Source organism: Triticum urartu, chromosome 2 (assembly GCF_003073215.2).
Source record: "Triticum urartu cultivar G1812 chromosome 2, Tu2.1, whole genome shotgun sequence".
Lineage (NCBI taxonomy): Eukaryota > Viridiplantae > Streptophyta > Magnoliopsida > Poales > Poaceae > Triticum > Triticum urartu.
The window spans coordinates 27,313,828-27,376,166 of NC_053023.1; the positions used below are offsets into that span (position 1 = coordinate 27,313,828).

General features: G+C 45.3%; 2 protein-coding genes across 2 annotated transcripts; one reads left to right on the top strand and one right to left on the bottom strand.

Annotated features, from left to right (window-relative positions):
* The first annotated feature begins 31,598 nt into the window (after positions 1-31,598).
* LOC125535339 (prostaglandin E synthase 2) lies at positions 31,599-36,851 on the top strand. Its single transcript, XM_048698390.1, has 6 exons — positions 31,599-31,994; positions 33,432-33,566; positions 33,691-33,766; positions 35,176-35,270; positions 36,171-36,338; positions 36,430-36,851. The coding sequence occupies exons 1-6, from the start codon at positions 31,685-31,687 to the stop codon at positions 36,603-36,605; spliced, it is 960 nt and encodes a 319-aa protein (XP_048554347.1). The 5' UTR covers positions 31,599-31,684; the 3' UTR covers positions 36,606-36,851.
* A 16,077-nt stretch (positions 36,852-52,928) lies between these two features.
* On the bottom strand, positions 52,929-53,966 carry LOC125535340 (heavy metal-associated isoprenylated plant protein 27-like). Its single transcript, XM_048698391.1, has 2 exons — positions 53,667-53,966; positions 52,929-53,499 (listed from the first exon to the last, which is right to left on the bottom strand). Exons 1-2 carry the CDS (start codon positions 53,821-53,823, stop codon positions 53,189-53,191), a joined length of 468 nt encoding a protein of 155 aa, XP_048554348.1. The 5' UTR covers positions 53,824-53,966; the 3' UTR covers positions 52,929-53,188.
* Positions 53,967-62,339: the final 8,373 nt, after the last annotated feature.

Below are 62,339 nucleotides of genomic sequence, written 5' to 3' on the forward strand. Positions count from 1 at the left end.
CCCCTTGGCCGCCTCCCCCCTTGGAGATTGGATCTCCTAGGGTCGGCGCCCCCCCTAGGGACCATATATATAGTGGGGGCGAGGGAGGGCAGCCGCACCCTAGCCCCTGGCCTCTCCCTCTCCCTCCCGTGACACTCCTCCCTCTCCCTGTGCTTGGCGAAGCCCTGCCGAGATCACCGTTGCTTCCACCACCACGCCGTCGTGCTGCTGGATCTTCATCAACCTCTCCTTCCCCCTTGCTGGATCGAGTTGGAGGAGACGTCTTCCCAACCGTACGTGTGTTGAATGCGGACGTGTTGTCCGTTCGGCGCTAGGTCATCGGTGATTTGGATCACAACGAGTACGACTCCATCAACCCCGTTCTCTTGAACGCTTCCGCGCGCGATCTATAAGGGTATGTAGATGCACTCCTCTCTCCCTCGTTGCTAGATGACTCCATAGATTGATCTTGGTGATGCATAGAAAATTTTAAAATTCTGCTACGTTCCCCAATAGTGGCATCATGAGCTAAGTCTATGCATAGTTTCTATGCACGAGTAGAACACAAAGCAGTTGTGGGCGTGGATATTGTCAATTTGCTTGCCGTTACTAGTCTTATCTTGATTCGGCGGCATCGTGGGATGAAGCGGCCCGGACCGACCTTACACGTACGCTTACGTGAGACTGGTTCCACCGATTGACATGCACTAGTTGCATAAGGTGGCTGGCGGGTGTCTGTCTCTCCCACTTTAGTCGAATCGGATTCAATGAAAAGGGTCCTTATGAAGGGTAAATAGAAATTGGCATATCACGTTGTGGTTTTGGCGTAGGTAAGAAATGTTCTTGCTAGAAACCAATAGTAGCCACGTAAAAACTTGCAACAACAATTAGAGGACGTCTAACTTGTTTTTGCAGCATGTGCCGTGTGATGTGATATGGCCAAAAGGATGTGATGAATGATATATGTGATGTATGAGATTGATCATGTTCTTGTAATAGGAATCATGACTTGCATGTCGATGAGTATGACAACCGGCAGGAGCCATAGAAGTTGTCTTTATTTATTTATGACCTGCGTGTTAACATAAACGCCATGTAATTACTTTACTTTATTGCTAAAGCGTTAGCCATAGTAGTAGAAGTAATAGATGACGAGACAACTTCAAGAAGACACGATGATGGAGATCATGATGATGGAGATCATGGTGTCATGCCGGTGACAACGATGATCATGGAGCCCCGAAGATGGAGATCAAAAGGGCAAATGATATTGGCCATATCATGTCACTATTTGATTGCATGTGATGTTTATCATGTTTTACATCTTATTTGCTTAGAACGACGGTAGCTTAAATAAGATGATCCCTCGTAATAATTTCAAGAAAGTGTTCCCCCTAACTGTGCACCGTTGCGAAGGTTCGTTGTTTCGAAGCACCACGTGATGATAGGGTGTCATAGATTCTAACGTTCGAATACAACGGGTGTAAGCCAGATTTACACACGCAATACACTTAGGTTGACTTGACGAGCCTAGCATGTACAGACATGGCCTTGGAACACGGAAGACCGAAAGGTCGAGCATGAGTCGTATAGAAGATACGATCAACATGAAGATGTTCACCAATGTTGACTAGTCCGTCTCACGTGATGATCCGGACACGGCCTAGTTAACTCGGATCATGTTTCACTTAGATGACTAGAGGGATGTCTATCTGAGTGAGAGTTCATTGAATAATTTGATTAGATGAACTTAATTATCATGAACTTAGTCTAAAAATCTTTACACTATGTCTTGTAGATCAAATGGCCCATGCTAATGTTGCCCTCAACTTCAACGCGTTCCTAGAGAAAACCAAGCTGAAAGATGATGGCAGCAACTATACGGACTGGGTCCGAAACCTGAGGATCATCCTCATAGTTGCCAAGAAAGATTATGTCCTAGAAGCACCGCTAGGTGACGCACCCATCCCAGAGAACCAAGACGTTATGAACGCTTGGCAGTCACGTGCTGATGATTACTCCCTCGTTCAGTGCGGCATGCTTTACAGCTTAGAACCGGGGCTCCAAAAGCATTTTGAGAGAAACGGAGCATATGAGATGTTCGAAGAGCAGAAAATGGTTTTCCAAGCTCATGCCCGGGTCGATATATATGAAGTCTCCGACAAGTTCTTCAGCTGTAAGATGGAGGAAAATAGTTCTGTCAGGGAGCACATACTCAAAATGTCTGGGTTGCATAACCGCTTGACTCAGCTGGGAGTTAATCTCCCGGATGACGCGGTCATTGACAGAATCCTTCAGTCGCTTCCACCGAGCTACAAGAGCTTTGTGATGAACTTCAATATGCAGGGGATGGAAAAGACCATTCCTGAGGTATATTCAATGCTGAAATCAGCAGAGGTGGAAATCAAAAAGGAACATCAAGTGTTGATGGTGAATAAAACCACTAAGTTCAAGAAAGGCAAGGGTAAGAAGAACTTCAAGAAGGACGGCAAGGGAATTGCCGCGCCCGGTAAGCAAGATGCTGGGAAGAAGCCAAAGAATGGACCCAAGCCCGAGACTGAGTGTTTTTATTGCAAGGGAAGTGGTCACTAGAAGCGGAACTGCCCCAAATACTTAGCAGACAAGAAGGCCGGCAACACTAAAGGTATATGTGATATACATGTAATTGATGTGTACCTTACCAGTACTCGTAGTAGCTCCTGGGTATTTGATACCGGTGCGGTTGCTCACATTTGTAACTCAAAGCAGGAGCTGCGGAATAAGCGGAGACTGGCGAAGGACGAGGTGACGATGCGCGTCGGGAATGGTTCCAAGGTCGATGTGATCGCCGTCGGCACGCTACCTCTACATTTACCTACGGGATTAGTTTTAAACCTCAATAATTGTTATTTAGTGCCAGCTTTGAGCATGAACATTGTATCAGGATCTCGTTTAATTCGAGATGGCTACTCATTTAAATTCGAGAATAATGGTTGTTCTATTTATATGAGAGATATGTTTTATGGTCATGCTCCGTTGGTGAATGGTTTGTTCTTAATGAATCTCGAGCGTAATGTTACACATATTCATAGTGTGAATATCAAAATATGTAAGGTTGATAATGATAGTCCCACATACTTGTGGCACTGCCACCTTGGTCACATAGGTGTCAAACGCATGAAGAAGCTCCATGCAGATGGACTTTTGGAGTCTCTTGATTACGAATCATTTGACACGTGCGAACCATGCCTCATGGGTAAAATGACCAAGACTCCATTCTCAGGAACAATGGAGCGAGCAACCAACTTATTGGAAATCATACATACTGATGTGTGCGGTCCAATGAGTGTTGAGGCTCGCGGTGGCTATCGTTATGTTCTCACCCTCACTGATGACTTGAGTAGATATGGGTATGTCTACTTAATGAAACACAAGTCTGAGACCTTTGAAAAGTTCAAGGAATTTCAGAGTGAGGTTGAGAATCAACGTGACAGAAAAATCAAGTTCTTGCGATCAGATCGTGGGGGAGAACACTTGAGTCACGAATTTGGCACACACTTGAGAAAATGTGGAATAGTTTCACAACTCACGCCGCCTGGAACACCTTGGCGTAATGGTGTGTCTGAACGTCGTAATCGCACTCTATTGGATATGGTGCGATCTATGATGTCTCTTACCGATCTACCGCTGTCATTTTGGGGCTATGCTTTAGAGACTGTCGCATTCACTTTAAATAGGGCTCCGTCAAAATCCGTTGAGACGACACCGTATGAATTATGGTTTGGGAAGAAACCTAAGCTGTCGTTTCTAAAATTTTGGGGATGTGATGCTTATGTCAAGAAACTTCAACCTGAAAAGCTCGAACCCAAATCGGAAAAATGTGTCTTCATAGGATACCCTAAAGAAACTATTGGGTATACCATCTACCTCAGATCCGAAGGCAAGATCTTTGTTGCCAAGAATGGGTCCTTTCTAGAGAAAGAGTTTCTCTCGAAAGAAATAAGTGGGAGGAAAGTAGAACTTGATGAAGTATTACCTCTTGAACCGGTAAGTGGCGCAGCTCAAGAAAATGTTCCCGAGGTGCCTGCACCGACTAGAGAGGAAGTTGATGATGATGATCATGAAACTTCAGATCAAGTTGCTACTGAACTTCGTAGGTCCACAAGGACACGTTCCACACCAGAGTGGTACGGCAACCCTGTCTTGGAAATCATGTTGTTAGACAACGGTGAACCTTCGAACTATGAAGAAGCGATGGCGGGCCCGGATTTCGACAAATGGCTGGAAGCCATGAAATCCGAGATAGGATCCATGTATGAAAACGAAGTATGGACTTTGACTGACTTGCCCGATGATCGGCGAGCCATAGAAAATAAATGGATCTTTAAGAAGAACATAGACGCGAATGGTAACGTAACCATCTATAAAGCTCGGCTTGTCGCTAAGGGTTATCGACAAGTTCAAGGGGTTGACTACGATGAGACTTTCTCACCCGTAGCGAAGCTGAAGTCCGTCCGAATCATGTTAGCAATTGCCGCATTCTATGATTATGAGATATGGCAAATGGACGTCAAAGCGGCATTCCTTAATGGTTTCCTTAAGGAAGAATTGTATATGATGCAGCCGGAAGGTTTTGTCGATCCTAAGAATGCTGACAAGGTGTGCAAGCTCCAACGCTCGATTTATGGGCTGGTGCAAGCATCTCGGAGTTGGAACATTCGTTTTGATGAGATGATCAAAGCGTTTGGTTTTACGCAGACTTATGGAGAAGCCTGCATTTACAAGAAAGTGAGTGGGAGCTCTGTAGCATTTCTCATATTGTATGTGGATGACATACTATTGATGGGAAATGATATAGAATTCTTGGAAAGCATAAAGGCCTACTTGAATAAGTGTTTTTCAATGAAGGATCTTGGAGAAGCTGCTTATATATTAGGCATCAAGATCTATAGAGACAGATCGAGACGCCTCATTGGTCTTTCACAGAGTATGTACCTTGACAAGATATTGAAGAAGTTCAAAATGGATCAGTCAAAGAAGGGGTTCTTGCCTGTATTGCAAGGTACGAGATTGAGCATGGCTCAATGCCCAACCACGGCAGAAGATAGAGAAAAGATGAGTGTCGTCCCCTATGCCTCGGCCATAGGGTCTATCATGTATGCTATGTTGTGTACCAGACCTGATGTAAACCTTGTCGTAAGTTTGGTAGGAAGGTACCAAAGTAATCCCGGCATGGAACACTGGACAGCGGTCAAGAATATCCTGAAGTACCTGAAAAGGACTAAGGATATGTTTCTCGTTTATGGAGGTGACGAAGAGCTCGTCGTAAAGGGTTATGTCGATGCTAGCTTCGACACAGATCTGGATGACTCTAAGTCACAAACCGGATACGTGTATATTTTGAATGGTGGGGCAGTAAGCTGGTGCAGTTGCAAGCAAAGCGTTGTGGCGGGATCTACATGTGAAGCGGAGTACATGGCAGCCTCGGAGGCAGCATAAGAGGCAATCTGGGTGAAGGAGTTCATTACCGACCTAGGAGTCATACCTAATGCGTCGGGCCCGATGACTCTCTTCTATGACAACACTGGAGCTATTGCCCTTACCAAGGAGCCCAGGTTTCACAGGAAGACCAGGCATATCAAGCGTCGCTTCAACTCCATTCGTGAAAGTGTTCAAAATGGAGACATAGAGCTTTGTAAAGTACATATGGACCTGAATGTGGCAGATCCGTTGACTAAACCTCTCCCTAGAGCAAAACATGATCAACACCAGAACTGCATGGGTATTCGGTTCATCACAACGTAACTAGACTATTGACTCTAGTGCAAGTGAGAGACTGTTGGAAATATGCCCTAGAGGCAATAATAAAATGGTTATTATTATATTTCTTTGTTCATGATAATTGTCTATTGTTCATGCTATAATTGTGTTATCCGGAAATCGTAATACATGTGTGAATACATAGACCACAACACGTCCCTAGTGAGCCTCTAGTTGACTAGCTCGTTGATCAAAAGATAGTCATGGTTTCCTGACTATGGACATTGGATGTCATTGATAACGGAATCACATCATTAGGAGAATGGTGTGATGGACAAGACCCAATCCTAAGCATAGCTCAAAGATCGTGTAGTTCGTTTGTTGTAGCTTTTCCGGATGTCAAGTATCATTTCCTTAGACCATGAGATTGTGCAACTCCCGGATACCGTAGGAGTGCTTTGGGTGTGCCAAACGTCACAACGTAACTGGGTGACTATAAAGGTACACTACAGGTATATCCGAAAGTGTCTGTTGGGTTGGCACGAATCGAGACTGGGATTTGTCACTCCGTATGACGGAGAGGTATATCTGGGCCCACTCGGTAATGCATCATCATAATGAGCTCAATGTGACCAAGTGGTTGATCACGGGATCATGCATTACGGCACGAGTAAAGTGACTTGCCGGTAACGAGATTGAACGAGGTATTGGGATACCGATGATCGAGTCTCGGGCAAGTAACGTACCGGTTGACAAAGGGAATTGTATACGGATTGATTGAATCCTCGACATCGTGGTTCATCCGATGAGATCATTGAGGAGCATGTGGGAGCCAACATGGGTATCCAGATCCCGCTGTTGGTTATTGACCGGAGGGTCGTCTCGGTCATGTCTGCGTGTCTCCCAAACCCGTAGGGTCTACACACTTAAGGTTCGGTGATGCTAGGGTTGTTGAGATATTAGTATACGGTAACCCGAAAGTTGTTCGGAGTCCCGGATGAGATCCCGGATGTCACGAGGAGTTCCGGAATGGTCCGGAGGTGAAGATTTATATATAGGAAGTCAAGTTTCGGCCATCGGGAAGGTTTCGGGGGTAATCGGTATTGTACCGGGACCACCGGAAGGGTCCCGGGGGTCCATCGGGTGGGGCCACCTATCCCGGAGGGCCCCATGGGCTGAAGTGGGAGGGGAACCAGCCCCTAGTGGGCTGGTGCACCCCCCTTGGACCTCCCCCTGCGCCTAGGGTTGGAAACCCTAGGGGTGGGGGCGCCCCACTTGGCTTGGGGGGCAAGCCACCCCCTTGGCCGCCGCCCCCTTGGAGATTGGATCTCCTAGGGCCGGCGCCCCCCTAGGGACCCTATATATAGTGGGGGAGGGAGGGCAGCCGCACCCTAGCCCCTGGCCTCTCCCTCTCCCTCCCGTGACACTCCTCCCTCTCCTTGTGCTTGGCGAAGCCCTGCCGAGATCACCGTTGCTTCCACCACCACGCCGTCGTGCTGCTAGATCTTCATCAACCTCTCCTTCCCCCTTGCTGGATCAAGTTGGAGGAGACGTCTTCCCAACCGTACGTGTGTTGAACGCGGAGGTGCCGTCCGTTCGGTGCTAGGTCATCGGTGATTTGGATCACGACGAGTACGACTCCATCAACCCCGTTCTCTTGAACGCTTCCGCGTGCGATCTACAAGGGTATGTAGATGCACTCCTCTCTCCCTCATTGCTAGATGACTCCATAGATTGATCTTGGTGATGTGTAGAAAATTTTAAAATTCTGCTACGTTCCCCAACAGAGTATGACCAAGAAAAGAACACCTATGAATATTTGTATATTTATTGTTTAGGCCCACAGTTGACATGATGCATTGTGGAAAACAACTAAGGACATGGCAAGTGCACCATATGGAAAACAATATCTTCCTTTATGTATAACTTAGGATCTTTATTGCGTGAGAGAAACTTGGTCACAATCAGCCAAAAGGTTGCTTACAAGGAAAGAGGGACATTCATCCATCCAACAATCTAACACCGCCAAAGAGATAGCATGTTTAGCACAAATATCCACACGGCCATTAACATCCCTGGAAGCATGCTGAACCCAAAAATAAATGGAACTTTAGATTATTTCCCTAATTTCATCGAAGATAGGCTTCACCACAGATCTGGTGTTGTGACGTGATAGCCAGAGGTTAACTACCTCTAAACAATCAACCTCCATGACCACATGCGAAAAAACTCTGAGCTGAGCAAAAATTACTTTCTCTCGCAATGTGTTCATTTCGGCAATAAATATATCGGTGACACCAGCAAGTGGCTTGCATGAGGCCCCCATGAATGAAAGGTGTAAATGAACAACAACGCCCAATCCTCCCATCTCTGCCTGAGTATCAATAGCTCCATCTGTGTTGAACTTGACCCATCCAGGATCAAGTGGGCGACAACACCGACCACCCAGAATGCAATGACTATATTTTGGAGTAATGCAAAATCATCTCTCACCTGCTTGATCGCCCTCTTGTAACCTTCCTTGTCGTGAGTTCAATGATTCTAGGAGTTCCAGATAGCATGCATGACGGTAATTAGGTTGCATCTATCCGACTCTAGGAAAATACTGTTAAGCACTAGTCCCTGGAACGAGTATTCGGATGCAAGCTTGGAAGTTTCACTGCATCCCTAGTATGATTTGGCATTGATAATTTGGTTAAATATCATGATATTGTTTGTCATTATGTTTATGCTTGTTGTGAGCTTGCAAGTACATTCAATGTACTGACCTGGCGTGTCATGTCAGATTTCAGGAAAGTTTTGTTGGATCGGAGTGCTGTCCTAGTCTAGATCGTGTCCACATCGGTATCCCTGTGCTATGGAGTCCCGCCTCGTCGTCGTTCCGCTGTCGTGTAGTTGTCGTGATCAAGGCCCCTTTATGTTCACTAAATAATGTACATATTGTTCAGCCGCACTGTGTGTGCCACTTGGCCTCGCAACTTGATGTAATGTCGAACTATGTTCCGCTAGTATCAATAAAGCGGTTGTTTTCTATACCAAGATGTTGTGTGTTGCCGGAATACATGATCTCTGGGCTGGCAATGCAAGGTAAACCGGTTGCTCTAAGCCGGGGTGCCACAGATTTTGAAGGAGTTCAAAATGGATTAGTCAAAGAAGGAGTTCTTGCCTCAATTGTAAGGTATGAAGTTGAGTAAGACTCAAAGCCTGACCACGGTAGAAAAATAGAGAGAGAATGAAAGGCATTCCCTATGCCTCGTCCATAGATTCTATAAAGCATGCCAAGCTGTGTACCAGACCAAATGTGTGCCTTGCCACATGTCTAGCAAGGGGGTACAATAGTGATCCGATAGTAGATCATTCGACAGCGGTCAAAATTATCCTTAGTGGAATAAGGATATGTTTCTTGGTTATGGAGGTGACAAAGAGTTCATCGTAAAGGGTTACGTCGATGCAAGCTTTGACGCTGATTCGAATGACTCTGAGTCTCAATCTAGATACATATTGAAAGTGGGAGCAATTAGCTAGAGTAGCTCCATACAGAGCATTGTAGACATAGAAATTTGCAAAATACATAGGGATCTGAATGTGGCAGGCACGTTGACAAAACCTCTCTCACAAGCAAAATATGATCATACCTTAGTACTCTTTGAAGTGTTAATCACATGGCGATGTGAACTAGATTATCGACTCTAGTAAACCCTTTGGGTGTTGGTCACATGGCGATGTGAACTATGGGTGTTATTCACATGGCGATGTGAACTATTGGTGTTAATCACATGGCGATATGAACTAGATTATTGACTCTAGTGCAAGTGGGAGACTGAAGGAAATATGCCCTAGAGGCAATAATAAAGTTGTTATTTTATATTTCCTTATTCATGATAAATGTTTATTATTCATGCTAGAATTGTATTGACCGGAAACCTTAATACATGTATGAATACATAGACAGATCCAATCTCAGAGGGGCTCTCACCCCTCCGCCGCCATGGAGGCCATGGACCAGAGGGGAAACCCTTCTCCCATCTAGGGAGAAGGTCAAGGAAGAAGAAGAAGAAGGGGGGCCTGAAGGAAATATGCCCTAGAGGCAATAATAAATTTATTATTTATTTCCTTATAATCATGATAAATGTTTATTATTCATGCTAGAATTGTATTAACCGGAAACATAATACATGTGTGAATACATAGACAAACAAAGTGTCACTAGTATGCCTCTACTTGACTAGCTCGTTAATCAAAGATGGTTATGTTTCCTAACCATGAACAATGAGTTGTTATTTGATTAACGGGATCACATCATTAAGAGAATGATCTGATTGAAATGACCCATTCCATTAGCTTAGCACCCGATCGTTTAGTATGTTGCTATTGCTTTCTTCATGACTTATACATGTTCCTATAACTATGAGATTATGCAACTCCCGTTTAACGGAGGAACACTTTGGGTACTACCAAACGTCACAACGTAACTGGGTGATTATAAAGGAGTACTACAGGTGTCTCCAAAGGTACATGTTGGGTTGGCGTATTTCGAGATTAGGTTTTGTCACTCCGATTGTCGGAGAGGTATCTCTGGGCCCTCTCGGTAATGCACATCACTTAAGCCTTGCAAGCATTGCAACTAAATGAGTTAGTTACGGGATGATGTATTACAGAACGAGTAAAGAGACTTGCCAGTAACGAGATTGAACTAGGTATTGGAATACCGACGATCGAATCTCGGGCAAGTAACATACCGATGACAAAGGGAACAACGTATGTTGTTATGCGGTCTGACCGATAAAGATCTTCGTAGAGTATGTAGGAGCCAATATGGGCATCCAGGTCCCGCTATTGGTTATTGACCGGAGACGTGTCTCGGTCATGTCTACATTGTTCTCGAACCCGTAGGGTCCGCACTCTTAAGGTTACGATGACTGTTATATTATGAGTTTATGCATTTTGATGTACCGAAGGTTGTTCGGAGTCCCGGATGTGATCACGGACATGACGAGGAGTCTCGAAATGGTCGAGACATAAAGATTGATATATTGGAAGCCTATATTTGGACATCGGAAGTGTTCCGGGTGAAATCGGGATTTTACCGGAGTACCGGGAGGTTACCGAAACCCCCCGGGAGTCATATGGGCCTTAATGGGCTTTAGTGGAAAGGAGAAAGGGGCAGCCCAAGGTGGCCGCGCGCCTCCCCCCTCCCCTAGTCCTATTAGGACTAGGAGAGGTGGCCGGCCCCCCTCTCTCTCTTTCCCCCTCGGGGAATCCTAGTCCAACTAGGATTGGGGGGAGTCCTACTCCCGGGAGGAGTAGGACTCCTCCTGCGCCCTCCTCCTGGCCGGCGGCCCCCTCCCCCTTGGCTCCTTTATATACTGAGGCAGAGGCACCCCAGAAACACACAAGTTGATCCACGTGATCTATTCCTTAGCCATGTGTGGTGCCCCCAGCCACCATAGTCCTCGATAATACTGTAGCCGAGTTTAGGCGAAGCCCTGCTGCTGTAGCACATCAAGATCGTCACCACGCCATCGTGCTGACGGAACTCTTCCCCGACACTTTGCTGGATCGGAGTCCGGGGATCGTCATCGAGCTGAACGTGTGCTCAAACTCGGAGGTGTCGTAGTTTCAGTGCTTGATCGGTTGGACCGTGAAGACGTACGACTACTTCCTCTACGTTGTGTCAACGCTTCCGCAGTCGGTCTGCGTGGGTACGTAGACAACACTCTCCCCTCTCGTTTCTATGCATCACATGATCTTGCGTGTCCGTAGGAAATTTTTTGAAATTACTACGAAACCCAACAGGGCCCTCTCCCCCTCTCTCCCGGTGGCGCTAGAACGCCGCCGAGGCCATCATCGTGTGACGGCGATCTACACCAACACCTCTGTCATCTTCACCAACATCTCCATCACCTTCCCCCATATATCTACAGCGGTCCACTCCCTCGCAACCCACTGTACCCTCTACTTGAACATGGTGCTTTATGCTTCATATTATTATCCAATGATGTGTTGCCATCCTATGATGTCTGAGTAGATTTTCGTTGTCCTTTCAGTAATTGGTGAATTGCTATGATTGGTTTAATTTTCTTGTGGTTATATTGATGTCCTTTGGTGCCCATCGTATGAGCACGCGCGTGGATCACACCATAGGGTTAGTTGTATGTTGATAGGACTATGTATTGGAGGGCAAGAGTGACAGAAGCTTCAAACTAGCATAGAAATTGATGCATACGAGATTGAAGGGGGACCAATATATCTTAATGCTATGGTTGGGTTTCACCTTAATGAAAGTTAGTAGTTACGGATGATTGCTAATAGTTTCAATCATAAGTGCATAGAATTCCAAATCAGGGATGACATGCTAGCAGTGGCCTCTCCCATATAAAACCCGCCATCGGTCTAGTAAAATAGTCAATTGCTTAGGGACAATTTCGCAACTCCTACCACCACTTTTCCACACTCACTATACTAACTTTATTGCTTCCTTACCTAAACAGCCCCTAGTTTTTATTTACGCGCTCTTTATTATCTTGCAAACATATCCCGTTACACCTACAAAGTACTTCTAATTTCATACTTGTTCTAGGTAAAGCGAATGTTAAGCGTGCGTAAAGTTGTATCGGTGGTCGATAGAACTTGAGGGAATATTTGCTCTACCTTTAGCTCCTCGTTGGGTTCGACACTCTTACTTATCAAAAGAGGCTACAATTGATCCCCTGTACTTGTGGGTTATCAGTCTTATACACCATTTGTTCCTAAATATGAGTATTTTTAGAGATTCCAATATAGACTACATACGGAGCAAAAGGAGTGAATCTAGATTCTAATCTAAACTATGTCTATAATTCTATATACATTCGTATGTAGTTCATATTGAAATCTCTAAAAATAATTGTACTTAGGAACGTAGTGATACGTCTCCAACGTATCTATAATTTATGAAGTATTCATGTTATTATCTTATCTGTTTTGGATGTTTATGTGCTTTATTATACACTTTTATATTATTTTGGGACTAACCTATTAACCCAGAGCCCAGTGCCAGTTTCTGTTTCTGTTTTTTTTTCTTGTTTTAGAGTATCGCAAAAAAGGAAAATCAAATGGAGTCCAATTGACCTGAAACTTCACGGAACTTATTTTTGGACCAGAAGAAGCCCACGGAGTACCGGAGATGGACCATGAGAGTCCCGGGCTGCCTGCGAGGGTGGGGGGCGCGCCCACCCCCCTGGGCGCGCCCCCCTGCCTCGTGGACAGCCCGGAGATCCACTGACGTACTTCTTCCTCCTATATATGTCCATATACCCTAAAAACTTCGGGGAGCACAATAGATCGGGAGTTCCGCCGCCAGAAGCCTCCGTAGCCACCAAAAACCAATCTAGACCCGTTCCGGCACCCTGCCGGAGGGGGGAATCCCTCTCCGGTGGCCATCTTCATCATCCCGGCGCTCTCCGTGACGAGGAGGGAGTAGTTCTCCCTCGGGGCTGAGGGTATGTACCAGTAGCTATGTATTTGATCTCTCTCTCGTGTTCTTGAGGTGGTACAATCTTGATGTATCGCGAGCTTTGCTATTATAGTTGGATCTTATGATGTTTTCTCCCCCCTCTACTCTCTTGTAATGGGTTGAGTTTTCCCTTTGAAGTTACCTTATCGGATTGAGTCTTTAAGGATTTGAGAACACTTGATGTATGTCTTGCGTGGGATAACCGTGGTGACAATGGGTTATTCTATTGATTCATTTGATGTATGTTTTGGTGATCAACTTGCGGGTTCCGCCCATGAACCTATGCATAGGGGTTGGCACACGTTTTCGTCTTGACTCTTCGGTAGAAACTTTGGGGCACTCTTTGAAGTACTTTGTGTTGGTTTGAATAGATGAATCTGAGATTGTGTGATGCATATCGTATAATCATACCCACGGATACTTGAGGTGACATTGGAGTATCTAGGTGACATTAGGGTTTTGGTTGATTTGTGTCTTAAGGTGTTATTCTAGTACGAACTCTATGATAGATTGAACGGAAAGAATAGCTTCGTGTTATTTTACTACAGACTCTTGAATAGATCGATCAGAAAGGATAACTTTGAGGTGGTTTCGTACCCTACCATAATCTCTTCGTTTGTTCTCCGCTATTAGTGACTTTGGAGTGACTCTTTGTTGCATGTTGAGGGATAGTTATGTGATCCAATTATGTTATTATTGTTGAGAGAACTTGCACTAGTGAAATTATGAACCCTAGGTCTTGTTTCAACGCATTGCAATACCGTTTGTGCTCACTTTTATCATTAGTTACCTTGCTGTTTTTATATTTTCGGATTACAAAGACCTTTATCTACCATCCATATACCACTTGTATCACCATCTCTTCGCCGAACTAGTGCACCTATACAATTTACCATTGTATTGGGTGTGTTGGGGACACAAGAGACTCTTTGTTATTTGGTTGCAGGGTTGCTTGAGAGAGACCATCTTCATCCTACTCCTCCCACGGATTGATAAACCTTAGGCCATCCACTTGAGGGAAATTTGCTACTGTCCTACAAACCTCTGCACTTGGAGGCCCAATAACGTCTATAATAAGAAGGTTGTGTAGTAGACATCACGTAGGTAGTTGTATTTTACATCATTCGTGCAATCTCAGTTTAGCTTCTAACATTTACTGGTTGCTTGTAGGTACATATATGAGTGATACTGATCCATGCTTTGATCCCTTTTGCGTATGGGGCAATGAGATATTCATGAACAAGCGCCAAGTGAGGAAACTAAGAAAGATTGTTAGGCGAAAAAAAGGGTGATGGGAATTAAGCTCTTTATTTACGCTTTGTCCAAGACAACAGTGAACTTTAGGATGGTAAGTAATGTGTTGCCTTTCCCCCTGCCCACAACAAGTTACTCTATTAGACCCGAGTATTTGAAATTCTTCTCTTTTCAGTGGTTTCCGAACCTATTTACTGATGATTACCTTGCAAACTACATGACTGGAGTGGAGGCAACTAAGGTTAAAGCATATAATTCATGCTACCATGATAATGCTCTAGAAGCCTTCCTAAAGGCGGTGAAGGATGGGCGGGCGATCGTCACAAGGGGTTGGACAAAAGTTGTTCGTGCCTATGGCATGCAAGAGGGCACATTATGGGCATTCCGCTTCATCAACACCATCGGCAGCCAAAATGATTTACACTTGTCTCTTCACCTCTACCACCTCTAAATATTGTGGTTCATCATAGTTAATTGCTTTCTAATCCTGTAATTACTGAACATATTGTACTGAGAATTTTATTTATGGATTGGTTGTTGAATCATTGTGCTGAGAATTTGAATTCCACGTTCCATATTTCAAAATTTCCAATTCAAATAAAAAATTACAGGGAAAAATAAAATTATACATGAGAGAATAAAATAATGTGCACATGGTTTGAAAGAAAATAGTGTGTGCGATGAAAAATAGAAAACAAATGGTTCTTTGACATGAAACGTTTGCGATGCCCGACGGAAGCACACACAGTTTCGTCTCATATGTGTGTGCGATTTATGGTAATACGGCAAACATTTCAAACCTGTGTGCGCGTGTGATAGGTAGGAATACCTATCGCACACAGTTATGAAAATGGACACGTTGGCGTTAGTAGAGGCACCGCGCATAGTTTACATTTCTGAACTATGTGCGATAACGTATGGATCGCAAACACATCAATAAATTAAATGTTGATGTCCACCTTTTTCACACGACTATAGCAGCTGATGTCTACTATGCAACCTTCTTCTTGTACACTCGTGTTGAGCCTCTAAGCGCAGAGTTTTGTAGGACAGTAGCAAATTTCCCTCAAGTGGATGACCTAAGGTTTATCAATCCGTGGGAGGCGTAGAATGAAGATGGTCTCTCTCAAACAACCCTGCAACCAAATGACAAAGAGTCTTTTGTGTCCCCAACACACCCAATACAATGGTAAATTGTATAGGTGCACTAGTTCGATGAAGAGATGGTGATACAAGTGCAATATAGATGGTAGATATAGGTTTTTGTAATATGAAAGTATAAAAACAGCAAGATAGCAAGTGGTAAAAGTGAGCAAAAATGGTATTGCAATGCTTCGAAATAAGGCCTAGGGTTCATACTTTCACTAGTGCAAGTTCTCTCAACAATGATAACATAAATAGATCATATAACAATCCCTCAACATGCAACAAAGAGTCACTCCAAAGTCACTAATAGCGGAGAACAAACGAAGAGATTATTGTAGGGTATGAAACCACCTAAAAGTTATTCTTTCTGATCGACCTATTGGGCTATTCGTATAAGTGTCACAAACAACCCTAGAGTTTGTACTAACATAACACCTTAAGACACACATCAACCAAAACCATAATGTCACCTAGATACTCCAATGTCACCACAAGTATCCGTGGGTTTGATTATATGATATGCATCACACAATCTCAGATTCATCTATTCAAACCAACACAAAGAACTTCAAAGAGTGCCCCAAAGTTTCTATCGAAGAGTCAAGATGAAAACGTGTGCCAACCCTATGCATAAGTTCACAAGGTCACAGAACCCGCAAGTTGATCACCAAAACATACATCAAGTAGATCACGTGAATATCCCATTGTCACCACAGATAAGCACATGCAAGACATACACCAAGTGTTCTCAAATCCTTAAAGACTCAATCCGATAAGATAACTTCAAAGGGAAAACTCAATCCATTACAAGAAGGCAGAGGGGGAGAAACATCATAAGATACAACTATAATAGCAAAGCTCACGGTACATCAAGATCGTGCCAAATCAAGAACACGAGAGAGAGAGAGAGAGAGAGAGATCAAACACATAGCTACTAGTGCATGCCCTTAGCTCCGAGGGTGAACTACTCCCTCCTCGTCATGGAGAGCGACGGGATGACGGAGATGGCCACCTGTGATGATTTTCCCCTCTGGTAGGGTGCCGGAATAGGGCCCCGATTGGTTTTTGGTGGCTACAGAGGCTTGCGGCAGCGGAACTCCCGATCTAGGTTCTGTTTTGGAGTCCACGAGGGGCCCACAAGGTCGGAGGGCGCGCCCTCCACCCTTGTCGAGGCCTCGGGACCACTACTAGGGAAAAGCCTATACACAGAATCTTACCAGCAGCGCGCTTTAAAATCAGGCGCTGCTGCTAAGTAGCAGTAGCGCGGGCCATGGAAACTCACTGCTGAAACAAGTTTATCAGTAGCGCGTGCACTCCAAGAAGCGCTACTGCTAAAATTCCCAGGACGCCGCCGCGAGGCCAGTTATAGCAGCAGCGCGTTAAAATAAACAGCGCTACTGCTACGTAACGTAGCAGCAGCGCATTCAGGCAATAATTGCTACTGCTAAATTAACTACAAAAATCAATGAGCATTCAGCGCATTCAGCGTAACGTAGCAGCAGCGTATTTTTTATGTCTATGTCTATTTTTACATACTAACACATAGCAGTAGCGCGTTCAGGCCGAAAGGCGCTACTGATAGGTAGTTTAGCAGTAGCGCGTTTACCTATAGCGCGCTACTGCTATTCCATTCCATCTCCCTCCACTCACTAGCCTCATCCACAGATCACACTCACACACACCCACAGTCTCCTCCTCACCCCCCGCGTCGCCGGTCCTCCCCCGTCGCCCCTCCCCCGATCTACGCCGCTGTCGCCTCATCCTCCTCGCTGGACTCGGTACCGGCCTCCTCCTCCGTCCTCCCTCCACTCGCCGCTGGCCGCCCCCTCCTCGCTCTGCCTTCCTCCTTGATCCGTCCTCCCTCCACTCGCCGCCGGCCGGCCACTCCTCGCTCCGCCTTCCTCCTCCGTCCTACTATCTTCTCCCTCCTCGAGTCGCCCCTCCTTGTCCCTCCTCCCTGATACATTTTGATTTAGTAGGCTTTCATATGTAACATTTTGATTTAGTTGATATGATTCGGTTGATTTAGTAGGCTAGTTGATTTAGTTGATTTAGAACATTTTGATTTAGTTTATTTAGTAGGCTAGTTGATTTAGTTGATTTAGTAGGCTAGTTGATTTAGAACATTTTGATTTAGTTGATTTAGTATGCTAGTGGATTTAGTATGCTAGTGGATTTAGTATGCTAGTTGATTTAGTTGATTTCGTATGCTCGATTTAGTTTTTTTGTAATAAGTTATTTTTTGGCAAAATGTAGGTGCCAATTTAGTTAAATTTGCCACTTGTTTCCTGTGAAGTGAATCGTTAATCCTTTGCTCATATTGCTTTAGGAAAATGGTGCCACCACCAGCACCACTATGTCGACTGTGCAAGTCAAGGTGCGCCAGCAGCCTTGCAACTGGCAAGCTGTTCGACATCTACTTCCATCCGAGTTTTCGTCATGCGGCGGTAAGAAATTAGATGAAATGTAACAACTATTTTATTTTTAGTGTTGGCATTACTGCATTGTGTCATTTTGCTTTTCTTACACAGATCGTCCCATGCAATGTGAGGTTGAAATTCAACAAGCTGACAGGAGACACTGTGACATTTGAGGCTCCTAGGGGGCCGTACACTATGGAGGTCGAGAAAGGACGCAATATGTCGCAGATTGGAGGAGATGGATGGGGCCGTTTCCTCGCTCGCATGCGTCTTACTGGTGGTGAGTTGATCAGATTCTCCTTCAGAGCAGAAAGACCTAAGCTGGTTGTCATTTATATCAACCTGGTGGAAGATGATGAAGATGACGAAGATGATGAAGATAATGAGGACCCACTCAATGAAGATGATGAGAACCCACTTCATGAAGCCATCATAGCTCAAAGAATGAGGCTGAGCGAGGAGGAGGTGTGCAACCTATGGGACATAATTCCGCCACGTGATGACTTTGTCGGGGTGCCATTCGTGACCCGCCTGACAAGTACCATGGTCGATCGGCATGAAATGGTATGTTATACGTACTGCATGTAGTGATTTGATGATATATATATGCTTTATTGTTATACTTACAAATGCAAATTATCCGATTATATGCTTAGTGAATCCGGTGATATGCTTAGTGTAGAGTCCAATGATATGCTTTGTGGAATCTAGTCGATGATATACTTTAGTGTAGAGTCTGATCACATGCTTATTAGTGTAGAATCCAAGGAACTATTAATAGTGTAGATAATCCATATATACTTATTAGTAGAATTCATGATTAATTAGTACAAATGCGTAGTACTATATCTTTTGATAGTGTAGAAATCTAGACTTAATAGAAATATATTTGCAAGAGTATGTGTGAGGCTATTTATTAATTGATATGTTTTTCTTATTTAGGGATTGCCAAAGAACCTATCTGTGAGTTGTGGTATCGAGCCTGATGAAGAAGGCTCAGTTGGACTACGCCTTACCGCAAGGGGCTCCGTCACCACATGTACTTACCGCATGGGCACAGATGGTCGCACACACTTGAACTCGGTTGGGTGGAAGAGATTCCTCGTTGGCAAGAATCTTCGTGCTGGACAGGCCATCCTAATTACTATCAGGAACACCCACCGCCCAGGCTTGAGGATGATGATCGTCGTCGATATCATCTAGAACTACATATGTGTGTGTGGCTATATCATCTAGAACTACATATGATGATCGTCGTCGATATCATGTAGAACTACATATGATGATCGTCGTCGATATCATCTAGAACTAAATATGATGATTGTCGTCGATGTCACCTTGTACTGCTTGAGGATGCATGTTGAGTATATATGAAATTGTTATCTAGTACTCCCTCGGTTCCAAATTACTCGTCGTGGTTTGAGTTCAAATTTGAACTAAAACCACGACGAGTAATTTCGAACTGAGGGAGTACTACCTAGTACCTATAATGCTTTATGAAATTGATATCTAGTAGTACCTAGTATCTGGAAATTGCAGTTTATCGAAGCTGGAATGGGGAAATGGTGAAAGATATAACAGTAGCGCTAGACCGGGAAATCGCTACAGCTAAGTAATAGCAGCGCGTTCCTGAAAAGCGCTGCTGCTATAGTCAATAGTGGTAGCGCGGGTACAGGCAGCGCTACTACTAAGAGTTAGCTGTAGCGCCTTATTGGTAGCGCAGGCACCCGCTCTGCTGATAGGCCTAAAACTCGCGCTGCTGCTAGCCTTTTCCCTAGTAGTGGACTCCTCTGGTGCATCTCCGGTACTATGTGGGCTTCTTTTGGTGCAAAAACAATCGTGTAAAGTTTTAGGTCATTTGGACTCTGCTTGATATTCGTTTTCTGTAAAACTCAAAAACAAGAAAAAATAGAAACTGGCACTAGGCTCTAGGTTAATAGTTTAGTCCCAAAAATCATATAAAATGGCATATAAATGCATATAAAATACCCAAGATAGATAATATAATAGCATGGAACAATAAAAAATTGTAGATATGTCAGAGACGTATCAACAGCGTAATCGTTTGGGATGTCTCTCGGATCAGAAACATAACGTCGAGACGTAACATGTGGGACTAGGTTGACTTCTCATACGTTTATTCTATGGCGATCATTAGTAGCCGCTCGCCTATCCCCGGCGGTTTTTGGGTCGTGTGGGAAGGACTCCCCCCCTTTCACAATCACTCACTCAATGACAGTTCAAAATGTCGTCGCGAAAAGGGGTTAAAAACAGTTTGTATAGCACATTACAGTATCAGTGAAAGCACCTCTTCCCATGACAAGATAAATCAATATAGTTGGCCAAACCAAACCAATAAATTGGAAAAGAAATATGAAGCTTTATTAATCATACATAAAATAGTTCAGAGAAAACTCAAATAATATTCATGGATAGATTTGATCATAAACTCACAATTCATCGGATCCCAATAAACACAACGCAAAAAGTGATTACATTGAATAGGACTTCAAGAACATCAAGGAGAACATTGTATTAAAGAACATCGAGAGAGAAGAAGCCATCCAGCTGCTAACTATGGACCCGTAAGTCTGTGGCAAACTACTCATGCATCATCAGAAGGGTGGTAAGGTTGATACAAAGCCCCTCCATGATCGATTCCTCCTCCGGCAGAGTAACAGAAAAGGCCTCCAGATGGGATCTCTCGAGAACAAGAACTTGCAGCGGCGGAACAATTATTTTGCGGGCTCCTCTATTGGTTTCACGATTTTAGAGAATTTATAGAGGCAGAGTTAGGTTAAATGGAGCCACATGGGCCCCACAAGCCACCAGGGCGTGCCTATCCCCGTCGTCAACCATACTCTTCGGGTGGTAAAACCCTTAATAAAGAGACAAGGCTCCGATACCAATTGAAAAGATCGATATGGTTGACTAGAGGGGGGTGAATAGGAAACTACCAACTTTTAGCATTTCTTAACAAATTAGGTAAAGCAACAAATAGGTTGTCAAGATGTGCAACTAGGTGAGCAACCTATATGATGCTAGCAACAACAACAACACAAGCAAGCAAAGGATACAACACAACGATAGCTTGCACAAAGTAAAAGTAATAAGTAACCACTAGTGGAGCCGGTGGAAACGAGGATGTGTTACCGAAGTTCCTTCCCTTTGAGGAGAAGTACGTCTCTGTTGGAGTGGTGTGGAGGCACAATGCTCCCCAAGAAGCCACCAGGGTCACCATATTCTCCTCACGCCCTTGCATAATGCAAGATGTCGTGATTCCACTAGTGGTGCTCTTGAAGGCGGCAACTGGACCTTTACAAACAACATTGGGGCAATCTCCACAACCGAATTGGAAGCTCCCAACACCACCACAAAGCTTCACCACAATGGAATGTGGCTCTGAGGTGACCTCAACCGTCTAGGGTGCTCAAACACCCAAGAGTAACAAGATCTGCAAGGGATTAGTGGGGGAAATCAAATTTCTTTTGCTGGAACTGTAGATCGAGGCCTTCTCAACCAATCCATGGAGAATTAACAAGTTTGATTGGCTAGGGAGAGAGATCGGGCAAAAATGAGCTTGCGAGCAATAATGGAGGTTGGGGGAAGAGGTGAGTCAACTTGGAGAAGATGACTCCCTTTTGTAGTGGGGGGAAGAATCCAACCGTTATGCACTCCCAGCCCGTGCATAAGTGGTAGTACCGCTCAGGCGAGCAGTACTTCTGCCGCAACGGAAGTTCCACACTGCACGTACAACTGAGCGGGTCAGAGAGATGGTAGTGCGGCAGGAGCGGTACTACCGCTCTCACCAGCGGTACTACCGCTTGGTATTGACAGTGCAGGTGAAATTGTGGTAGTAAATAAAGGCAGGGCGGTAGTGCCGCACGGAGTGGTACTACCGCTAGCCATTGTCGTTGTACTTCTGCTCGAGGGACAGGGCTATCCAGAGAGCAAAAAATAAGCAATACTCCTAGCGGTAATTCCGCCTGGGCGGTACTACCGCTCCGCGGGAGCGGTACTTCCATTATATAGATAGGACTCAGGAGATCTGTGGTAGTGGAGTGCTAGTCAGGGTCGTAGTACCACGGGAGTAGTACTACTGCATTGAACTACCGCCCCCACTAGCGCTCATATCCAGAGAGCTAAAGATAAGCGGAAGTGTTGGCAGCACTGAACTGCGACAGTACCGCTGGAGCGATACTACCCCTAAGCAGCGCGGTACTTGCTACCTCTTGAGCACTGCGTTGGTTTTCCCCGAAGAGGAAGGGATGATGCAGCAAAGTAGCGTAAGTATTTCCCTCAGTTTTTGAGAACCAAGGTATCAATCCAGTAGGAGGCTACGCGTGAGTCCCTCGTACCTGCACAAAACAAATAAATCCTCGCAACCAACGCAAATAGGGGTTGTCATCCCTATAAGGCCACTTACGAGAGTGAGATCTGATAGATATGATAAGATAATATTTTTAGTATTTTTATGATAAAGATGCAAAGTAAAATAAAGGCAAAGTAAATAGCAAAGGAAATAACTAAGTAGTAGGAGATCAATATGATAAAGATAGACCCGGGGGCCATATGTTTCACTAGTGGCTTCTCTCGAGAGCATAAGTATTCTACGGTGGGTGGACAAATTATTGTTGAGCAATTGACAGAATTGAGCATAGTTATGAGAATATCTAGGTATGATCATGTATATAGGCATCACGTCCGAGACAAGTAGACCGACTCCTGCCTGCATCTACTACTATTACTTCACTCATCGACCGCTATCCAGCATGCATCTAGAGTATTAAGTTAAAAACAGAGTAACGCCTTAAGCAAGATGACATGATGTAGAGGGATAGACTCATGCAATATGAAGAAAACCCCATCTTGTTATCCTCGATGGCAACAATACAATATGTGCCTTGCTGCCCCTACTGTCACTGGGAAAGGACACCGCAAGATTGAACCCAAAGCTAAGCACTTCTCCCATTGCAAGAAAGATCAATCTAGTAGGCCAAACCAAACTAATAATTCGAAGAGACTTGCAAAGATAACCAATCATACATAAAATAATTCAGAGAAGATTCAAATATTATTCATAGATAGACTTGATCATAAACCCACAATTCATCGGTCTCAACAAACACACCGCAAAAGAAGGTTACATCGAATAGTTCTCCACAAGAGAGGGGGAGAACATTGTATTGAGATCCAAAAAGAGAGAAGAAGCCATCTAGCTACTAACTATGGACCCGTAGGTCTGAGGTAAACTACTCACACTTCATCGGAGAGGCTATGGTGTTGATGTAGAAGCCCTCCGTGATCGATGCCCCCTCCGACGGAGCTCCGAAACAAGCCCCAAGATGGGATCTCGTGGATATAGAAAGTTACGGCGGTGGAATTAGGGTTTTGGCTCCGTTTGATATTCCTTTTCTTCGAAACCCTAAAACAGGCAAAAAAACAGCAATTCTGGGCTGGGCCTCCGGTTAATAGGTTAGTCCCAAAAATAATATAAAAGTGAATAATAAAGCCCAATAATGTCCAAAACAGTAGATAATATAGCATGGAGCAATCAAAAATTATAGATACGTTGGAGACGTATCAAGCATCCCGAAGCTTAATTCCTGCTCGTCCTCGAGTAGGTAAATGATAAAAACAGAATTTTTGATGCGGAGTGCTACTTGGCATAATTTTAATATAATCCTTCTTAATTGTGGTATGAATATTCAGATCTGAAAGATTCAAGACAAAAGTTCATATTGACATAAAAATAATAATACTTCAAGCATACTAACAAAGCAATTATGTCTTCTCAAAATAACATGGCTAAAGAAAGTTATCCCTACAAAATCATATAGTCTGGCTATGCTCTATCTTCACCACACAAAATATTTAAATCATGCACAACCCCGATGACAAGCCAAGCAATTGTTTCATACTTTTGACATTCTCAAAACTTTTTCAATCTTCACGCAATACATGAGCGTGAGCTATGGATATAGCACTATAGGTGGAATAGAGTGGTGGTTGTGGAGAAGACAAAAAGGGAGAAGATAGTCTCACATCAACTAGGCGTATCAACGGGCTATGGAGATGCCCATCAATAGATATCAATGTGAGTGAGTAGGGATTGCCATGCAACAGATGCAGTAGAGCTATAAGTATATGAAAGCTCAAAAAGAAACTAAGTGGGTGTGCATCCAACTTGCTTGCTCATGAAGACCTAGGGCATTTTGAGGAAGCCCGTCATTGGAATATACAAGCCAAGTTCTACAATGAAAAATTCCCACCAGTATATGAAAGTGATAACATGAGAGACTCTCTACTATGAAGATCATGGTGCTACTTTGAAGAACAAATGTGGTAAAAGGATAGTAACAGTATCCCTTCTCTCTTTTTCTCTCATATTTTTTTATTTGGGCCTTTTCTCTCTTCTTATTTTTTGTGGCCTCTTTTCTTTCTTTTTTTTCGTCCAGAGTCTCATCCCGACTTGTGGGGGAATCATAGTCTCTATCATCCTTTCCTCACCGGGACAATGCTCTAATAATGATGATCATCACACTTTTATTTTTCTTACAACTCAACAATTACAACTCGATACTTAGAACAAAATATGACTCTATATGAATGCCTCCGGCGGTGTACCGGGATATGCAATGACTCATGAGTGACATGTATGAAAGAATTATGAATGGTGGCTTTTCCACAAATACGATGTCAACTACATGATCATGCTAAGCAATATGACAATGATGGAGTGTGTCATAATAAACGGAATGATGGAAAGTTGCATGGCAATATATCTCGGAATGGCTATGAAAATGCCATAATAGGTAGGTATGGTGGCTGTTTTGAGGAAGGTATATGGTGGGTGTATGATACCGGCAAAAGGTGCGCGGTATTAGAGAGGCTAGCAAAGGTGAAAGGGTGAGAAAAGTGCGTATAATCCATGAACTCAACATTAGTCATAAAGAACTCATATACTTATTGCAAAAATCTACAAGTTATCAAAGCAAAGTATTACGCGCATGCTCCTAGGGGGATAGATTGGTAGGAAAAGACCATCGCTCGTCCCCGACCGCCACTCATAAGGAAGGCAATCAAAAAATAAATCATGCTCCGACTTCATCACATAACGGTTCACCATACGTGCATGCTACGGGAATCACAAGCTTCAACACAAGTATTTCTCAAATTCACAACTACTCAACTAGCATGCTTTAATATCACCATCTCCATATCTCAAAACAATTATCAAGTATCAAACTTATCATAGTATTCAACACACTCATAAGAGAATTTTTTTTATTCTTGAATACCTAGCATATTAGGATTTAAAGAAAATTACCATGCTATTAAGACTCTCAAAATAATCTAAATGAAGCATGAGAGATCAATAGTTTCTGTAAAACAAATCCATCACCGTGCTCTAAAAGATATAAGTGAAGTACTAGAGCAAAATTATATAACTCAAAAGATATAAGCGAAGCACATAGAGTATTCTAACAAATTCTAAATCATGTATGGCTCTCTCAAAAGGTGTGTACAGCAAGGATGATTGTGGTAAACTAACAAGCAAAGACTCAAATAATACAAGACGCTCCAAGCAAAACACATATCATGTGGCGAATAAAAATATAGCTCCAAGTAAAGTTACCGATAGAAGTAGACGAAAGAGGGGATGCCTTCCGGGGCATCCCCAAGCTAGGTGTCCTTAGATTATCTTGGGGGTGCCATGGGCATCCCCAAGCTTAGGCTCTTGCCACTCATTATTCCATAATCCATCAAATCTTTACCCAAAACTTGAAAACTTCACAACACAAAACTTAAAGTAGAAAATCCCGTGAGCTCCGTTAGCGAAAGAAAATAAAAGACCACTTCAAAGTACTGTAATGAACTCATTCTTTATTTATATTGGTGTTATACCTACTGTATTCCAACTTCTCTATGGTTTATAAACTATTTTACTAGCCATAGATTCATCAAAATAAGCAAACAACACACGAAAAACAGAATCTGTCAAAAACAGAATAGTCTGTAGTAATCTGTAGCTAGCGCAAGATCTGGAACCCCAAAAATTCTAAAATAAATTGATGGACGTGAGGAATTTATATATTAATCATCTGCAAAAATAATTAACTAAATATCACTTGCCAAATAAAAATGGCAGTAGTTCTCGTGAGCGCTAAAGTTTTTGTTTTTTACAGCAAGTTCAACAAGACTTTCCCCAAGTCTTCCCAACGGTTCTACTTGGCACAAAAACTAATTAAACACAAAAAACACAACCAAAACAGAGGCTAGATAAATTATTTATTACTAAACAGGAGCAAAAAGCAAGGAATAAAAATAAAATTGGGTTGCCTCCCAACAAGCGCTATCGTTTTAACGCCCCTAGCTAGGCATAACAAGCAAGAATACATCTAGGTATTGCCATCTTTGGTAGGAAATTCTTCAATGAGGCATCTACCATCTTTAGGAATTTCTTTCTTATTATTAATTATCAAACTTTTAGGCACAAGATTGAAAAATTCATTTGTAACAAATGGTTCCTTAATGATAGCAAAAAGATTGGGATGAATACTTATAGATTTGAGATCCGCATCCTTACTAGAGGATTCACCCTTATTTTTAGGAACGTACATAAGCTTGGCAACTTTAGTGGAAGGACTTGGAGTATTCTTTACGGAAGAAAAAGCGGTTCCCAAGTTGGTAATAATATTCTCAAGTTTATCGATCCTAACGGAATCGTGATTTATTTTCTCATTAACTATGGGTTCCTTTTCTTTAATATCTTTCAAAGTAACTCCTACTTTAGATCCATATTGAGAGATTCGAATGTGGATCTTTTTATCCAAATTTTCAATTAACTCTATGGTAGCAACCTTATTTTAAATAATTTCAAGCCTTTGCATTACATGCTCCAAAGTTAATATAGTTCCATTAACCAAGAGAGGGGGTGAGCCAAATAAATCTAACATAGCATTATAAGAATCAAAAGTGTGGCTACCCAAAAAGTTCCCTCCGGTAATAGTATCAAGAACATAACGGTGCCAAGGAGTAATGCCTACATAAAAATTGCGAAGGAGAAGGGAAGTAGATTGCTTCCTAGTAGATCTATTTTGAGCATTGCAAATTCTATGCCAAGCATCTTTTAGATTTTCTCCCTCCCTTTGCTTAAAATTTAGAATTTCATTCTCAGGAGATAACGGAGATGATAAGGGACTAGCCATAACGACAAGCAAGCAAACTAACACACAAGCAAACAGAAAGCAAGCAGGCAAAAGAGGCAAATAGAGAAAGAGAAGGAGGACAGAGAGAGAGAGAGGGCGAATAAAACGGCAAGGGTGAAGTGGGGGGAGAGGAAAACGAGAGGCAAATGGCAAATAATATAATGCGGGAGATAAGGGTATGTGATGGGTACTTGGTATGTTGATTTTTGCGTAGACCCCCCCGGCAACGGCGCCAGAAATCCTTCTTGCTACCTCTTGAGCACTGCGTTGGTTTTCCCCGAAGAGGAAGGGATGATGCAGCAAAGTAGCGTAAGTATTTCCCTCAGTTTTTGAGAACCAAGGTATCAATCCAGTAGGAGGCTACGCGTGAGTCCCTCGTACCTGCACAAAACAAATAAATCCTCGCAACCAACGCAAATAGGGGTTGTCATCCCTATAAGGCCACTTACGAGAGTGAGATCTGATAGATATGATAAGATAATATTTTTAGTATTTTTATGATAAAGATGCAAAGTAAAATAAAGGCAAAGTAAATAGCAAAGGAAATAACTAAGTAGTAGGAGATCAATATGATAAAGATAGACCCGGGGGCCATAGGTTTCACTAGTGGCTTCTCTCGAGAGCATAAGTATTCTACGGTGGGTGGACAAATTACTGTTGAGCAATTGACAGAATTGAGCATAGTTATGAGAATATCTAGGTATGATCATGTATATAGGCATCACGTCCGAGACAAGTAGACCGACTCCTGCCTGCATCTACTACTATTACTCCACTCATCGACCACTATCCAGCATGCATCTAGAGTATTAAGTTAAAAACAGAGTAACGCCTTAAGCAAGATGACATGATGTAGAGGGATAGACTCATGCAATATGAAGAAAACCCCATCTTGTTATCCTCAATGGCAACAATACAATACGTGCCTTGCTGCCCCTACTGTCACTAGGAAAGGACACCGCAAGATTGAACCCAAAGCTAAGCACTTCTCCCATTGCAAGGAAGATCAATCTAGTAGGCCAAACCAAACTGATAATTCGAAGAGACTTGCAAAGATAACCAATCATACATAAAAGAATTCAGAGAAGATTCAAATATTATTCATAGATAGACTTGATCATAAACCCACAATTCATCGGTCTCAACAAACACACAGCAAACGAAGATTACATCGAATAGTTCTCCACAAGAGAGGGGGAGAACATTGTATTGAGATCCAAAAAGGGAGAAGAAGCTATCTAGCTACTAACTATGGACCCGTAGGTCTGAGGTAAACTACTCACACTTCATGGGAGAGGCTATGGTGTTGATGTAGAAGCCCTCCGTGATCGATGCCCCCTCCGGCGGAGCTCCGGAACAGGCCCCGAGATGGGATCTCGTGGATATAGAAAGTTACGGCGGTGGAATTAGGGTTTTGGCTCCGTTTGATATTCCTTCTCTTCGAAACCCTAAAACAGGCAAAAAACAGCAATTCTGGGCTGGGCCTCCGGTTAATAGGTTAGTCCCAAAAATAATATAAAAGTGAATAATAAAGCTCAATAATGTCCAAAGTAGTAGATAATATAGCATGGAGCAATCAAAAATTATAGATACGTTGGAGACGTATCAGTACTACCACTTAAGTGACTCTGGAGAGCCTATGCAAAGAGGAAGGACAAGCTCAATTGCCAGGAAAGAATGAGGGTGCAAATAGACTATATACGTGTTGATTCCACCCAAATCTTTTCGAAGCGGACCTTCTTAATAGTACGGTGATCCTATGACTCAAATCCACCGAAAAAGAAATGCAAGAAAAACACCGTCTTCGCAATAGCTTCGAGGGGCAAGAATCGTCTTATGCCATATGATATATTCTGTGAAATGCTCAATGCACATGATTAATCCGCAAAAGTATTATTATCAATCACCAAAACCACTGAGGAAAAATATGCCCTAACAGAGGCTCGGAATAGTAGCCCTCCATTCTTCCATCTTCTCCGGCATGGGAGGGAAATCCAGCAGCAGTTGAGCTCGTGCCAGGGCTTCTGCCGACGTGTTTGGCATGGCGTGGCGCGAAGAATGGACGGTGCCCTTACTTCTGACAGAGCCAGAAGGAGATCCATCATGTTCCTGTGGCCGTGGCCAATCTTGGTCAACAAGCTAGTGTGGAGGTCGTCCGTGAGCATCTTGGGAATGATGCACAGGGGTCTGGTCGTGGTGGCGCCCGGAACCACCGGTGTCATGATGACGTGTGTCGTGTCCATCATGCGATGGCCTTGCCATATGTGCCGATGTGGGAATCTTGGACGTTGCCACGCCGTCCTTGGAGTTGGTCGCATCGCCCGTAGATTTCGTGACTACATCCACGTGGCATCGATCGGGTTCTTGTTCGCCCCGCTCCAGACAACACCGCTCGCCTGGCTGGGATCGCCAGAGCGTCGTGGAAGTTACTCGCCGCCTCCGCCTCCTCCACCACCGTCTGTATGCGTCGGCATCAGAAGCTTGGACATAGACGGAGCGCCCGCCGTGGTGCCCTTATTCTCTGGCGCCATGGGCGATGAAGATGATGATGAAGCTAATGTGCAGACTACTGAATCAGGTCCACACAACCGACCCCCCTGCCTGGCGCGCCAAAGATGTTGTGCGTATGACGATCTATGGGACCGGCAATGACCCCTTTGCGGTTCGACTATGGGGATCGACGAGCACAAAGAGCAGAATCAACAATCAACACAAGGTTTTACCCAGGTTCGGGTCACCATGAGGTGTAAAACCCTACTCCTGATTTGGTGTATTGATAGATGTATGAGCTCAAGTTACAAGGAGCGTGACTTGCCGGCAAGGTGCGTGGGAAATGCAGTTACGCGTGTAAATGAGCAAAGTGTCGACCTTTGTAAAGGTAGCCACGGGCCTCCTTTTATAGGTTAAGGGGTCATCACAATGGTAAATTGGTAATTACATGAGGTAAATATTGGCTACAGTGCTATCATACCTAACCCTGCCGGATTAGGACAAAATCATTAAATGCGTCGTGAGGTGTTGTGCTGGTGACGTGCTTCGGCAAGAATCATCTCTCCTTCTGTGCCGTTCGTCCAGCTACCTCGTATTATCTTGACACGCCCGTGGGACGGGTGTCATTAAAGTTGGTTCTTTGGCGATGAGCTGACACGTGCCTTGACAAGCCTCATCTAACTACCTGCCCACTCGACACCTACTTAACAAGCGACTGGCGTGTCGCTGAGTGGAGCGGTGGAGAGGTAGTGGGAGCTTCCCGGGGTCTTTGCTTGTCGGCAACTTGATGCTTGATCTTCAGTACTAACTTAGTACTTCTCGATGACCTGCCTTGAGGTCTTCTTCGTGGTTTTACCAACCAAGTCTTGTATCTTGTTCGGAGCTATCTTCCGGCAATCCCTTGCCATCGGGTAGGCTACAACAGCCTATGCACAAGTATGGGGTACTAAATCACCCCTACTTTAGTACACCGACACCCGAATAATTTTGGTATGACGGCGATGGACTGCCGGTGCAACACGAATGATGCCATGACGAATGTGACGAATAATTAATTAATGTGATGTAATAATTAAACTACGAAAAGAATCTAGAAAGCTGGTCTCAGGCTGTTACAACTATATCTAAATTCGCGTGTTTGATCGAATCCGCAATGTTTTTGATGTTTCCGTGCCCAAAATATAAGGCATCCGTTGGAGCAAAATGGGTGCCCCCTACAATGTTCCGGGTGATGAAAAATGCAAAAAAAAAAGAGAGAGAGAGGTGTAAAACTACTTTCTGCGTGCACCAGATACATCACGTGCTGAAGATGCTCTGTTCACCAGGGACGCGATAAGCGTTGATCAAAGGACACATCAATAAAAATCGCAAGCAAAATTGTCGGTGCTGATAAAACGGCGAGGGGAAATCGTGGTGTTCACCAGAGCTATGTGTTCCAAAGTCGGCCGTGCGCCCGTTGTCACGTTCAGCCGGTCGTGGCCACTCGAGCCCCCATTCTCCAGAACCCTTTAACACAGCACGCACACTCAATTACTCGAGCTGACAAATGGGCCTTGCACACGCCATAGGCCCACATGTCAGCGGGGCCACACTTCCGCTCTCCCGTCGATTACATTCACGCCCTCCCTTTCTTCTCACGCAAGAAGAACCCGCTGTTACAGAGGAAAAGAGCGCAGAGATCCCTCACAGTCCAACTATTCGCATCTGCCCCCTGCTCCTCTCCATTCCCGCAGAGCCCTAATGTCGTAACGTAATTTCTGTAGACCTAAGGGACCAATTGCGTAGATTGTTTCTTCAATCGGGGATTAAATTATAATTTTAAACCCAGGGTTTTAGGCATCTTCCAGCTCCATCCAGGCCGAGACGCGAAGCCACCCCACCCCACCCCACCCCCTCCCCCGCCGACGCCGACGAGGCGGCCGCTCCTCCGGCGAAACCCTAGGGCCGCGATGAGGTCGCTCCGCGCGGCGCGGACCCTGCTCGCCTCCCGCTCGTTCCTCCTCTCCTCGCGCGCGCTCCATGCCGCCGCGGCCTCCCCCGCGGCCGGCCGCTGGGGCAACGCGCCGCCGCCGCCGCCCACGCCCTGCCCGGGGCCGTCGTCCCGGGCCGGGATCGCGGGCGCGGTCTCCTTCTCCCTGACGTTCGCCACGGTGGCGGTGGCCGAGGTGCAGGCCAAGGAGCGGCTGCCCACGGATCTGCTGCCCCGGAACGTCGTGCTCTACCAGTACCAGGCGTGCCCCTTCTGCAACAAGGTCAGAGGTGAGATTGCCCTCCCATCTAGTAGCATTTTTCGATTCGCGGCCGCGGCTCTTTAGAAAATGGTGAGATCCCGTTGCGCTGTCAGATTCAGTCAGAGTTTGTATGGTCTTAAAATCTACGCTTCTGTAGTGTATTAGGTTAGATTTGTATGTTGGCTAGAATAATTGTTCGCATTGGATCAAATTAGACTGTAATCGGAGCTTGTCAACATATTATTTCTGCTCTTGCTAGAGACTGAAGGGCTGTTGGGGAAATCTATGCCTAAGCACCTGTAGACTTATCTATCTCTGCTTGTATGGCTTTATAAATCGGTAAATGTAGAATGCTTTCTGATCTGGTGGTACCATCAGGGACCATTCCTGTGTCTATTGGCATGGTTCAAGATCAATAAGTATTGTGTTATTCTTATTTAAATCATCAATTGTGCTTGTTTGAGACCATTAGTTGTCTGAAATCAGATTGCATTCATCCAAGTTATGTAAACATTATGCTGTGAAAACTCTTTCTACTACACTCTAGAGCTGCAAAAAGATATGAATATATGTTGATTCATCATAACTAATACAGAGTTTTTTGGAGAAAGCAATAGACATTCCTATCTTTTGGGATGTTTGTATATGTATGAGAAGAGGTTACATAGAGCTAATTTAGACAGATGTCTGCATTATTTGTGTGTTACTAAGGATTATTGTAATTGTCAATCCTCAGTTTTTTGTTTGTATGTTAGGGATAGGGTCTTATCCCTGTATTTATTAGCTGGAGACTAGATTGGAATGTCATGTGGCCAACTTTTTATAAGCACGTGCAGTTTAACCCTTTCTTGTTATACACAGACCATCTTTTCTCCTTCCCCTGTGGTGAGGCTACAGCCCTATTTATTTGGCAGCTAGGTGCAAATGTTGTCCAGTAGGGATTGACTTTCTATTGTAAAGAATATTAGTTGAGTTAGGTAAAGAGCCCTAGTTCAGTTAGAAAGTTGAGTATGGTATTCCTTTTGATGGGGAAAATAAAGGTCTGTGTTACGAAAGCTATTGATGCTAAGCAAGAAAATGTCCCCTGCTATCGAGAAAGCATAAAATGGTTTCACGGATGGGCTGAGGCAGCTTGTTTTATACTTTCATGTTTTTTTTTGCTGGTATGGATTGGTTATAGAAACTTTCAAACCATCTAAAGTTTAGTTAAATATAGTTGGATAACTAAGTTGCAAGCTTAGAGTAAGCACAGGTGTACACACGCAAACTGGATGCACTAATTTTGTTGTTGCATTTTTATAATGGTCAAGATTTTTATTTTAAAATTTCAAAGGAGTGATGGTGATTCAGAATTCAAAATAACCAAAATTGATTGCTGTACACCTGTAGGTTGTCCTGACATATTTCTGCCTGCGTTCTGCACAATCTCCTTGAGTCTAACTGTTTTTTTATTGGCTTTGTTTAGCTTTCCTAGACTACCATGATATACCCTACAAAGTTGTGGAAGTTAATCCACTGAGCAAAAAGGAAATCAAGTGGTCTGAGTACAAGAAGGTCCCGATATTGACGGTAGATGGTGAACATCTGGTTGATTCTACAGGTTACGCTTGTTACCTGCAACCTTTTGCAATTCACATCCTTCACTTTGTTACAGCTTCAAGTAACATGTGCTGTTCATATGCGCTAAACTCTTGTGTTAAAAAAAATTAATCTCTTGTTGGCAGACATAATCAATATATTACAGCACAAGATCAGCCCTGATGATGAAGTCACTAATGAAGAGGAAACAAAATGGCGCAAGTATGTAGTTTTTTAATTGATTGGTGTGCAAGCATGCATCTGATGTTAATGTTCTCTAGTGCTCCCTTTCTTTAGCCTTGTACTCCCTCTGTAAAGAAATATAAGAGCGTCTAGATCACTACTTTAGTGTTCCAGACTCTCTTATATTTCTTTACGGAGGAAGTTCTAGCTAACCCTTAATTATTAGGCTTCTAAAATACTCCTCTGTAAACTAATATAAGATGTTTTGGGAGTATAATTTTAGGTTGGGCTTTTAGAATAAGCTGGGGAGGGGGCAGCTTATTTCTACACCCAGCCATAAGCCCCCAAAGAACTGGCCCTTAGTTGCAGTTACCATATTTCTTTTCATTTGATATACTTTGTACACACCCATTTTACTTATTTGCAGTGTTTTACTTAGCAAGTTAATTGACGAAACCAAGAGCTTTTCCATGCCAAGTTGTCCGAAAGACCATACTTAACAGATCGAAGTTCTTTTATCTTCAGTTTGCAGTATTAAGTCATCATAAACAAGAAAATCGCTACGCGCATTATGTCGCAGGCTGCTGGCGTAAAGCCCAATTCCATCCATGAATCATTCAATGCCGACCCCAACCTCTCACATCCTGAACAGCTGGTATAAGGCCCACAATCCAAACCCGTGACTCATCATACCATTCAAATTCCCAAACCAACCTTAACTCCTAGGAATCTCCCTAGTTGCTCCGTTGTCTCTGCCCTTGCGGAGGCGCTCGTACACCTTCTTAGCTCTGAAGCATCTATGCCCCCCAGCATAGTGGCGTCCATTCATCTCCTTCACCCTGGTGCTCCTCCACCTCCTCCGCCCTGGTGTGTCTGCACTAGGCCTTTGTGTTTGTGCTCCGCTGATATACTGCCTGAGCTGATGTTCTGAGCTGAACTGCTATTTTGATGTTGCGAATTAGTTGCTTAACCTATAACTGATGACCGGCCCTATATAAATTGCTTATTAGGTTTGGTGTCCCCTTTTTTTTTTGGGGGGGGGGGGGGGGGGGGGGGGGGGGTGGGTGGTTGCTACTTCTGTGGGCACGTCTTAGAAACCTGAGTAAGCTTTACTAAATAAACCAGATGCCCATCCCTACTGCATTTTTATCCATGGCCTGAAAACTACACAAGATAATCTTTAGGGATCACTACTTTTGGGCTTTTAGCAGATGTAGCTTTGGCCAACTTTATGTTTTTCCTTGAGTTCACAAGTACTCAATCCTTTTGTGCAAATCATTTAGACTTGTACAGGTGAAATGGCAGCTGTAGTATGGCCAGTTCAGCTGGCATTAGGGCGTAGTTTAGTACTTCTGGAAGGAATTAGGATTTTATTGAGTATTGATATACTTACAACATACTCTTATCTACTAGAGCATTAAAGTTTTCTACATCTTTCTTTGATCTAGGTGGGTTGATGAGCACCTTGTGCATGTATTGTCACCAAATATATACCGGACGACTTCGGAGGCTCTAGAATCTTTTGACTACATTGCAAAGAATGGTAAAATTCTAGAACTTCCATTTTCTTCTTGTACCCTGCTATATGTTGTTTCTTTTTCATATTTTTTTTTGTACTGCCAGTAAATTTCCTATCCTTCAGAATTGTAATAGCTAATACCCATTGTGAACTTGTGCTCATTGTTTATTGAGGTTTACATAGAGAGCGTTGTAAATTATCAGGCGAGTTTGTTGGTATTTGAGTGCATATAACTAAACAAGCATCCAGGATGTTCTGAAAATGTTTCTGGGGTGTAATAGGCTGTTATCTACTTTTAATCGTATTATAGTTCTGTTTGCTATTTCTTAACAGACCTATGAATTCTAGTCATATGGAATAATGTGAGTATTGCATGAGTTCTTTTGTTACATACCAACCTTTACGCCCCTGGCTCATTGCTTTGTTTTGGGGGGGGGTGGGAAGAAGTTTGCCAATTAATCCATTTCATGGGATGTAGCATTCAACTACCATAACTGGATTTTGTTGGCTGTATTGCAACGCTTGTAAAATGTGACTTTGTGAACCAGACCTGTGGAGGGTAATTAAGCAATACGTGAGACAAATATTATGATTCTGTAAACCCCACAAACATAACTTTACAGTCTAGTGAGTTTTCATACACCCAATTCTCCCTTGATGAACCCTAAATGCAGGGTAATTTGGTGACACTGAAATGCTGTCCCATGCCCATACTAATGGGTCTCCCTTTTCACCAAGAGGGAAAAATTATTTCTGTAATTGACTAATTTACTATTCCATAATTAGAAACAAATGGAAAATAGATGAAGATGTGGTGTTCTGTGTCCTGTTTGACACTTGGAACATTAACTGTTGAAAACTTAATTTACTCATGTTCCTGATTTCCTCACTGATGTTTCTTTCTTGACCCAAACTCTGATGCAGGTAACTTCAGTTACACCGAGCGGTTTGCTGTGAAGTATGCTGGTGCTGCAGCAATGTACTTTGTGGCCAAGAAGCTTAAGAAGAAATACAACATTACTGATGAGCGCGCCTCGTTGTATGATGCTGCCAACACGTGGACGGAAGCACTGAATGGAAGAAATTTTCTCGGTATCTTATTTATCCTTAAGCCAAAAGAAAAACATATTGGAAGCTACAGGGAAATTAGAATAACTTGGTTTTCACTTTCTTTATCATCCAGGTGGCTCCAAGCCTAACTTGGCAGATCTGGCAGCATTTGGTGTTCTGAGACCTATCAGATACCTGCAATCTGGAAAAGACATGGTTGAGCATACTCAGATCGGCGAGTGGTACCAGCGGATGGAAGATGCGGTCGGAGAACCATCAAGAATCCCGGAGGGCCAGTACCCGGAGTAGAAGAAAACCACCACTAATAGAAGTTTTTTGCTCGTTCAAGCCCTCATTTCAAATGGATGAAATCGAATGGAATGCGTGTCTTTCGTAAGACAGTCGGATCATTCAAATTTTGCCAAAGGTTTTAGTAGGATGCAATAATTCTGCCGCGTATATGAATTTAAATACATGGTTTGACATGAAAACATGCTTGAGTGTACGGAGTGTTGATTTGGGAGTAGGAGAAATGAGAATTCCCGCTTCTATCCATCTTCCGCCCAGTGTGTGGTTTCAAATGTTGGTGAGCTATTGAAATTCCTGGTTTTACGTCTGTTTGTTCTTTAGAAACAGTCTGATAGTAATGAGCAAAGCCCTGTTCGGCAGTCATCCAACTCCGTGGAGCGCATGGAGCGACCCTTCCGTGGAGCGCATGGAGCGACCCTTCGGCCACTCTGGCGCGGAGCTGCGGAGCGGAGAGCTGCCGTAACATGCTTTGTGGTTGTGGTTAGAATTCCCGCTTCTAAGTTTCTTTTTTAAAAGTATGTTGCATCTTCTGGGATACATTCTACAATGATTGTGGTTAGGATTGGTAAGTGGTTAGGGTGGACTACTGAATTTGTGAAAGCGCTTACAAAATAAACTCTTTTTAAAAAAAATGCAAAGACGATTGTAGTATGGGCAGTCCCATATATTTTATCATTTGGCCCATGCCCATTGGTGAGGAAAGGTGGAAGATCCACGTTCTTTTTCGAGATACGGAATAGCTGAACATGCACCAAACTCTTTAGAGGTTCGTCTGAATTTTGATAGCGAGTTGGCGGCAAGCCTTGGACAGTAAGGTATGTGGCTTGGGGACCGCCCAACGAGCCAATAATCTCTCTGTCATACCTAATGTATGACAGGGGAATGCAACCACCGAAATTAAGCACGTGAGTACGATGCAGCACGTTGTGCCAAATCTCAGTTTGCTGTCGGTCTCGTTTTGCTTTGGCAAGACGTGGATATTTATCCACTTCAAGATATTTATAAGCTTTGACACGTTGGCGCTCTCTCTCTCTAGATATTATTAGTACTTGCTCAGTTTCCAAAAGTCAAAATTAATGCTTCCTCAGTATCAAAATAAGTGTCTTAAATTTAATACAACTTTATATTAGAGTTACTCCTTCCGTCACGGTTTAGTAGGCGCGCTTGCAAATTCTCTGGGACCTAGGTGGTTATCTATTGATTATGAGATGGGCTAAAAAATAGCATTCACACTACGCATGCATATAGAAATAGTATATCGGAGTATTAATTAGCTACTAGAAATAAATGCAATGCGCCCTAAACCTTGTCTATTATGGAAACGCACGCAAATTTAACTGTGTCTTCTAAACTGTGACGGATGGAGTAGTACAAAGTTGAGATAGTTACTCCCTCCTTTCCGGTTTATAGGGCTTATCTCAAAATATTAGTTTTTTCATTTTATAAGGCTCAATTTGATTGTTCCCCATCAAAAGTTCAGATTCCAAGGTGCATTAAATCATTGCATGCAAGTATTAAGAAAAAATTGACCAATGCATGTACTTTATGCATGCACGCATTGTAATTAATACATTGGTAGATATAATTTTTTGAGGAAAACAAAAGCATTAATTGGGTGCTTTTGCAAATTACAAAAAGTATTCCACCACTTATTATCTATCTTGATTGGTGAAATTTTTGAATTGAGCCCTATAAACCGGAAAGGAGGAAGTATTTTTAGGATGGAGGGAATATAATAGTACAACTTATATTTTAGAATGGAGGGAGTAACTAAATTTAATGGGAAAATGAACTTTATTGGTCGAGCCGACATATATATCTGGCAGGATCAACACCTAGTAAGGCAAGTCTTAAATCCTTTTATAATCAAGGTGGCTCCCTCCACGCCTAACTTGGCACGGCCAGGGGTGCGTACGTAGGCCGATAATGGAGCAGCTAAGCTAAGCCAGGGAGTGGATGCGGTCGGCAGGCTAGCCTCTTGTTTTCTTGCGCTTCGTGTCTGTACAAGGATGTGGACCGATCATCTAGCTAGCTGCCGTCGTGCTCTCCCTCTGCTGCCCGCGAGCGTGGTACGATGATACCCCCGACGAGCAAATGAAGTTTGGCACCTTCCTTCCTTCCCGCCGAAAGCATGACAGCCACCCAAGAGCAGAGCGGTGCTACCATGACATGTCACACGTTGCCCAATCTCAGCCTGCCATCCATCTCTCTTTGCAGATATTTATATGAGTAAGTATATATCCGCTTTAGGATGATCAAAAGCTACTACTCCCTCCGTCCCAAAATGTAAGACGCTTCTTGATACTATCATAGTCTTAAAAAACGTCTTATATTTCAGGACGGAGGGAGTAGTAAATTGGAGCGGTTAATTTTCTTGATGACATGATTAGCTTCTGGCTAAGATAGTTTGGCAAAGGGGGAACTCATCTCGTTAATGCAAGGTTGCCGTCATTACCATCTTCTCTGGTTGAGAGATACCGGGTGAGGTGAGCCTTAATCAGTGCGTTCCAAGAGACCTGGCATCGCGTAGAGAAACATTTGATACGTGTCTGCCCGCTATGAGAGTACTATTTGATTGGAAGCTTGCCACCGTGACTAGTTAATTTCCTTAATGGTATGATGATTACCGTTTGGCTGAGATGACATTGACTCTTTGGCGACGCGGGACTAATCTTTCTTCTTCTTCTTTTTTGCGGGGACGCAGGACTAATCGTTATCTTATAGTAGTATTACACTTCGATTTGGCGACCCAGCAATTTTTTTATTTTTAAAAACGGAGAATAGTGAGTTCAATCTTAATCAATGGCAAGAGACGAGAGCAACCGAGGGGAACGAAACGACGATCTTGGCAGAGTTGCAAATGATGATCTCGCAACAACAACAAAAAAAAAATTGCAAATGATGAGCACGGAATGCATCTTCTTCGTGGCAAGCTATTGCTTATGGTCTTGACCTTCTGAAAAAGGGTCTGACCTGAAGGGTGAGAAACGAAAGGAGTATACGAGTGTGGCATGATAATTGGATCCCATGACCCTTCTCTTATAAACGAGTTATTTACCCAAAACCATCACAATTGAGGCTAGGGTAACAACTTGATACCATATTTGTGCCAGGGCACAAAAAACCACCAACTATGCGCTTAATCTGTAACGCGGAGCACTGACGCTTGGATTTGGTCGCGAAAACAGCCAAACCGATAAGTAGGGCCCACCTGTCGGGCTGACGTGACATGTTTATGTGGACAATATGCTGAGTTGGACGAAGGTCTCACCTGTCAATGACTGAACTGTTTAATTTTTTACCTTTTCTTTTTATTTCTTTCTCTTTTCCTCCACTAGCATTTCAACGAATAGGTTGTGAGCTCCCCTTACTTCTTCCCTGTCTCCGGCCGAGCTACGCCGTGGCTGATTCCTCTCCCTCGCCAAGCATGTGTGCACCGCTGGGTGGCACGTACACGCGGTGGTCAGCGTTCAACGCTATCCTCGCCGGCTGCGTCGTGGAAGTCAAAGTGGCCGCCTTCCCCGAGCCGCGTCGTGGAAGTGTCCGCCTCTGCCCCGTGACCAGGTCGTGTCCCCGAGCCGCGCCGTGGAAGTGGCCACCTTCCTCGGCGTCGCACAGGGCGTGCCTGAGAAGCCTCTGAAGCAGCCCGCCGCGCGTCATTCTTCCTCAGCTCTGGCGTCCACGTACAACGGCCAGATGCGTGCGTGCGGAGGATGGGGCAGAGTTCGGTGACCACGGGAGGCCGCACGGACGTGCACCCGCGGCTGGTCGGGCGTGAGGCTGCCACCGAGGACGGCCGGACATGCCTTCTGTGGCGTGCTCACCGGAGCACAGGGCTTCTGCACGACCAGAGGACATCCTCGAGAGCTGCACGCTCCTCTCTGCGCGACTAGAGGATGGCCCCGACGTGCACAGCGGAGCGTGCACTAGCGGCGCTGCGCAGTCAGGCTGTGCACGGAGGCTAGCGACGCTCCGGCACGCTGGACCTGTTGTGCACGGTGGTTGGCGATGTTGTAGCGGAATCCAAGGAGCCCTTGGCTATGCCTGTGCTGGCGCGCGCCATGGAGGGCATGTCCGGCCGTCCTCGCGGGCAGCCTCATGCCCGACCAGCCGCTGGCCGCGGAAGCTCATTGCCATGCCCCGAGAAAGAGCTCCCCGTCGGCTGCCCAAAAGTTGTTTGATGAAATGCCTCATAGAAATAGAGATGTGAAGATGACTGTTTACTCATTGACAGGTGGGGCCCGCGTCTTTTTTGCCACATCAGTTGGTCAAACTTTTTGGTCTTCGCCGTGTCGGCCCGATAGATGGGGCCTACCTGTCAAGTTTGCTGTTTTCTCAAGCAAACTCGACGATTAGTGCTCTGCGTTACATATTAGACTCATAGTTGATGGTTTTTTGTGCCCTGACACAAATATGGTACTAAGTTGTTACCCTAGCCCCAACTGTGATGGTTTTGGGTAAATAGCTCCTTATAAACCCATAACAATTCAAGGAATGTATAGAATCAGATTTGTCTCGGACTTGCTCAATGAGAATGGCTCCTGGAATCTTGCGTTGTTACAACAATATTTCCTTTCGGCGGATGTTGTAGAGATTCTGAAAATTCGTGCGTCGCCATGGCTAGGAGATGACACGTTGGCTTGGGGTCCAGGAAAGTACGGCGTGTTTTCTGTTAGGAGCGCTTATCAGTTCGGTTTTGAAGAGGCACATAGAAGCCCGTCTACTGGCTCAAGTTCGCGCCCAGATGGTCGGCGATCTTGCTGGCAATTCATTTGGCCCACTGATGTACCCCCAAGTGTTCGGAACTTTGCTTGGCGTGTGGCTACAAACTCTCTTCCGACTTGGAGAAACAAACATATTCGGGGCCTTGAAATAAATGATCTATGCCCAGTATGTGGAACTGAATCTGAGGACAATTTTCATGCACTCTACCACTGTACATTGTCAAGGGTTCTTTGGGACTTAATGGCAGAAGCTTGGACATTGCCTTGTATAAGTACCATGCAAAATAATGGGAAAGAATGGTTGCTACATGCTTTACAACCTCCTCCTGATATTGAGCGTTCAATGTTGCTTATGATGCTTTGGTGGGCGTGGCACATCCGTAACGAGGTGGTTCATCATAAACCATCGCCGTCCATGGAGGCCTCTAAGCATTTCTTGGTGAGCTATCTTGATTCAATCATTGGCATTAAGGTGGACCTTTCCTCTTAAACAAGTAAGGAAAAAACAGTTGTATCATGTGATAATTTTGCTGCCCAGCCACATGCGATAATAAAAGAAAATGGTCCTAAGTGGAGTGCTCCCAAATCTGGATGGGTCAAGTTATCCACGGATGGGTCTTATGGTGATGGCGGCTCAGCAGGTTCTGGTATGGTACTTCGAGATGACAAAGGTGCGATCATATTTTCTTCATGCAGGCAATTATTTTCATGCCAGGATTCTCTCGAAGCGGAGCTGAGTGCTTGTATGAAAGGACTGTCGTTCGCAATACAGAGAAGTGACCTTCCAGTGGATATAGAAATGGATTCAATCGTCGCTTTCAAGTTGATCCAGGCCAAGGAGATTGATAGATCGGTCTACTCGTCGCTTATTATGGAGATTAGACACCTTATGTCTCTTCGTGATTCTTGTATTACTCATGTTGATCGTAGCCAAAATAAAGTTAGTGATAGCATAGCCAAATTTACTCTTGTAGGAGGCAGAATCATGACTTGGATTGGTTCAGATCCTTTGGATGCTATGGAGCTAGCTACGATTGATTGTATAAACTGCTTTAGTTGAGTAATACATCATTTCACTCGAAAAAAACAAAAAAAATTGCAAATGATGAGCACGGACCGTTGCAATTGTGTAGGCCGTGGTTCTGAGTATAGATTTGGTCGGCAGACGTCAACATCAATAGGCTCTAGGTTTTTTTTTTTGCATGGATGGTAGTAAGAAGCTGCACCCAGAGCGGCACGGTAATACACAACTGGTTGGCCGATGTCATGAGCTTGGCGTCGACCTCGTTTGCTTCACCAACTACACATATTTTAATATTTACTAGCAAGATGTCCGTACATTATACGGAACATCAAGATGTATTTTTTTACAAAACACATGTTGTAATTGACCCATGCAGGAGTAATCTCATGTGAAAAACTAATGATATCTCGAGAATTTTATCGAAAAAATGGTATCTCGAGAATTTCATCGAAAAAATGATATCTCGAGAAAGATGAGAGATAAGGTGAGGAGAAATGAGGCGTGGTGGTGACTGGTGGTCGGACTGGGCGAAGGCATGGGGGTTGACGGCGCCAGCAGCGACCACCATGCCAGATTGTTCCAGAGACTTCCTTTTCTAATTGCTCAGCAATGAGGTTGTGGGAGATAAGGATAAACGAGGCAAGGCCTTATCTATAAATGTGGAAAGAGGTGCAGGCTTTTTTGTAAAATTATTATAGTTTGTTTTCTATCTGTCAGATATAGATCGGACGGTCTATACTATAAGATGACAGGCACATCATCATCATCAATTCGATTTTTTTATAAAAGTAGAGAGATTTAGAAGTTGACGCTTTGTCTAAGCCAAGTTCAAGATAATAATAATAATATCAGTGCGACTAGCTGATGAGCGCTGCGGCTTCGTAGTACCGTGGGACGGAGACAGAGTGGTGCACAAGAAAACTGGAGGTCCAACTCGCCAACTCGGTCTGGTGTGCATGGGTAGCCGGAGGTCCAACTCGCCAACTCGGTCAGGTGTGCATGGGTAGCTTCGGATATTTTGCCGTCCCATACTCCCTCTGTCCTATGTCGTAAAAATGGATATATCTACATATATTTTTAGCTTTAGATATATCTATTTCTACGATAAATAATTCAGGACAGAAGAAATATGACACTTCGTATAGCTAGTTTTTCAAACAATGACGGTGTGATTAGCCTCGTCTAAAATTAACCCACGCCCCTGCAGACGCTGGTCTGGCCACGGGTGTTCCTGCGTAGGTAGGGTAGGAGTAGATCTGGCCGTCAGGTTGTTTGCATCTTTTGTTTGGCCTCTTTGTTCTTTCGCGCTTTGTTTCTGTACAAGGATGTCGATCGACCCGGCCGGTTGTCGTCGTGCCCTCTGCTGCTGCGTGATGGGGGAGCAAAGTAGATCCACTGCCATATTGTATAGCAGACTGAGGCTCAACACTTTGCTTACCATAGTCGATCGTATGAAAAGTTGTGTGCATCAGGCATGCAGAGACCATGATATTACCCTCTCTTTCTTTAAAAGAAAATTAATAGTATTAGGGCATCTCTAACGCTGACCCTCAAACGATCTGCATACGCTGAGATTACGTGGTCTAAACATGTTGTGTCATCCAACACGAATTTATATTGATCCGTTGAACGGTCCAGACACACTTTCTCCCGCAAAGTTATGATTGGGGCAGGACTTTGCGGGAGTCCGGACAGCAGCCACGTAGAACTCCGACAACCCCGGCCCGCTAAATCATCCCTTCCGATCCCATTTTCTTCCAATCCGCTCTTTCTTTCCCTTGCTTTACATCCGCACACTCCTCTGACATCGCCGTTGTACCTCTTCGCCCAACACATGGACGGAAGCCCTGAACGGAAGGAATTTTCTTGGTATCTTATCTATCCTTGAACCAAATAAAAGAAGCATCTTAGAACCTATAGGGAAATTAGAATACAGCAAGTTTATTGTAGTCCTTTTGCATTAACTTCGTTTTCAATGTCTTATCATCAAGGTGGTTCCAAGCCTAACTTGGCAGATCTTGCGGCATTTGGTGTTCTGAGACCTATCAGATACCTGCAATCTGGAAAAGACATGGTTTAGCATACCCAAATCGGCGAGTGGTACCAAGGGATGGAAGATGCAATCGGAGAACCATCAAGAATCCCAGAGGGCCAGTGCCAGGAGTAGAAGAAAAGCGCCACTAATAGAATTTTTTGCTCGTTCAAGCCCTCATTTCAAATGGATGAAATCGGATGGAATGCGTGTCTTTCATAAGGCAGTCGGGTTATTCAAATGCCAAGCTTTTAGTAGGATACAATAATGGTGCCGCATATATGAAAGTTAAATACACGGCTTGACATGAAAACATGCTTCACACTGCTGCTTTAGTGTACGGAATGATTGGTTTTGGAGTAGGAGAAATGAGAATTCCCGCTTCTCTCCATCTTTTGTCCGGTGCCTGGTTTTAAATGTTCTTTGAGCTATTGGAATGCCTGTTTTTATCTCTGTTTGTTCCTTAAAATGAGATCTAAAAGACGATGAGCAATTATGTTTCATCTTTTGGGGTGGATTTTACAACAAGTGTTGTTATGACTGGTATTGGTTAGGGTGGACAAGTGTTGTTACAACTAGTGGAATTTACAAAATCAGACTCTTTTTTTAGAAAATGCAAGACGATTGTAGTATGGGCAGCCCCATATATTTCATCATTTGGCCCATGCCCGTTGATGAGGAAAGGTGGAAGATCCACGTTCTTTTGTGAGATGCGGCATAGCTCACAAACACTTTAGAAGTTCTGAATTTCAATAGCGAATTGGCGGCGGGCCTTGGACAGTAAGGTATGTGGCTTGTGGACAGCCCAACGAACCAATAATCTCTCTGTCATACCTAAATTATGACAGGGGACTGCACCCACCGAAACAATAATGCACGTAAGTACGATGCAGCACGTTGCGCCAAATCTCAGTTCGCCGTCGGTCTCGTTTGCTTCGGCAAAGACGTGGATATTTATCCACTTCCAGTCAAGATATTTATAACCTTTGACACGCTGGCTCTCTTTCTTTAGATAATAAAAAGTATTCCCTCCGTCCTGAAATACTGTTTCAAAAGTCAAAATTAATACAGTACAACTTATATAGTATTTTCGAACAGAGGGAGTAAATTTCATAGAAAAATGAATTATATTGGTCAAGCCGACATATATATCTGGTAGGATCAAGGAAGCGTATTAGGAGCACTCGGTGACGCAACGCTCTGAAATCAGATCCGCCCCACTGCTTGCTAGGGATCCATGCCACTTTTGACGAAATGAGTTGCTGCGTGTGAATACACTACCCATGCGTAGAAGGGAATACTAGTACGTACCTGTGCAGTTGTGCTGCGTCATTGAATAGGTCTGCACCTCGAACATTGTACTCCCTCTGTAAACTAATATAAGAGCCTTTAGATAACTAAAATAGTTATCTAAACGCTCTTATATTAGTTTACGGAGGGAGTAGTAAAGAACAGGGGCGACCCGAATTAACTCGGTCTGTCTCCTCCCTTTTAATGATTTATTACTCCAAGCAGCACACACTCCATCGCAAAGAAGCAAGGAACCTCTCGAACCGTGCACAGTTCTTCTCCCCAACATCCATAGCGATCGAAGAGGAAAGTTAGGCTGGGCAGTTCGTAAACAGTTCTTGATAAGCTCCAATCTGAAGCTGTTTTTTGATAGTGAACTGAGATGATTAGTTCACTAGATCCGCCCATGTATCAGGACTGCCGCATCAACGGAAGGTAAACCTCGGTGTTTGGGTGTTTATAATGCACATGATGGAAAGCGTGTGGGGTTGGTTTTGTGTACGGGTGCACAGATAGTAAATTGTGTGGTGATGTCTGGGGTGTGATAATGTTAGTTTTTTTTTTGACAGCGATGTGATAATGTTAGTTACAGTTGGAAATGAGATGTGTGGGCAGTGAAAATTTTGCGGACTCAAGATTCACATCCTAGAAAAAAAATACAGAGGTCCAACAGACACTGTCACGTGTAAATTCGTCGTTAAAAAAGGGGGAATAAACTTAAAATGACATGAGCAAGCAGCAACCACATCCGGTGATAATGATAGGCGGTAATTAAACATGATTTAGATTAACAATAATGGTAGGCGGTACAAGTTCACTAGAAAGCAGCGACCACATCCCGTGCTGATAAGAAAATAAGATTACATAGTAGTTGGAATGGCTTGTCCGGGAAATGCATACAGAGGACTAAACACATATAAGCTGAACATAAAAACATCAGGATTCATAGGAGATCGGCACGCACATGATCATTTTAGGACTTGTTCTGGTAACACGGGCGCATGAGGGATGAGCATCACATACGGGCAGTTTGCGAGAATATGAGGCATTCAAGCCACTAGGTGGTTGGGGGTTGTTAGGTGAGGCCGGCTCAACCACATTGGGATAGAATGTTTGCTTCCTAGGGACTGAACCGCATGGACTGTAGTTCTGATATACTACTGAACAGTGTGAAGTGAATACAAGATGTTAAAGCTATGAATACAAAGCATCTATTAAAGTGAGTGAGGATCCTGATATGACTGAATGAGAAGGATTCGGATGAGCGTCGTCGTCGAGTGCTCCTATGCAATTTCGATAGAATGAACACCTAGTAAGGCAATTCTTCATAAATTCTTAATCAAGGTGGCTCCCTCCACGCCTAACTTGGCAGAGAGCCGGCGAGAGAGAGCAACGGGTCGGAAGCGTTCGGCACGGCGGGCGAGGGTGTGTACGTAGGCCGATAATGGAGCAGCTTAGCTAGGGTAGTGGATGCGGTCGGCAGGATGTATAGTAGGCTCTTTGTTTTCTTGCACTTCGTTTCTTTCTGTACTACTCCCTTCGTTTAAAATTACTTGTCTTGAAAATGAATGTATCTAGAACTAAAATACATCTAGATACATCTATTTCTGCGACAAGTAATTTTAAACAGAGGGAGTGCCTACAAGGATGATGTGGACCGATCATCATCCTAGCTGCCGTCGTGCCCTCTGCTGGCTGCTAGCGTGGTAGGATGACCCCCGCGACGAGCGAGTGAAGTTTGGCATCTTCCTTCGCACCGAAAGCATGACAAGCACCCAAGAGCAGTGCTACTGTGACATGTCACATGTTGCCCAATCTCAGTCTGCCATCGATCTCACTTTGCAGATATTTATATGATACAGTATATACATATCCGCTTTAGCATGATTACAAGTTTGGAAATTGGAGGGGTTAATTTTCTTGATGGCATGATTAACTTTTGGCTAAGATTACTCTTGGCGAAGGGGGACTCATCAAGTTATCTTATCTCTTTTTTAGCGGAAAGGAAACTTTTCGTTCATCAACCATGATGACTACATTTAGAGATGAACTATTTCGACTGAGAAGTTTCGAAGCCAACAGGCAGCGCGCTGTTGCGAGCGCCCCATACATACATGACCGCCCAAAGAGCCAATTCTTGGCGAAGGGGGACTCATCAGGTTATCTTATCTGGTCATCATCTGCAGTTCTGCAGGTCGCCGTTACTCTGGCTGAAAGTTATTGGGTGAGGTGAGTCTTTATCAGTGCGTTCCAGGAGACGTGGCATTGCTTACAGAAACATTTGATACGTGTGTGCCCGCTATGAGACAGGAGTAGTATTTGATTAGAAGTTGGCTACTGCGACTAGTTAATTTCCTTATTAACGGTATGATTAACGTTTGGCTACGATGACGTTGACTCTTGTCGACGCAGGACTCGTCCACTCCAGTTATCTTAGCTTACTTCGATTTGACGACCCAGCAAAGTCATTTTCTTTTTCTGAAACTTACTGTAGTGAGCCGGGTCTTAATCAGTGGCAAGAGACGCGAGCAATTAACCGAGGATCAGGCAAGGGAACGGAACGGCGGCCTTGCTTGTGGTGAGAGTTACTTCGGTGGTCGTCGATGATAGAGTCGGAGTCGCCCTTATGGAGGTGTGATGATGATGACACCGGATTGCAATCTTGAGGGCGTTCTCTCCTTTGAAGACGTGTGTGCGTTCTTGTGTTGGTTGCCAGGTCGCCCTGTGTGTCCTGTGTGCACGTGTTGTAACGATTTTTACTCGATTTTCCGTTAATTAGGGGGTGTTTGTTTTCAGGGACTTTTTTGTGTAGGAACTAAAAAAGTCCCTCTTAGAGACTTTTTTACCAAACGGGAGGGACTTTTTAGGGACTAAACTAGGCATTTGGGATTAAATGAAGAAGACTCTAAAGGAGAGTCTTTTTGGGACTTTTTGAGACTTTTCCAACAATGCCCCTTCATGCACCCATTGGCCCGTCACTCCATGGTGTTGTTTGATTGTTTTTTTCTATATACTAGGGGCAACATGGTCATTTAATAACCTTTATGAAGGGACTAGGGATTTTTTAGTATTTGGAAACAAACAGGGAGGGACTATTCAAGGACTAAATATTTTTTAGTTGGGACTAAAAGAAATTCTATGATTAGAAAACTAAACACCACCTTAATCAGGCAATACTTTTCTTCTTCATTAATGAGATGAGGCAAAAAGTTTGCCTCCGTTTTAAAAAAAGAGAAAACGGCGGCCTTGGCAGAATTGCAAATGGTGATCACGGACCGTTGCTGGCATTGCGTAGGCTGTGATTGCAAGTATAGATTTGGGCGCCGGTCATCAACGTCTCTGTTTTTCCATAGTACTTTCTCCGTTCAAAAATATTTGTCGTCAAAATGGATAAAAGGAGATATATCTATATCATTAAAATGGATAAAAAAAACTGTATCTAAAACTAAAATACATCTAAATATATTCCTTTTTATCTATTTTGATAACCAATATTTTCGGACAGAAGGAGTATATAATATAAGTGTAAAAAACTGCAGAGCAGCACGGTACAACTTGTTGGCCAATCTCATGAGCTTGGCGTCGACCTCGTTTGCTCCACCAACTTCAAATGTTCAGATTTAGAAGTTGACACTTTGTCTGTCTAGCCAAGTTTATATAAGATAATAATAAAACTGTGCTACACGAACGACAATTATTGCACGATTCCTGCACGACCTTGTTAATCCAGCCGCACATGCAGGGGTGTCAAAGGGCAACGGCCTCTCGATTAGCTGGTCGTCCAAAAATCGGGCATTATTAGTACGCGCAACAGTTTCAATAATAAGAGCAATTTTAATAGGGCGATCTAAACGGATGGCGATTTCGTCTGTTTTTTGTTTGTTTGGGTCGGCCATCCGTCCGGCGTCCGGCCTGTTTTAGATACTAGTTGATGCTCCGCATGTTGTTACGGGAATATTTTGCAATGTATTTTAAAAGATATTGATTTTATAGAAAAATAAGAATATTTGGAGAAATAATATGAGAGCTAAACTAAAAGTATATATGCTTTAAGGAAAAATAGAAATATTGGAGAAATAACACGAGCTAAAACTCAAAATGCATATGCTTTATTGTGTTTGTTTTTGTATTTTTGAAAAATATTTCTTAAATATATCATGCATGTTTGCATGTTGAGGTGAACCTTTTTCTATGACTCATTGAATACTGATGTGGGCCTTTTCTAATGCATGTTGTTTGACAAGGTGTCATGCTTGCATGTTGAGAAAAATATGTTAGTGGGGCTAGCTATTTAGATATAGAAGATGGATCGGCAGCGCACCCAACGCATCGATCTATATATGGCGGTGTGGCCGGTTGGCCGCCCTATTTCAACAAATAGCTCAATTTTGCATTGATTTATTTGCATTTAAATATGTAGTCAAATAATATAGTTTGAACGAATAAAAATAGCATAGTTTACAAGCCGAATAAAAATAAAAACATCTCACATAGTTTTGCAAACGAATAAAAGAAGAAACATCTATTGGTTGCCAACATGAGTCCACATATGTTCAACCAAATCATATTGCAGTTGCACGTGAGTTTCCCAAGCACGCATGTCATGATGAAATTGAGTGAACTGTTCAAACGTTGCCGCTCCTCTATGCTCAGGCACAACGTTCTCACTCTGAAACTGAAACTCTTGATCGTACATACGTTCCGAGCGCTCGTCTTCTACGATCATATTGTGCATGATCACACAAGCAGTCATCACCTCCAATAGTTTCTGCGTGGTCCAGGTATTAGCAGGATACCAAACGATGCCCCATCGAGATTGCAAAACACCAAAGGCACGCTCGACATCCTTCCTAGCACTCTCTTGCTCTTGGGCAAATCTTTTCCTCTTCTCTCCGACAGGGTTGGGAATTGTCTTGACAATAGTGGTCCATTGACGATAGATACCGTCATCCAGGTAGTATCCTTTGTCGTAGTTGTGGCCTTTGATAGTAAAGTTCACTAGTGGGCTATTGCCTTCGGCAAGCCTAGCAAACACCAGCGAGCGCTGAAACATGTTGATATCATTGTGTGATCCAGCCATGCCAAAGAAAGAGTGCCAGATCCAGAGATCTTGAGACGTCATGGCCTATAGTATGAGAGTGCAAGCCCTGACATGGCCCTTATACTACCCTTGCCAATCAGAAGGGCAATTCTTTCACTCCAAGCGCATGCAGTCTATACTGTCAAGCATCCCTGGGAAGCCCCTGCTGGCATTCATCGCCAACAAACGGGTTGTACCTTCAGGAGTCGGCTCTCTCAAGTACTCAAGGCCAAACACAGCAATAACAGTCTTGTAGAACTTATACAGGGATTCTAGGCATGTAGACTCGCTCATACGGACGTACTTGTCAATGAGATCACCGGGCACTCCGTATGCAAGCATTCAGATGGCGACAATGCATTTCTGATAAAAGGAGAAACCAATCTTGCCAACGGCATCCTCTTTGCACTCGAAATAGTCATCATAGCCAACCACCCCCTCTCTAATACGGTTGAAAAGATATCTACTCATACGGAAACGGCGGCAGAATTTTTGATGTTTGAACAACGAATTTGTTGTATCAAAGTAGTCCTTCCAAAGAAAGAAATGTCTACTCTTTCGGTTGCGATTCAACGCCGGAAGGTGGTTCGAAATGGAGCCACGAAACAACTGGCGTTGGCTGTTGAGGTGGTGATGGACCAACACGGCAGCCAATATCTTCTCCTCGTCATCGAATGATCAATCGTCGGAGTCGCAAAGAAAATTGTGAAAAAAGAACTCACGCATCTACGGAGGCCACGGGTGTTTCTGCTGCGTATCTGTCAGTGGTACGATCACGGTGTAGGTAGGCGGTAGATCTGGGCGGCAGGTGTTGTGTGCATCTTTCCTTCGGCCTCTTTGTTCTTTTGCGCTTTGTTTCTGTGCAAGGATGTCGATCCGGATCCACCACCCGGTTGTCGTCGTTGTGCCCTCTGCTGCTGCTGCTGCTGCGCCTGCGTGAGAGGGGGGAGCAAAGTAAATCCAGCATCTCTCTGCTTTACTTAAACCACTGCCATATTGTACAGCAGACTGATGCTCAACACTTTGCTTACCATAGTCGTATGATTAATTCAGTGCTCTATAGCAATGTTTTTTTGTTTTGTTTCTTGCAAGAAATTCAGTGGTCTATAGCAAGTCTCTCTTTAAAAACAAAAAACAAAAATAGTACGTAGCATTACTACTAGCACCCGGTGAATTTTGATTGTGAGTTGGCCGCGGGCCAGATAAAGTTTGGCATCTCCCTGCCTAAAGCTGACATGAGACTTCATCACCAAAAGAAAAATGCTGACGGGAGACTGCAGCGACGCAACCACCGAAATAATGCGCACAAGTACGACGCAGCAACCCTACCGAAATAATATTGATATTGCCCAAACTCAGTTTGCCGCCCATCTCACTTGTCGATATATATGCGTCCGGTTTAATACACTGCTCAATTTGGCGCTTTGACTAGTTAAATAAATTTCCCGATGTCCCGGAATTAACTTTCGGCTAAGATAACACCGACTCATCAGTTACCTTATCTGGTAACTTCTTCTCTATTTATCTTTTTGACAACTCAATTGCGTCCTTTTCTTCCTTTGGAAGTTACCGACTGAGCTGAGTCTTAATCAGTGCCCGGAGACGAGAGCAACAGAAATCAGTGGATAAAACCCTTTGAATGAATAATACTAAAAAAATAACTACGACGAGCTCCATTTTATCTGGGTGTGGTGTCTTATATTTTTGCTTCACTAACTTCAAATATCTTACCATCTCATACATTTAGAAGTTTGACACTTGTCTCGCCAAGTTATAAAATAATACTGTATTTGTAGTATGATTAACTTTGTCTAAAATAAACTTCCAGTCAAGGAGATTTGTCACCGCGGCTTGTATTGTAGAGTAGGACGGAGCCAGAGTGATGCACAAGAAATTGCAGACCGAGTGGGGTATGGTCCAAGAACAACATGCTGCCAATCTCAGTTTGGTGTCGACCTGGCCTGATGTGCTTGGGCAACTTCAGATATTTTCCCCAAGTTTCAGAACAGTAAGATTGTGATTATCTTTGGGACTTTGGCTATGAATAAATGTTGGTCAAGGGGACTTATCAGCGCCGTTGCCAACAGGAACAGCACGCTCCTGGTTGATTAACTAGTACAGAGTCTCTTTCATTCACCAGATCAATCATTTTTTCAGAAGACTACCAAATCAATCATGCAACGCCCATCTGATTGAGAACATTGTGCATAAACAACAAGATTGATGGAGCTTCTCCTCACCAAATCCAACATATCTTACACCAAACCGAAGCAACAATACAGACCCATCTTCATCTTCTAATCTAGTTTAAAAAATAGTACAAGAAAACACCAACAGAGACTATCTAGATATCCCAACGACGCCATGGAGGAGCAGAGCAGCTAGAAAAGGTCGCCGGCCGGAGTCTTACAATTACAAAGACTACTACTACTACTACATGACGGAGCAGGCGTTGGGGTTCTCGTCGCTGAATGCGGCGGTGTACCTGGCCTCGGTGGAGGAGGCCCTGGCGAGCGGCGCGGCGGAGGGGTCGCTCATGACGTTGCGGACGTAGCCGGCGGGCGCGCGCTTGTCGTAGGCGCCCGGGGCGTAGGGGTGCGCCACCACGTCGTACGGCACGTAGGGCCACGGCTCCACCCGCTTGCCGGTCTTGTACGCCACCCGCCGCATCACCTTGGCCGGATCCACGTACCCCGTCACCGTCACCTTGTTCTGCTTCGGCGTCACCTCCACCGAGCTCACGCCTGCACAACCATTAGACACACTTTGAGCAAAGCTGCCGCCCCAGATATAGATCTGGCCAGAGAAAAGGAGCCGAGGCAAGATTTCCTTTTCTTTCCGTCAATGGAGAAACATGTGCTGGGTAGGGGAGGAATCGGATTGGGCCGGAAGGAGAAAGCTCGGATGGTACCTTTCATGTCGTCGAGGGCCTTCTTGACCTTGCGCTCGCAGCCCTCGCAGTCGATCCGGACCTTCATCTCCACCGTCTGGAACTGCTTCCGCTTCTTCATGTGCCGCCGACCCCGCGGCAGTGAGCAGTACTCCGACACCACGTCCACGATGCCCATCCCGCTCTCCTCCTTCTTCTTCCTTCTTCAACCTCTCTCCCTCAAAGCCCAAGAAATTGTTCAGCTGGATTCGAGTTCAAGTTCTGTGGTAGAACTGCTGGCTGCTGGTGCTGGATGAGATGCTGTGTGAGACGAGGAATCCTTGTGCCGGGGGGGCTGCGTTTATAGGCGTCCGGGGGAGCGTGCTCGCCCACTGCCGGCGCGACACGTGTGGGCGGAGCCAGGCAGTCTGGGCATGGAGGGGTGGTGCGGCCGTGTGGGGCAGGATGCTGGTAGGAAAACGGTGGGTTATGTGCGTGCATGTGTGGCTGGCGAGTGGGCCCCGCGTGGTCGGCAGCGCCAGGTGGCGGCATGGTGCCATGTGAGCGCTGGTGAGCGACGGTGACGCTCACCGCCGCGGCCAAGGGAGCGGTGGCAGCACGAGTGGCGTGGGAGCGGCGGTCACTGACTTTTTCGTGCGGTGGCGAGGAAACGGCCGGCCGACCACCACGGCGACCCGGAGGAGTAACCGTCGCTTTGGATCCGTCTGTCTATATACTGGTCGTACTCCGGCCACCGGCCACCGGCCAAACACGCAGAAACTCCGGGAGTGAGGCCAACTCCACCGCACGACCCAATCTTGTTCGGGTGCGTTCATTTAAGGTAAAACGGCGAATATCGCGTCCTAACGCGCGGCCTCAAACAGATAAATGTCCGAATTTCGTCCGTTTTCGATTCATCTCTGGCCCAAACTTGCGCCGAGTTTGGGGTGAAATGGACATTGCGCGGACGGGCTCGCCGCACGCCATCATCCCTCCGTGGCCCGCCTGTCGGGGACACTAGCAGTCCCTTCGCTTCCAACACCTCCATCCTCTTTTCCCGCCCCGGCCGCTATTCTCATGCCGCCTCCTCACCGTGCAGCCCCCGGCCGTCCATACCAAACCACGTCTCGACATGGCCGCCACCACGCCCGCGCTTTCGCCGTAGTTTTGGCCGTCGATCAGAGGAGGTTTGGCCGTCACCGTCGTAGCCAGCGGCAGAGGGGATACGACCACCGGCGACGTACCACGACGGCCACGGCAGCTTCCGACGAGTGCTTCAGAGCGGCCAGTAGCCGGCCGCCAACCGCTGCTGCATCGATGTGATCATCGCGGCCTCTTTGCCACCACGACCGCGAGGTGTTCGACATTTTGCCCACAAAGGTATGGATAGTGGAGATGAGTTTTTCTTCCACCACCTCATTTGTTCATCGGACGATTTGTCGTCGAATGATGAAGATCTTGTGGTGGCTGCACTGGTCGTTCACAACCACATTCAACGGCAGCTTCCTCGGTACAGGGGGTCACTCCCTGGCTGTGCTCCCAACCTGAACCGCAACGGGGAGAGAGGCCACGCCTTGCTCTATGCCGACTACTTTGCGAACACCCCGCTCTTCAAGCCGGATAAATTTCGTCGACGTTTTCATATGGCAAGCCATGTGTTCAATCGTATCCGAGAGGGGGTGGTTGCTCATGACCCATACTTCGAGTGCAAGACGAATGCCCTTGGGAAGCTTGGATTCTCCTCTTACGAGAAATGCACCGCGGCTATCCGCATGCTTGCATATGGAATTCCAGGCGATATTGTGGGTGAGTATGTGCGTATGAGTGAGACAACATGTCTGATGTCAATGTACAAGTTCTGCCAGGCTGTGATCGAGGTGTTTGGCCCTGAGTACTTGAGGCAGCCAACTGCCGCTGTTACAGAGAGATTGTTGGCGACCAACGCAGCTAGAGGCTTTCTAGGCATGCTTGGCAGCATAGATTGTATGCACTATGAATGAAAGAACTGTCCATTTGCTTGGCAGGGCCAGTACAATGGGGCATGTCAAGGCGTGCACTGTCATATTAAAAGCGGTGGCTTCGCGGGATCTTTGGATATGTCATTCTTTCTTCGGCATGATTGCTTCTCACAATGATATCAACGTGCTGCAGCGTTCTCCAGTCTTCGCAAGGCTTGCAGAAGGCCACTCCCCACCTATCAACTTTGAGATCAACGGTCACCAGTACAACAAGGGATACTATCTAGTTGATGGTATATATATCCTTAGTGGTCAATTTTTGTGAAGACAATCTCGAACCCCCAAGGTGAGAAGAGAAAGAGATTTGCCCAAATGCAAGAGAGTGCTAGAAAGGATGTGGAACGTGCTTTTGGTGTGCTTCAATCCCAATGGGGTATCGTTCGAAACCCTGCAATGTCATGGGATGAAAGGAAGCTTTGGAAGGTGATGACTGCTTGTGTGATCATGCACAACATGATCGTCGAGGACGAGCGTGATCACACTATCTTCACCCAAGGATTTGGTTATTAAGGTGAGAATGTTGAGCCCCTGCATCAAGAACCGGCCACATTTGAACAGTTTGTCCAATTCCACCGTGAGCTGCGTGATTGGCATACTCATTTGGATTAATGACTTGGTTGAGCACGTGTGGGATCACATTAGCAACCAATAGATGTATTGGTTCATTTTATGTTCATTTAAGACAATTTTGATTTGATTGTAAAACTATTTTATTAGAGATAATTTTGATTGGGTTGTAAAACTACTTTTACTTTCAGACATTAATATTTGAATGTACAAACTTGTTTCAATATGAAAATATGAGCATTTTTTATCCTGACAGACACGATTTTATTGTCCTACCCAATCGAACCGATTCCGGGCAAAGCGGGCATCAGTTTAGGATCGCCCGATGGAATTGGCCCGATGCGCGGTGCTGGGACTGTTCCTGGGATTTGCACGTCGCGATGACACGTCGGAACGAGCGGCCGGCGGCCATGTGGCAGCCCGTCACCGGAGCGCCAAGCCAAGCCCACACGGCGGACGGCGACCGATGTTTATCCATCCTTCTCTTTTCTGGGGACGACGTGTCGCTTCATAGGTGGCACAGGTTTGGCGTTGTGGATTAGCAACGGATGTAGCGTTAATAATGTGTGGTGGTGAATTTTCATTGTTCGATGGCTCGTGTGGGTTTGAACGCGCCAAACCGAAGGCCGTTGGAACACGAAAGCTCCCCCGCGAATCGTCGACTTGTTCCCAAAAGTGGTAGATTTCCTTTCGGCGACTATGGATGTGATCCTGATATAACCGAGTTCAGCATCGAAATGATAGCACCGAGAAACGCATGCGATTTTGTTAAATTTTCGGTCTATAGTTAGTTTTGGCTTAAATTTTGAAAATAAATAAATCAGGGTCGTCCATTCTCAATACAAGGCTGCACTAAATATCGCTAGGATAAAGAAACACCAAACAGCAGCCATAAGGCCAACTCCACCGCACAATCCTAAACGGACGTTCAGTTTGGCCGGATTTTGTCCCTTTGGGGGCGGCAATGGGTTCGCCCATGTTCGCGTCCGATGGGTCGTTGGTGCGCTCAGCGCGCGGTCGCATCCCAAATCTTGTCCGTGTTAGACGCGATTAAAAAAACATAAAAAAATTAAATAAAATGTCTTAAAAAAGTAAATAAATGCAGTTAAAAACTTAAAACTAAAGTTACGGTCATGGCCACAAAACGGCTCAGTTTCACGTCCAACTTAGTACCATAATTAAACATAAAAAAAATAAAAACGGCCGCCGCCCGCGCGCTCCTGCCCATGCCCATCGATGCCGTTGCCGTCTTCAGTGGCCGCCGGTGTCGTCGTCGTCGCTGACGAGGTCGACGTAGGCCGGCGGCGTCCGGAGGTGGGCCGGCGGGGCTGCGGTGCGTGGTAGACGGGAGCGGGGGGTGCCTGCACCACCTCCTTCCATGGCGACGCCTCCCGCTCCAGTGATCGCGGCGTACCTGTCAAGTGTCCTAGATATGTGAGTCCGGGGCGTACCTGTCGTCGTAGTACATGTCGTCGGGGAGGAGTCGGCGGCGGCGCTCGATCTCCTCACGGCGCGCACGACCGCTCAACGGGACCGGCGGGATGGGCACACGGTCGGCGGACAAGTGCCAGTTGTTGGGAAGGTGGACGTCGCTCCAGGGGAGTGGCGTCCTCGTCTCCCAATAACGGCGGCACACATTCGCGCGGATGTAGTGCCGGCCGCGCTCGCCGGCGGACGTGGGGGCGATGAAGAACGCGGGCGGCGCGGGGGCCCGGCATGGTGGTGGTGCGGGCTCCTCCTTCTTCACGGAACCGGTGCGGCGCCCTGACGAGGAGCCGGCCTCGCGGTCGTGCTTCCCCTTGCGGTTCCAGAAGCCCATGGCTTCGAGGTGGCCGGCCGGCGAGCTCGAGGACGGGGGAGGGCTAGGGTTTTGCACTGTCGGGTTTCGAGGAGGCCTCGGAATGGAGTGGGACAGTGTGAACGACGACTGGTCCACGGGTTCCCCATTTAAGAAGGACGACGACCTTCCACTGGGCCGATGACAGGTGGGGCCGGCCACCCGTGCGCTTTGATGTTGGCGGGTGGGAGGTAGGTGACCGCCTCGCCACGCGGCCAGACGCGAACGAGCGGCGCGGGGGCCCGGCATGGTGGTGGTGCAGGCTCCTCCTTCTTCACGGAACCGGCGCGGCGCCCTGACGAGGAGCCGGCCTCGCGGTCGTGCTTCCCCTTGCGGTTCCAGAAGCCCATGACTTCGAGATGGCCGGCCGGCGAGCTCAAGGACGGGGAAGGGCTAGGGTTTTGCGCTGTCGGGTTTCGAGGAGGCCTCGGAATGGAGCGGGGCAGTGTGAACGACGATTGGTCCACGGGTTCCCCATTTAAGAAGGACGACGACCTTCCACTGGGCCGATGACAGGTGGGGCCGGCCGCCCATGCGCTTTGATGTTGGCGGGTGGAAGGTAGATGACCGCCCCGCCACGCGGCCAGACGCGAACGAGCGGCGCGGGGGCCCGACATGGTGGTGGTGCGGGCTCCTCCTTCTTCACGGAACCGGCGCGGCGCCCTGACGAGGAGCCGGCTTCGCGGCCGTGCTTCCCCTTGTGGTTTCAGAAGGCCCATGGCTTCGAGGTGGCCGGCCGGCGAGCTCGAGGACGGGAGAGGGCTAGGGTTTTGCGCTGTCGGGTTTCGAGGTGGCCTCGGAATGGAGTGGGGTAGTGTGAACGACGACTGGTCCACGGGTTCCCTATTTAAGAAGGACGGCGACCTTTCACTGGGCCGATGACAAGTGGGGCCGGCCGCCTGTGCGCTTTGATGTTGACGGGTGGGAGGTAGGTGACCGCCCCGCCACGCGGCCAGACGCGAACGAGCGGCCCGTCTGTTCGGTGTCCGCGACGACCCAAACCCGACGCAAGTTTGCGCTCGAAATGGATCGGCCCAGACACAAAACAAACTAGATAGGTGTGGGCCGTCGCGCGCTGGGCCGACATGTTTGTCCGTTTTACTCCAAATGGACGGGACGGTGCCGAACAGAATGGGTCATGCGGTGGAGTTGGCCTAATGTGGCGGGCCAGCCATGTGGGCGCATGGGCGGGGTGGTGAGCCTTGGGAGTCCATACCGAGGGTGACCTCGCCGCCGCTATCATGGCGGTCAAGCCTGGTAGCTGCCACTCAGTTTCTGGTTGTACGACCACGAGAGGGGAGGCAGCCGACCACTGACGTTTCTGGGATTCTTTTCTTGGACGCTAGGGACACTAGCCATCGCCTTGGATCTCCAGATTTAGAGTCGTACTAGGCCATGTTCACCGATCTGGGGGGTTGGGCTGTAAGTAGTACTTATTATACCCGATCGTTCACGGGCTTTCACGTATGCCGCGCTGTGATTATTAAACTTAAACTCACTAGATTGTGTCAGCCGAGCCAAAGACTAGTACATTATTCATCAGCGAACCAGGACAGCTGCTTCGGTAGACGTTATAAATTAGTGTACTCGTTGTTTGGAGTAATAATCTGCTGCGGCTGCATTTGGAACAGCCCAACACTATGAAATTCAACGCGCCGAGCCAGCTACTACTACTGTCCAGCCGCCGTTTCTACGGCTGCTGCATTTGGTAGTATGCCTACGGCCTACCGTTCATTCACACGGAACAGTCCAACACTGTGCAATGCAACTACAAATGTGAGCACGCGCCCACCCAGCTAGCGTCGAGGGGGCTCCAGCAGTGTGCGTGCCACGCTATTTGTAACTGTACTCGTAGTACGTGCGCGTGCGTGTGCGCGGTACCAATGGAGTCGTCGTTTTCCCTAGTTTAATCACCGGCTGCGTCTGGCTGGCCGACCTCGGGAGGGACGGAGAGAGGAGGAGTTGATTGGATTGGTTGGTGGTGGGAAGTCGTGCTCTGCATCGCTACACACGCGACGCGCCTGCCTTCCTTCCTTCCTTCTCCCCTCCGCCCATACCCACCCCCCACATCAGCTGCCCGCAGATATTTTCTGGAGGGAGGGAGGGGTCACCCATTTCCCGGCCTCCCGTCGCGCGCGTACTATGGACGAGCAGAGCAGTGCGGTGCAGGGGAGGACAAAACAAAAGAACGCAACGCCGCTGGCTGGCTATTGGCTAGCCCACGCCGCGTCGCTGCGTTCCGCATGATGTGCTCTTCTTTTTTCTTTCCTTGAAACGGAACCAATGCCGCGCTTCTCGTATTGAGCTTGCTCAAATCTCCGTTGACACTTTGAAAATCTCCCATGGCTATGCTCTCATGCCTGCTGGGTGCTTGGTAACATTGCTCGTACGTATTAAACCCATTAAGGCGTGGTAGAATGGTGGCCAACCGGCTATGCCACATTGTCGCATTGCCGGTTGGTCATGGTGAGAGTGTTCTTGCTTTTCTTTAGAGTTTTTCTAAATGGCAGTGAGACTTTTTTCTTCTCTTTTTAATAAAAGTTTTTCTACACTTCTTATTTTTCGTTTTGAGATGGGTGGCGATGGGTGGGAAAATTTTTTGACTCCCCCTCTACCCAACTGTACTGCCACCGAGGAATCACTGGCTCGTGATACCAATTTGTCAGGCCTCCGGAGGGATCGACATGGCAAATCGCATCAGATGAAACAGAGGAACGCGATCAAGCGATCAAATCACTCTCATATACTTGTATTGATCTAAAATATATAGTATATGAGAGTATTTGGAATATAGCTAGGTTTTTGCTACAAATTTAGGAATTAATCTGAGGGCGGAGATAGGGGATGTTGAGATGCATACATATGCATATTGTTGACAGGACATATACAACAATACTGCAGTTACATTAGAGTCCCAAATGCGGTTATATGATACATGTACTTAACTATAAATAACTATTCAATAACGATAATGTGATGACGTGCTCATGCCTGCTGGGTGCTTGGTAACATTGCTCGTACGTATTAAACCCATTAAGGCGTGGTAGAATGGTGGCCAACCGGCTATGCCACATTGTCACATTGCTGGTTGGTCACGGTGAGAGTGTTCTTGTTTTTTTTTAGAGTTTTTCTAAATGGCAGTGAGACTTTTTTCTTTTCTTTTTAATAAAAGTTTTTCTACACTTCTTATTTTTCGTTTTGAGATGGGTGGCGATGGGTGGGAAAAATTCTGGACTCCCCCTCTACCCAACTGTACTGCCACCGAGGAATCACTGGCTCGTGATACCAATTTGTCAGGCCCCCGGAGGGATCGACGTGGCAAATCGCATCAGATGAAACAGAGGAACACGATCAAGCGATCAAATCATTCACATATACTTGTATTGATCTAAAATGTATAGTATATGAGAGTATTTGGAATATAGCTAGGTTTTTGCTACAAATTTAGGAATTAATCTGACGGCGGAGATAGGGGATGTGGAGATGCATACATATGCATATTGTTGACAGGACATATACAACAATACTGCAGTTACATTAGAGTCCCAAATGTGGTTATATGATACATGTACTTAACTATAAATAACTATTGAATAACGATAATGTGATGACGCGCTCATGCCTGCTGGGTGCTTGGTAACATTGCTCGTACGTATTAAACCCATTAAGGCGTGGTAGAATGGTGGCCAACCGGCTATGCCACATTGTCGCATTGCCGGTTGGTCATGGTGAGAGTGTTCTTGCTTTTCTTTAGAGTTTTTCTAAATGGCAGTGAGACTTTTTTCTTCTCTTTTTAATAAAAGTTTTTCTACACTTCTTATTTTTCGTTTTGAGATGGGTGGCGATGGGTGGGAAAATTTTTTGACTCCCCCTCTACCCAACTGTACTGCCACCGAGGAATCACTGGCTCGTGATACCAATTTGTCAGGCCTCCGGAGGGATCGACATGGCAAATCGCATCAGATGAAACAGAGGAACGCGATCAAGCGATCAAATCACTCTCATATACTTGTATTGATCTAAAATATATAGTATATGAGAGTATTTGGAATATAGCTAGGTTTTTGCTACAAATTTAGGAATTAATCTGAGGGCGGAGATAGGGGATGTTGAGATGCATACATATGCATATTGTTGACAGGACATATACAACAATACTGCAGTTACATTAGAGTCCCAAATGCGGTTATATGATACATGTACTTAACTATAAATAACTATTGAATAACGATAATGTGATGACGTGTTCATGCCTGCTGGGTGCTTGGTAACATTGCTCGTACGTATTAAACC

Excerpts from the sequence above, each read along its gene's own strand:
- LOC125535339 (XM_048698390.1), top strand. The coding sequence starts at position 31,685 with ATGAGGTCGCTCCGCGCGGCGCGGACCCTGCTCGCCTCCCGCTCGTTC. Across the intron at positions 31,995-33,431 it reads CTTCTGCAACAAGGTCAGAG|CTTTCCTAGACTACCATGAT; the intron begins GTGAGATTGCCC and ends GGCTTTGTTTAG. Across the intron at positions 33,567-33,690 it reads ACATCTGGTTGATTCTACAG|ACATAATCAATATATTACAG; the intron begins GTTACGCTTGTT and ends TCTTGTTGGCAG.
- LOC125535340 (XM_048698391.1), bottom strand. The coding sequence starts at position 53,823 with ATGGGCATCGTGGACGTGGTGTCGGAGTACTGCTCACTGCCGCGGGGT. Across the intron at positions 53,500-53,666 it reads GGCCCTCGACGACATGAAAG|GCGTGAGCTCGGTGGAGGTG; the intron begins GTACCATCCGAG and ends ATGGTTGTGCAG.